The sequence below is a fragment of the Brachyhypopomus gauderio genome, unplaced genomic scaffold, assembly GCF_052324685.1.
Source record: "Brachyhypopomus gauderio isolate BG-103 unplaced genomic scaffold, BGAUD_0.2 sc100, whole genome shotgun sequence".
Classification (NCBI taxonomy): Eukaryota; Metazoa; Chordata; class Actinopteri; order Gymnotiformes; family Hypopomidae; genus Brachyhypopomus; species Brachyhypopomus gauderio.
Window position 1 is genome coordinate 359,070 of NW_027506921.1, and position 72,089 is coordinate 431,158.

The 72,089-nt window shown below is 42.9% G+C and overlaps 2 protein-coding genes and 1 long non-coding RNA gene across 3 annotated transcripts in view; 2 read left to right on the plus strand and 1 right to left on the minus strand.

Annotated features, from left to right (window-relative positions):
• Positions 1-30,918: 30,918 nt before the first annotated feature.
• Positions 30,919-54,022, minus strand: gnai1 (guanine nucleotide binding protein (G protein), alpha inhibiting activity polypeptide 1). The gene is made up of 9 exons (XM_076992936.1): positions 53,582-54,022; positions 46,543-46,585; positions 46,229-46,370; positions 44,675-44,832; positions 40,201-40,329; positions 37,348-37,477; positions 36,407-36,560; positions 31,270-31,493; positions 30,919-31,096 (listed from the first exon to the last, which is right to left on the minus strand). Exons 1-8 carry the CDS (start codon positions 53,697-53,699, stop codon positions 31,303-31,305), a joined length of 1,065 nt encoding a protein of 354 aa, XP_076849051.1. The 5' UTR covers positions 53,700-54,022; the 3' UTR covers positions 30,919-31,096; positions 31,270-31,302.
• Positions 54,023-54,043: 21 nt separating this feature from the next.
• Positions 54,044-59,860, plus strand: LOC143497144 (uncharacterized). The gene is made up of 3 exons (XR_013125697.1): positions 54,044-54,494; positions 54,611-54,694; positions 59,765-59,860. It is a non-coding gene; the product is annotated as an uncharacterized LOC143497144 (long non-coding RNA).
• Positions 59,861-66,758: 6,898 nt separating this feature from the next.
• Positions 66,759-72,089, plus strand: part of cd36 (CD36 molecule (CD36 blood group)) — a 15,643-nt gene continuing 10,312 nt past the window's right edge. Inside the window, exons 1-5 of the mRNA XM_076992935.1 lie at positions 66,759-67,169; positions 67,855-68,015; positions 68,863-69,007; positions 69,426-69,572; positions 70,571-70,662. Of these exons, the coding sequence (XP_076849050.1) occupies positions 66,972-67,169; positions 67,855-68,015; positions 68,863-69,007; positions 69,426-69,572; positions 70,571-70,662 (743 nt within the window). The 5' untranslated portion in view covers positions 66,759-66,971. The remainder of the gene's footprint in view (positions 67,170-67,854; positions 68,016-68,862; positions 69,008-69,425; positions 69,573-70,570; positions 70,663-72,089) is intronic.

Genomic DNA, 72,089 nt, shown 5'->3' on the forward strand with positions numbered 1-72,089 from the left:
TAAAATAAACAGCTATTAACTGGTGTCACTGAATTACCTCAGTTTGGCTCTTTCCTTCTCTCTCTCTCTCTCTCTCTCTCACTTACACTCATTCCTGCGTTTCACAGGGTTGCTCTCTTGGTTTGAGCAGAAGAAAAAGAAAATTGAATTCCTGCTCACGTTCTGTGGAAAATATCCATCTCTAATATTCCACTGACACGTCTCTGGCAAGTCAGAAAAGACAGAGAGAGAGAGAGAGAGAGAGAGAGAGAATGAAAGAGAGAGAATCAGAAAGAGTAATACAGAAAGAGAAACAGAGAGAGACAGAGCGACAGACAGGGAGACAGAGCGACAGACAGGGAGACATGGAGACAGCTCACTAAGCTCTGTAACCAATTTGAGCAAATATCCAAAAATATTTACACAAGCTGGCAGACAAACACATACGCATGTGCCCATGTGTACACATACACACAGGTGCACAGGCACACACACACACACACACACACACACACACACACACAAACACACACACACACACACACACACACACACACACACACACACACACACGGCGGTTTCCAATGCTTATGTGCTACTTTAAATTAACATTTCCATGGAAGAAGAAAGAGGGAGATTTCATACAGATTTAGATTTAAACACACACACCTACACACACCCACACACACACTCACCCACACACAGAAAAGAGCATTAAGCATGTGCTAAGTAATTCAATTATTCAATTTAAATGTAAATTGTGTGTGTGTGTGTGTGTGTGTGTGTGTGTGTGTGTGTGTGTGTGTGCGTGTGTGTGTTTGTATGTGTGTGTGTGAACACCCTGCAGGTCTCATTACTTTTCTGCATATGAGGGCTTCTGTCCCTGTATGTGTTATGATCTGGGATTGGCATCCTTTATTAAATTATATTTCCGACGATAGTTTTGACTGTAATATGTTCTATCTGTCTGTTTGTCTGTCTGTCTGTCTCTCTCTCTTTCTCTCTCTCTCACACACACACACACACACACATTCTTGCCTCATGGTATGCTGTCACTGTCTGAGTTATTTATTGACCTATTTACTGAAGCAGTTCTCAGTCGATTGTAGTAAAAGCAGTAGCTTAGCTCCAGTAGTATTGACTGTATTGATTGTAGTAAAGGCAGTAGCCTAGCTCCTGTAGTTCTGACTGTATTGATTGTAGTAAAAGCAGTAGTCTAGCTCCAGTAGTACTGACTGTATTGATTGTAGTAAAAGCAGTAGTCTAGCTCCAGTAGTTCTGACTGTATTGATTGTAGTAAAAGCAGTAGTCTAGCTCCTGTAGTTCTGACTGTATTGATTGTAGTAAAAGCAGTAGCTTAGCTCCAGTAGTACTGACTGTATTGATTGTAGTAAAAGCAGTAGCCTAGCTCCTGTAGTTCTGACTGTATTGATTGTAGTAAAAGCAGTAGTCTAGCTCCAGTAGTACTGACTGTATTGATTGTAGTAAAAGCAGTAGTCTAGCTCCTGTAGTATTGACTGTATTGATTGTAGTAAAAGCAGTAGCCTAGCTCCTGTAGTATTGACTGTATCGATTGTAGTAAAAGCAGTAGCCTAGCTCCTGTAGTTCTGACTGTATTGATTGTAGTAAAAGCAGTAGCTTAGCTCCAGTAGTACTGACTGTATTGATTGTAGTAAAAGCAGTAGTCTAGCTCCAGTAGTTCTGACTGTATTGATTGTAGTAAAAGCAGTAGCCTAGCTCCTGTAGTTCTGACTGTATTGATTGTAGTAAAAGCAGTAGCCTAGCTCCTGTAGTTCTGACTGTATTGATTGTAGTAAAAGCAGTAGCCTAGCTCCTGTAGTTCTGACTGTATTGATTGTAGTAAAAGCAGTAGTCTAGCTTCAGTAGTTCTGACTGTATTGATTGTAGTAAAAGCAGTAGCCTAGCTCCTGTAGTTCTGACTGTATTGATTGTAGTAAAAGCAGTAGTCTAGCTCCAGTAGTACTGACTGTATTGATTGTAGTAAAAGCAGTAGCTTAGCTCCAGTAGTATTGACTGTATTGATTGTAGTAAAAGCAGTAGCCTAGCTCCTGTAGTTCTGACTGTATTGATTGTAGTAAAAGCAGTAGTCTAGCTCCTGTAGTTCTGACTGTATTGATTGTAGTAAAAGCAGTAGCCTAGCTCCTGTAGTTCTGACTGTATTGATTGTAGTAAAAGCAGTAGTCTAGCTCCAGTAGTACTGACTGTATTGATTGTAGTAAAAGCAGTAGCTTAGCTCCAGTAGTATTGACTGTATTGATTGTAGTAAAAGCAGTAGCCTAGCTCCTGTAGTTCTGACTGTATTGATTGTAGTAAAAGCAGTAGTCTAGCTCCAGTAGTACTGACTGTATTGATTGTAGTAAAAGCAGTAGCTTAGCTCCAGTAGTATTGACTGTATTGATTGTAGTAAAAGCAGTAGCCTAGCTCCTGTAGTTCTGACTGTATTGATTGTAGTAAAAGCAGTAGCCTAGCTCCTATAGTTCTGACTGTATTGATTGTAGTAAAAGCAGTAGCCTAGCTCCTGTAGTTCTGACTGTATTGATTGTAGTAAAAGCAGTAGTCTAGCTCCAGTAGTACTGACTGTATTGATTGTAGTAAAAGCAGTAGTCTAGCTCCAGTAGTACTGACTGTATTGATTGTACTAAAAGCAGTAGCCTAGCTCCAGCAGTATTGACTGTATTGATTGTAGTAAAAGCAGTAGTCTAGCTCCTGTAGTTCTGACTGTATTGATTGTAGTAAAAGCAGTAGTCTAGCTCCAGTAGTACTGACTGTATTGATTGTAGTAAAATCAGTAGTCTAGCTCCTGTAGTTCTGACTGTATTGATTGTAGTAAAAGCAGTAGCTTAGCTCCTGTAGTTCTGACTGTATTGATTGTAGTAAAAGCAGTAGTCTAGCTCCAGTAGTTCTGACTGTATTGATTGTAGTAAAAGCAGTAGTCTAGCTCCAGGAGTTCTGACTGTATTGATTGTAGTAAAAGCAGTAGTCTAGCTCCAGTAGTTCTGACTGTATTGATTGTAGTAAAAGCAGTAGCCTAGCTCCTGTAGTTCTGACTGTATTGATTGTAGTAAAAGCAGTAGCCTAGCTCCTGTAGTTCTGACTGTATTGATTGTAGTAAAAGCAGTAGCCTAGCTCCTGTAGTTCTGACTGTATTGATTGTAGTAAAAGCAGTAGTCTAGCTCCAGTAGTACTGACTGTATTGATTGTAGTAAAAGCAGTAGTCTAGCTCCTGTAGTTCTGACTGTATTGATTGTAGTAAAAGCAGTAGTCTAGCTCCAGTAGTATTGACTGTATTGATTGTAGTAAAAGCAGTAGTCTAGCTCCAGTAGTTCTGACTGTATTGATTGTAGTAAAAGCAGTAGTCTAGCTCCTGTAGTTCTGACTGTATTGATTGTAGTAAAAGCAGTAGTCTAGCTCCAGTAGTTCTGAATGTATTGATTGTAGTAAAAGCAGTAGTCTAGCTCCAGTAGTACTGACTGTATTGATTGTAGTAAAAGCAGTAGTCTAGCTCCTGTAGTTCTGACTGTATTGATTGTAGTAAAAGCAGTAGCCTAGCTCCTGTAGTACTGACTGTATTGATTGTAGTAAAAGCAGTAGTCTAGCTCCAGTAGTACTGACTGTATTGATTGTAGTAAAAGCAGTAGCTTAGCTCCAGTAGTATTGACTGTATTGATTGTAGTAAAAGCAGTAGCCTAGCTCCTGTAGTTCTGACTGTATTGATTGTAGTAAAAGCAGTAGCTTAGCTCCAGTAGTACTGACTGTATTGATTGTAGTAAAAGCAGTAGTCTAGCTCCAGTAGTTCTGACTGTATTGATTGTAGTAAAAGCAGTAGCCTAGCTCCTGTAGTTCTGACTGTATTGATTGTAGTAAAAGCAGTAGCCTAGCTCCTGTAGTTCTGACTGTATTGATTGTAGTAAAAGCAGTAGCCTAGCTCCTGTAGTTCTGACTGTATTGATTGTAGTAAAAGCAGTAGTCTAGCTTCAGTAGTTCTGACTGTATTGATTGTAGTAAAAGCAGTAGCCTAGCTCCTGTAGTTCTGACTGTATTGATTGTAGTAAAAGCAGTAGCCTAGCTCCTGTAGTTCTGACTGTATTGATTGTAGTAAAAGCAGTAGCCTAGCTCATGTAGTTCTGACTGTATTGATTGTAGTAAAAGCAGTAGTCTAGCTCCAGTAGTTCTGACTGTATTGATTGTAGTAAAAGCAGTAGCCTAGCTCCTGTAGTTCTGACTGTATTGATTGTAGTAAAAGCAGTAGCCTAGCTCCTGTAGTTCTGACTGTATTGATTGTAGTAAAAGCAGTAGCCTAGCTCCTGTAGTTCTGACTGTATTGATTGTAGTAAAAGCAGTAGTCTAGCTCCAGTAGTTCTGACTGTATTGATTGTAGTAAAAGCAGTAGTCTAGCTCCAGTAGTACTGACTGTATTGATTGTAGTAAAAGCAGTAGCCTAGCTCCTGTAGTTCTGACTGTATTGATTGTAGTAAAAGCAGTAGTCTAGCTCCAGTAGTACTGACTGTATTGATTGTAGTAAAAGCAGTAGTCTAGCTCCAGTAGTACTGACTGTATTGATTGTACTAAAAGCAGTAGCCTAGCTCCAGCAGTATTGACTGTATTGATTGTAGTAAAAGCAGTAGTCTAGCTCCTGTAGTTCTGACTGTATTGATTGTAGTAAAAGCAGTAGTCTAGCTCCAGTAGTACTGACTGTATTGATTGTAGTAAAATCAGTAGTCTAGCTCCTGTAGTTCTGACTGTATTGATTGTAGTAAAAGCAGTAGCTTAGCTCCTGTAGTTCTGACTGTATTGATTGTAGTAAAAGCAGTAGTCTAGCTCCAGTAGTTCTGACTGTATTGATTGTAGTAAAAGCAGTAGTCTAGCTCCAGGAGTTCTGACTGTATTGATTGTAGTAAAAGCAGTAGTCTAGCTCCAGTAGTTCTGACTGTATTGATTGTAGTAAAAGCAGTAGCCTAGCTCCTGTAGTTCTGACTGTATTGATTGTAGTAAAAGCAGTAGCCTAGCTCCTGTAGTTCTGACTGTATTGATTGTAGTAAAAGCAGTAGCCTAGCTCCTGTAGTTCTGACTGTATTGATTGTAGTAAAAGCAGTAGTCTAGCTCCAGTAGTACTGACTGTATTGATTGTAGTAAAAGCAGTAGTCTAGCTCCTGTAGTTCTGACTGTATTGATTGTAGTAAAAGCAGTAGTCTAGCTCCAGTAGTATTGACTGTATTGATTGTAGTAAAAGCAGTAGTCTAGCTCCAGTAGTTCTGACTGTATTGATTGTAGTAAAAGCAGTAGTCTAGCTCCTGTAGTTCTGACTGTATTGATTGTAGTAAAAGCAGTAGTCTAGCTCCAGTAGTTCTGAATGTATTGATTGTAGTAAAAGCAGTAGTCTAGCTCCAGTAGTACTGACTGTATTGATTGTAGTAAAAGCAGTAGTCTAGCTCCTGTAGTTCTGACTGTATTGATTGTAGTAAAAGCAGTAGCCTAGCTCCTGTAGTACTGACTGTATTGATTGTAGTAAAAGCAGTAGTCTAGCTCCAGTAGTACTGACTGTATTGATTGTAGTAAAAGCAGTAGCTTAGCTCCAGTAGTATTGACTGTATTGATTGTAGTAAAAGCAGTAGCCTAGCTCCTGTAGTTCTGACTGTATTGATTGTAGTAAAAGCAGTAGCTTAGCTCCAGTAGTACTGACTGTATTGATTGTAGTAAAAGCAGTAGTCTAGCTCCAGTAGTTCTGACTGTATTGATTGTAGTAAAAGCAGTAGCCTAGCTCCTGTAGTTCTGACTGTATTGATTGTAGTAAAAGCAGTAGCCTAGCTCCTGTAGTTCTGACTGTATTGATTGTAGTAAAAGCAGTAGCCTAGCTCCTGTAGTTCTGACTGTATTGATTGTAGTAAAAGCAGTAGTCTAGCTTCAGTAGTTCTGACTGTATTGATTGTAGTAAAAGCAGTAGCCTAGCTCCTGTAGTTCTGACTGTATTGATTGTAGTAAAAGCAGTAGCCTAGCTCCTGTAGTTCTGACTGTATTGATTGTAGTAAAAGCAGTAGCCTAGCTCATGTAGTTCTGACTGTATTGATTGTAGTAAAAGCAGTAGTCTAGCTCCAGTAGTTCTGACTGTATTGATTGTAGTAAAAGCAGTAGCCTAGCTCCTGTAGTTCTGACTGTATTGATTGTAGTAAAAGCAGTAGCCTAGCTCCTGTAGTTCTGACTGTATTGATTGTAGTAAAAGCAGTAGCCTAGCTCCTGTAGTTCTGACTGTATTGATTGTAGTAAAAGCAGTAGTCTAGCTCCAGTAGTTCTGACTGTATTGATTGTAGTAAAAGCAGTAGTCTAGCTCCAGTAGTACTGACTGTATTGATTGTAGTAAAAGCAGTAGTCTAGCTCCTGTAGTTCTGACTGTATTGATTGTAGTAAAAGCAGTAGCCTAGCTCCTGTAGTACTGACTGTATTGATTGTAGTAAAAGCAGTAGTCTAGCTCCAGTAGTACTGACTGTATTGATTGTAGTAAAAGCAGTAGCTTAGCTCCAGTAGTATTGACTGTATTGATTGTAGTAAAAGCAGTAGCCTAGCTCCTGTAGTTCTGACTGTATTGATTGTAGTAAAAGCAGTAGTCTAGCTCCAGTAGTACTGACTGTATTGATTGTAGTAAAAGCAGTAGCTTAGCTCCAGTAGTATTGACTGTATTGATTGTAGTAAAAGCAGTAGCCTAGCTCCTGTAGTTCTGACTGTATTGATTGTAGTAAAAGCAGTAGCCTAGCTCCTATAGTTCTGACTGTATTGATTGTAGTAAAAGCAGTAGCCTAGCTCCTGTAGTTCTGACTGTATTGATTGTAGTAAAAGCAGTAGTCTAGCTCCAGTAGTACTGACTGTATTGATTGTAGTAAAAGCAGTAGTCTAGCTCCAGTAGTACTGACTGTATTGATTGTACTAAAAGCAGTAGCCTAGCTCCAGCAGTATTGACTGTATTGATTGTAGTAAAAGCAGTAGTCTAGCTCCTGTAGTTCTGACTGTATTGATTGTAGTAAAAGCAGTAGTCTAGCTCCAGTAGTACTGACTGTATTGATTGTAGTAAAATCAGTAGTCTAGCTCCTGTAGTTCTGACTGTATTGATTGTAGTAAAAGCAGTAGCTTAGCTCCTGTAGTTCTGACTGTATTGATTGTAGTAAAAGCAGTAGTCTAGCTCCAGTAGTTCTGACTGTATTGATTGTAGTAAAAGCAGTAGTCTAGCTCCAGGAGTTCTGACTGTATTGATTGTAGTAAAAGCAGTAGTCTAGCTCCAGTAGTTCTGACTGTATTGATTGTAGTAAAAGCAGTAGCCTAGCTCCTGTAGTTCTGACTGTATTGATTGTAGTAAAAGCAGTAGCCTAGCTCCTGTAGTTCTGACTGTATTGATTGTAGTAAAAGCAGTAGCCTAGCTCCTGTAGTTCTGACTGTATTGATTGTAGTAAAAGCAGTAGTCTAGCTCCAGTAGTACTGACTGTATTGATTGTAGTAAAAGCAGTAGTCTAGCTCCTGTAGTTCTGACTGTATTGATTGTAGTAAAAGCAGTAGTCTAGCTCCAGTAGTATTGACTGTATTGATTGTAGTAAAAGCAGTAGTCTAGCTCCAGTAGTTCTGACTGTATTGATTGTAGTAAAAGCAGTAGTCTAGCTCCTGTAGTTCTGACTGTATTGATTGTAGTAAAAGCAGTAGTCTAGCTCCAGTAGTTCTGAATGTATTGATTGTAGTAAAAGCAGTAGCCTAGCTCCTGTAGTTCTGACTGTATTGATTGTAGTAAAAGCAGTAGCCTAGCTCCTGTAGTTCTGACTGTATTGATTGTAGTAAAAGCAGTAGCCTAGCTCCTGTAGTTCTGACTGTATTGATTGTAGTAAAAGCAGTAGTCTAGCTCCAGTAGTACTGACTGTATTGATTGTAGTAAAAGCAGTAGTCTAGCTCCTGTAGTTCTGACTGTATTGATTGTAGTAAAAGCAGTAGTCTAGCTCCTGTAGTTCTGACTGTATTGATTGTAGTAAAAGCAGTAGTCTAGCTCCAGTAGTACTGACTGGACCTGAAGACATTTTAGTGTTCTACATTTTACATATAAGACGTTTCCCCACTGTAATGATTTAAAAAGTCTAACCAGTAAAATGGCTGTGGTTAGCACAGGTTAGAAAATCCTTAGATATTCTCTACTAATGCCTACTCTACTCCTACAATACAGAACCTATCTTTTTTCTTGTTATTTGTTGCTAAGCTAATTGTATTCTTATATACTGATCATGAAATCCTCCAGACAAGTTTGATAAGCTTCTCTAGGACTTTTGACCAATTCCTACTCATAGGTAATGAGGGACACATAAGCGGAAGAAAGGAAAAGTGATCTACAGGTGACCTGGTGGACACAGGTAACCTTCTGTGCCTGGATGAGTTTTAACAGACAGGGGCCGCATCCCTCTGGCTCAAACTGACCTCTGATCAGTTTTGGCAGCCGTCTTGATTCCTGTGCACCACGCTCATTAGCAAAACTTCATATGAATTCAGTCAATAAGACAAAAACAAAAAAATTAGCATGTAAAAGATTAGAATAAAGATGAGTAGATAACAAATACTTTGTAGCGTGCACAAAATGCATATTGAGCCTTAAAAGTGGTAAATTCACCTTGTCAGCATGTACAGATTATACAGAACTCTTATTCAGCTGATTCGGCTGAAGGGTACAGTAAGGAGAGGAAGGGTGAATCTAGACTGAATCTAAAGACTATATCTCCATATCTCCTGATCAGAGCAGTTTTGCAGTCTCTCCTTGCTCCTCTCTATTAGCGACTGAAAGCGTGTGGTCTTGTGAAGCTCCCTGGGGCCCGGACACAGCAAGACTGCAGTGGAGTTGAGCCTGGCACTGAATGTGGGTGTGCACAAGGCGGGCGAGGACAGTTTGTTCAGGTCACGTGATGGGCCAGGCCTAGCATGTTACACGGTGAAGAAACGGGCCGTGTGGTTTGATGGGTTTAGCAATACAGTTGCAATGTAAATGTTTCAATTACCGCACTGTCTGCACTGGGTGAGTGGAGATGCAAGATTGATATATAACAGTGTAGTGTGCATGCTTGTGTGTGGATCTTTGTGTGTTTGTGTGTCTATGTCAGTTGGTATGTGACTATAACAATGGATTGTCCTCCTAAATATTGGCAGTGAAAGTCATCTGCGATCAGTCAGATGTATCCAGTGGGCACTTTTTAACAACGTCCCCCTAGCTGTGGACGGCACTGCCATAGCCACTTCAGTCTAAGAGGCAATGCAACAAACCCAGGTGAAAAAATAGGACTGACCAAACCTGTCAGTGTGACTTCTAAGAATGACAGACGCACTCCAAGAAGGTCAAAACACAGATATTGGCTCACACACACAGACACACACACACACACACACACACACACACACACACACACACACACACACACACACACACACACACACACACACACACACACACACACACACACACCTTCTCACACACCGCCCTTCTCCCTTTCTCTAATTCCAACAGTGGTATTCTCAGTGATGAAGGTCAGACCATCTGTTATAGCAGCTTGAACAAAAATATCAAGATACTAAACAAACATGGCAGTGAACACAGACAGACAGAGTGATAGATGGATTGATGAGAGAGAGATGGAAGTGATCAGAATGGCAGAGAGGTAGAGAGACAGCATTGTTTAGACTGGTGTAATTCGCAAACTTTAGAAGAAAATGTAAACTATTTTGCTATTATTTCTTTTATTATTTTGCTATTATATCTTCTTCCAGATGGCATTATGTTCCCTACCCTCATTTTTAAATAAACTAAATAATCAACCAACTAAATATCTTAAAATAGCAAAGATAGTCTGTATTTACCATTTAAGGTCAAAGTGAAACATTACTGTCTATATAATTTCTATTTATACAGTACAAGTAAACCTTCAAAAGAAGAAATTGATTGAAACTGAAATTGATTCTGGATGTCTAGGAATTTTACAGTGTTCAACTATGTGTAGTTTTATGTATGTACCCAGGACTCAAATGAATTCTGACAGGAGGTAAATATGGGCTCTGACCACCCGAGATCCAGCTGCCTGTTACAGCAGCTGAAGCATCATCTTCCTAAGTGATGGTCTCTATCACCTCGCCCAATACCATTTCTTCATTTCACCATTTTCTCTTGACTTTGCGTATGGCCTCTTGATACAGAGTTACAAGGGGTATTGGTTGAGCTCATGTAAGAAGCAGGACAACCCTACTTCAGTAGTCGTAGTTGATGTTCTTTACATAACTGTTTGTCACATGCTGCCCTCAGCCATGACGATCTCATGGGCTAAAGGCTAAATGCTAAAGGCTAAAGGTTAAAGGCTAAAGGCATCCATTACAGCTCTCTGCAGATTGTTTCACAACTTCAGTTTCACGTGTCAGTTAGTCACTTGTTTTGCTCTGGATGCAAACCCTACCAGTCTGCATTGATATTACCGGACTGGAAGAGTTAATATTACCATCCTATTTGGAGCGAGACTCTAGAAAAATCTCCATTTAGAAGTGCATCTATCCCACGTCACCCCACCTTTCTAGATCAGGAATCGGGACACCCCACTGCAGGGTTGCCAACTTTTGACGTTCGCTTGGAGTGAGATTTTTTTCCGGCGTGAGATATCGGATGTGTGGCGTGAGAGCGTGTGAAAACGGTCAAATGCGTGTGTCTCACGCTCAATGCGTGAGAGTTGGCAACCCTGCTACTGTTAGACGTCATCGCTCAAACCAAAGGGTCAAAGGGTGGTATGAGATTGGACCTTGGATTTGTGTTCACAAGCCCAAGAAAATATAAAATGGCTTCATACACTTGCTACCTAGATTAGCCTCATATCTCAATTTCAAAATAAGTAAACCAATAAAGGTCAGTAATAAGTATAAACATTTGTTTCCAGAAACGTTATAGTTAACAGTTAAACGTTTTAACAGAAACATTTTAACATTGTCGTAGTTGTAATGTAATGTTCAGCAACTTTCTGCATTTTGTATTCTGTTACTTTCATCTGAATATTTCAAGGTAATAGAGAGTCAAATGATAATCATTTGTCATTTTGAAGCACGTTAGCTCTGAATGGACTGTAATAGTTTTCTACAGAGAATAGTTTGGAGGAAAAGTCACCTTACCAAAGAGTTTCACACAGAAGGACAAAGAAGGATGCAGAAAAACAGGAAGAGGAAGAGAGGAACAGAGAGAGGGTATGTAAGAGAAAGAGAGAGACCTAGAGAGAAGGATGGAGAGAGAAAATAAAAGAGAGTGAATGAGAGAGGGATGATGCGCGCGCACACACACACACACACACACACACACACACACACACACACACACACACACAAAGGATAACTGATTTCTTTCCCCTTGAGTGTCAGGGCCTGCTCCCTGTGTGGGGCGATAACATAGACAAACCCAATTAATTACCCGGGGGGGGGGGGGGGGGGGGTTACAGGGGCTGGAGAATTATGGCATTTCACTTTTTACAGTGGAGATGAAAATGATGAGACACAAGGACAACATACACACACACACACACACACACACATACACACACACTTGCAAATGGTTCTTCTCTACCCACTCCTAACATTGTGAAATGCAGACTAAAGCATCATTTGCTCACGCTGCCTTCTGTGTAGTTTTAAAGTGTTGTAATTCGGTCAAAATGTGTTAGTGTTTGGTAATTAACGCAGTGTCAGTACCAGCTGTGTGAGGGGATTCTTTTCTCAGCTCAGCTTTAACGTTGCAAGGCTTTAAAGTGGTAGGAGTGGGTACTCTGTGTTTTAAGTGTGGCCATTATTTAATAATTCATGCATAATTTTAGTTGTTTTTTTTTGGGGGTTAGCCCTTCATACAACTCACCACTTCACTACTTCATTTTCTACATGTGTTATTTACCCACACTGCATCTCTACAGCACCACGGGCTTCTGATGGCCACAGTGCCTGAAACCTTCTCATTCACTCTTACACTCTGCTCAAAGTCATCTTACTCTCTCACTCTTTCTCTGTTTCAACACACACACACACACACACAAACACACACGCACACACACACACACACACGTGCGCGCACACACACACACACACGCACATACGCGCACGCACGCAAGCACACACACACATACACACACACACACACACACACTCACACCAGAACATATTATTTGACTTAACCTCCACGTTTTGGGGTTGGCTTTTATCTCACATGGTGTGTATAATCTCAAGTTGCATCTCAAGTTTGGCATGTTTGGTAAATTTGTTCACATTCAGTGAAAAGGTGCATATCTGTCCCCACAGTTACGTTTGTTTCAGAGTCCCTGGTGTCTGGGCAGCCATGAGTTCTTATTTTGGCCGGTGTGTATCTCCACAGTCTGGACTTTGTCAGTGCAGTTCTGTGGTTCATATCTGTCACTGTCAGGTAGTCTGTTACAGTGTACAGTGTCATTTGAGGGTCAGAAAGCACTGCATTTGGCTTTGTGCTTGTGTTTGTATGTTCCAGTAGGTGATGTAGTTTTAAAGTGTTGTAATTCGGTCAAAATGTGTTAGTGTTTGGTAATTAACGCAGTGTCAGTACCAGCTGTGTGAGGGGATTCTTTTCTCAGCTCAGCTTTAACGTTGCAAGGCTTTAAAGTGGTAGGAGTGGGTACTCTGTGTTTTAACTGTGGCCATTATTTAATAATTCATGCATAATTTTAGTTGTTTGTTTGTTCATTGGTCAAAAGTTTGACTTGAGAGTAGCCCTCACACCTCACAACCATACAGCAAAATCAGTTCTATAACAGACTGAATTAATTTGAGCCACATTTGAATTGGTATTTGAATGTAAATTTGACATTTGGTTGAGTTGAATGCCCTGCATGCTTTCACTCTGTTCACTGACTTCTGGATTGAGTTTCCAGTTGAACAAATATTCAGCACAATGTATTTGTAATCTGTACAGGTGCCTAATGTTTGTGTCCCTAATGTATGATATGTTTGCCTGAGATCTGGCTATTGTTTTTTTGTTTCCCAAAAAACACCATTTCCCAGTGGCCTATCTCAGCGTTACTGCCAGGGCCAGAGTGGGACAGAACTGCTCCAGCAGGTCCAGTATCTGTTGTAGGCCCTACACTGTGGGGGACAGCAGAACCAGGTAATCAGCACAGAGGAGAAGTTTGATTTCTGAGTCATGTAGAATGAGACCAGGCACTGCAAAACGTTCCAAAATGGTGGCCAATTCATTGATGTTGAATAATGGGCCCAAGCAGCTTCCTTGTCTCACTCCACACCCCTGAGAAAAGAAAATAGACCTTTTGTTGCTGTGACATTTTGTATGTAGGAGCGAGATGCGCACGACACACAATGATTATTCCAAACAGGTGGAGCAAAAAAAGAGGAAAAGGACTTCATAAACAGACAGGGCGTCCTCAGTCTCTAAGATTTCATAAACAGACACAGAGACAAGGCGTCCTCAGTCTCTAGGACTTCATAACGTCTTATTTTTGAGGACTGAGGTCTCTCTTCAGTTCTTGTTTTACCTTACAGAGTCTTTACTGATTTCCACTTTACTTCTCAATGGGTCTCCGTACTGGAGAAGGTTCCAGGTGACACCACGGGAACCGTGAAGCCCATGACAGAACCCACCCCTCATAATTTCAAAACAAAACCAAGAAATGGGAGAACAAGACTAGGCAAAAACAGAACCCAGGTGTGAAAAAGGACTTAAACAGGAAACATGTAGCCTACACTGGAGCAAGAACAGACACACAGGCCGAGAACCGTGTGAGGAGAAGACACGGGTACCACAGGACAAAAACCAGACCCAGAAAAAGAGCAGGGAGAAGACGCAGGACACTGGGCACGAAACCAGGGGATGACAGTCAACCAAACACACCAAAACAGACACAGGAACATGAACAGACACATTAGTGGGAACAGGAACAGGCAGAGAAACAGATACAAGGATAAAAATACAAGAGAATACCACCAACAGAAACACGAGCCATGCCAGGTATGGGAGAAGAGAAAAACACACAGGCAAGGAGACCGATACAGCGGTCAAATGTGTCACGAGTCAGCCGCGAGATGTCACAGGAGTGGGTTTGAAGGCCGGCGGGGTTGCTACAGGGAACCTTCAGGGCACGGCCACTGGACGCACAGGACAGTGGGAGGTTGTGTCAGCTGCAGCCGACGTGTACGAGGCACGTGTGGCACGTCTGAGATGTGGCCACTGGAGTCACAGGCGTGCTGCAGGGTTCAGCCATGGGCGTGCTGCAGGGTTCAGCCATGGGCGTGCTGCAGGGTTCAGCCATGGGCGTGCTGCAGGGTTCAGCCATGGGCGTGCTGCAGGGTCTATCCCTCCCTCCCTCCCTCCCTCTCTCTCTCCCTCCTTCTCTCCTTACCCCTCCCTGATGTATTTAGATGAGTCCTTACACTCTCTTGCAGCAATATTCCATTGCGTTTGCGCTCTAATATCAGTACTCAGCCACCAACACTGTACAGTGTCCCTCCCATCTGTCTCGCTGTTCAGATATTCACAGCCTTCCTGGACTAATCTGTCTCCCACCGCACTCGTGTCTGCGTGCCTGTGAGTGTGTGCTTCTGTAATCTTTCACCCGGCACAGTGCCGATAATGAAGTAAGATGCATCATTGGTCACGCCACACGCTCCGTACGGACAGATACAGAGTGAGCAGCATCAGCTTCACGTGATGGACAGAATGAGAGACAGAGTGAGAAAGAAAGTGGCAAAGATAGATTAAATAATGGATTTCCCCCCATTACTGGTCGTATCAGCAATATTTATAGGTCTTATCACCCTGTAATCAATTGCTTTGAAAACACTGGTTAAAAGTCATAAAGAAAACTATTAATTTGTTTTGAATAAAAAAAGTGAAGAGAGAAAGAAAAGAGAGAAAGAAAGAAAATGGAGAGAGAGTCGAGGGGGGAGGGAGGAAGGGGGGAACTGTGTTAATAACGGGGTATGTGTAGAGGGGTGGGTTTAAACTACTGTGGTGGTCACTCGTAGGAGAAGACGGGGCTACCCAGACCTCAGGGCTGGTATGCAGACAACCCCAAACAGATGTCCAGTCCAAAGCCCAGGTTCAGCTTGGTCTAATATTTAATGACACTTTATTTAATGAAACATTTTAGAGCAGAGTTTATGACTGCGGGGCTTTTCCTTCACCTTATGCACCTCACACACACATGCTCGCACCACTCTGCTTATGAGGACCGCCCATATTCCTGCCCTCAACACCACACTCACCCTCACCTCAAGACCTGCCATTCACAAACACACCAAACACAAAATGCCTCTGAGTGTTCCAGGACTTGTAGTCTTTTATTCCCCACAATTCTCATTATTGGCCTGCTTCCTCTTAAATGTGTGTGTGTGTGGGTGTGTGTGTGTGTGTGTGTGTGTGCTCATCAGACAAATCTAGAAGACTCTAAGGCACAGATATCTATACAGGAGCCAGAGAGAGAGAGAGAGAGAGAGAGAGAGAGAGAGAGACTGCCTAACTAGATATCTGCAGTAGTAGCTAGTTTTTTCTGTATAACTCAAACTAACAGTTTTAATCCATAATGTCAAAGGCAGCAGCTTAAAAGTACATTTTGAGAAACCAAATCACACAGTGTGTCAAAGTAGACACACACACACACACACACACACACACACACACACACACACACACACACACCCCTGCACCTCCCTCTGTTTGGTCACGTACATGCACCACTTTAAAAGGTATTTGAAGAAAGTCTGAGTCTCTGGCAGTTCATTTTTTAATTCAATAAAATATTCAATGAGTGAATGGCTCCAGACTCCAGTGTGTGAGAGAGACAGAGAGAAGAAGAGGAAAGGAGAGAGTAATAAAATTCACAAGAAAAGTCCTCTGTCAGGACAGAAAATGTCCTCATGCTTTTTTTGATGTTGTAAAATATAAAAAAAAAAATCAGAACAAAACTGGCGCTTACCCCCTTCCAGCCATAGGTGTTTACAGTCCACATAAAAGATAACAAAAAGAACCCAACATATTTACAAACGAACATATACAAGCCAAGTTGTAAAAGACATCTAGCAAAGAGCACTGTCTCAACCATCTAGTGTACACACACACACACACACACACACACACACACACACACAGGTTACACAGTTGCCAACAAACACACACAAGGCCAACATTCCGGGCAACCCATTCACACCATTTTCCCCCTCTCTCTCCCACTTCCTGGATCCTCCACCTTTATACTTCTGAGGGACTGACTCCACCCACAGCAGCCACACCTGGGCACAGCTCCACCTGGATTTGGGGAAGGGAATAGGAGGAAAAAGACAAAGAGAGAAGAACACGCACACAAAACAACAACCAGCCCAACTGCCACAACAGAAATGTTCAACAGTTCATTATCAACAGCACAGATAGATGAAAAGCTTTACTGCCACCATGTGGACATAATACCACCAACTTTGGACATAATGTGTTAAAAACTGACTTTTTATATCCTATCCTATTACATCCTATTACATATTACACATGTTCATATATTTCAGATTTCTTTTCTAGATCTAAACAGCACATAAGCAGAAGCATCTAAAAAGTACCAATGTGGCAGTGCGAAGTGGTTATCAGATAACAGTGATCATCACAAAAACCAAAGCTGTACCAAACCTATAACCAAAACTGCTGTACTGTGCTTGTGAGGGACTGTTTGAAGCTCAGAAGTCTCTACAACATTCTCCCCCATTCATACTGGTTTTCTTGAGTGCCCTCAAGATTTTTCTAGTACTTATTATAAAGCTAACTAGCATTGTTAGAATGCTCTGGCTTGCTGAAGAATGTTACTGTTTGGGAATACTAACATTTGTTGATGATGATGGTGAAGGATTTTTATGTCTTCCTCCTACAGCATGTCTTTGTATTGTCTCCATGTGCTCTTGTGGGCAGAGAATGTGTCATTTAACCATAATGACTGGTAGCTCATCTGAAATCAGGGATAACAGCTGAGACTTACCACACTGTCTAACAGTGTAGCCAGAATCAAACTGCCTAACAGTGTGGCCAGAATCAAACTGTCTAACAGTGTCGCCAGAATTACACTGTCTAATAGTGTGGCCAGAAACACACTGTCTAACAGTGTCGCCAGAATCACACTGTCTAACAGTGTGGCCAGAGTCACACTGTCTAACAATGTCGCCAGAATCACACTGTCTAACAGTGTAGCCAGAATCACACTGTCTAACAGTGTGGCCAGAATCACACTGTCTAACAGTGTAGCCAGAATCACACTGTCTAACAGTGTCGCCAGAATCACACTGTCTAACAGTATGGCCAGAAACACACTGTCTAACAGTGTAGCCAGAATCACACTGTCTAACAGTGTAGCCAGAATCACACTGTCTAACAGTGTGGTCAGAATCATACTGTCTAACAGTGTGGCCATAGTGGAACATAGCAGGTTCTGAACTCCACGGCATTAGCTTCCAGTGTTATATCTCTCTCTCTCTCTCTCTCTCTCTCTGTCTGTCTCTCTCTCTCACTCCCTCTCTGTCTCTCTTTCTCTCAGTCTGTCTCTGTCTCTCTGTTTCTCTCTCTGTCTCTCTCTCCATCTCTGTTTGTGTCTCCCTCTCTGTCTTTCTCTCCCTCTCTGTCTCTCGCTCTTTCTCTCTCTCTCTCTTGAAACAGATGTTTGTTCTTTTTGTGTTCAAGATGTAAAGACACGTATACTAGTCTGGGTTTCCATCTCAGACCTGTTTCGCTGGATTGAAGCAGCACCTGTGTTTACATAAAACAATTCACAAAAAATGTTCACAACTGATCTTAGCTTGACTGAAAAAATTATGATTTGGGTAAATAACCAGTTAAATTCAGCCATGAACATCAAAGAACTAAAAGTCAAAGGAAGGTATAAATAATTGATTAGGAATTTAAAGATGTCCTGGCTAATCATGCAAACTAATTGGCATGGCATTGAATTGAAAGTAAAGCTCACAGAGGCACTGGTGAATAGCAGACATACACAAGACAGAACAGAAACATACTCAAGGAGACCCCATAACAACAGAAACATACTCAATGAGACCCCATAACAGAAACATACTCAACGAGACCCCATAATAGAAACATACTCAAGGAGACCCCATAACAACAGAAACATACTCAAGGAGACCCCATAACAGAAACATACTCAAAAAGACCCCATAACAGAAACATACTCAATGAGACCCCATAACAGAAACATACTCAACGAGACCCCATAACAGAAACATACTCAATGAGACCCCATAACAGAAACATACTCAACGAGACCCCATAACAGAAACATACTCAATGAGACTCCATAACAGAAACATACTCAATGAGATCCCCTAATAGAAATATACTCAACGAGACCCCATAACAGAAACATACTCAATGAGATCCCATAACAGAAACATACTCCACGAATCCACATAGCTGAACATAAATGTACAAAACAAATCTACACAGCTGAACAGAAAACATACACGTCACAAAACGGAGAAGAAACATTCAACAAATCCACAAAGCTGATCAATGAAACAAAAAAATAAATAACTAAATAGGAACATACACAAATATAACCACACAACAGAATTGAAAATATACACAATGAAATAAAACTGTACAAATCTGAAACTAAGAGACCCACAAGAGGACTGCAAAATGACCACACACACACACACACACACACACACACACCAACAACAAAGCCATGGACACGGTAGTCAGTTTCTCTCTGTCTTCCTCTCTCGTGTCTTTGAAAGCCGTAATAGTTGGCGTGGGTGTTAGTCATGTCAGATGGAGTCTGAGATCTAGTCAAATCAGAGGGTGCGTATTGATATGCCGTTTCCAGGGGCAACGGGTCCTTATCATAGCCTGTGAGAGAGGGAGAGAAGTCTCCAGCAAAGCTCTGTAAATACTACCTCTCTCGTTTCTCTTTCCCTTTGTTTTTCTTTTCTTTCTCTCATACACATACAAACACACACACACACACACACACACACACACACACACACACACACACACACACACACACAACATACACACACGATCTACCGATAGCAAGTGTTGCTATTTATTGCAGAAACTCGCACACACCAGCCAATATTCATATTTCATTCAGACATGTACATTTGTGATTTCACACACTAAATTTGTTACAGAAAAAAGGAGTTAATCTAACAAACTTTCATTGAATTGTGCATGATCCCTCAATGATTTCTGACTCCTAATCATTTGGAAGCCAGTCTTGCGATCAGAAGGTCGTGGGTTTGATTCCAAGCTAGGCTATGAGTGAAGAGCTGTTGAGCAAGATACTGTGTGTGTGTGTGTGTGTGTGTGTGTGTGTGTGTGTGTGTGTGTGTGTGTGTGTGTGTGTGTGTGTGTGTGTACAGCCCCCTAGTTCACTAGTGTGTGTGTGTGTGTGTGTGTGTGTGTGTGTGTGTGTGTGTGTGTGTGTGTGTGTGTGTGTGTGTGTACAGCCCCCTAGTTCACTAGTGTGTGTGTGTGTGTGTGTGTGTGTGTGTGTGTGTGTGTGTGTGTGTGTGTGTGTATGTGTCTGTATGTACAGCCCCCTAGTGTTCACTAGTGTGTGTGTGTGTGTGTGTGTGTGTGTGTGTGTGTGTACAGCCCCCTAGTTCACTAGTGTGTGTGTGTGTGTGTGTGTGTGTGTGTGTGTATGTGTCTGTATGTACAGCCCCCTAGTGTTCACTAGTGTGTGTGTGTGTGTGTGTGTGTGTGTGTGTGTGTGTGTGTGTGTGTCTGTGTGTCTGTGTGTCTGTGTGTACAGCCCCCTAGTGTTCACTAGTGTGTGTGTGTGTGTGTGTATACACAGCCCTCAAGTGCTCACTAGTGTGTGTGTGTTCACTGCAGGACGGTTTAAATGTAGTGGACAAATTCCGATCTGTGAGTAAAATTACAAATTGGCAAAATTTGTATCTTTCATCTCTCCTAATCTCTGTTATAATGTCCTTATTGTGTGATGAGGTTTTTATATGTACTTCTCATATTTCTTTAAAGGTCTGTGTTTACTCCCACTTGAATAATTTCAATAATAATGTCAGTAACAATGGTATGGTTCTTGACAACCCTAAACACAACTCTAAATGTTAAAATAATAACTAATAATTTTAACTAATAAACATAATTAGTTAAAATAATGTGTCTTGTAATGTTAATATAAGCATGGATGGGAAAGAGAATGTCTTTTTCAGAGGAGAATCTTGTTCTGTGTCCTTGGGTGGGGTGTGTTTATCAATAAGATGTTAGGGGGAGAATAAGCTGGAGACAGCTGAAGCTGAATTCATGGCTAGAACCGCTGGGTGTGTGTTCAGCTGCCAGAGACTGATGCTAATGTTAATTGCTAATGCTGCATCGAACTGCTGACTTTGGTGTTGTTCTTGTCTTTGCTAACGGTTTACATTAGCACTCATAACACTAAATTTCCTTTAGGAGAAACAAACCGCCGAGTCCATGGGTGACTACACTGGGTTCACATGAGGGCCATGACACACTTGCCCAACGTCACGTCATGTTAAGATTTAATTCATTTATTTCTTCAAAGCATCTTCAAGGATTCTGGATCATTTGCATATTCTGTGAACTTAAAATCTAAATTTATTGAGCCACTAAATATACACAACGTAGCAATGAGCACAAACGGAAGCTTTCGGATTCAGACGCTCCTCACAGAGGACGCAGAGAGCGAGCAGGCCTGTGTATTATTATGGGATGTTGGAAGTGAGAGCACACCACTGTGAGGTATTGTGTGGAAAGGATAAAAACAGGGCTGCCAGACACGGAGACCCTGGGGGGAACAGAGACTCTCAAGGACGGAGAGGAGGTGCATTTAAATGCATGACGCGTGTCACTTCCTCTAACGAGGTCCCGTTGAGTTGTTTTTTCAAATTTTTTTTCGTTGCATACAGATGAAACAGAGATGATCTTTCCCACGAGAGCGTCCATGTCGAAAGTAGCAAAAGGAGTAATAACAAAACAGGGGGGCGAAAGAGTATCAGAGATTTGTTTTGTGCTTTTATGACACTCATTTCCCAGGCTCACAAGAGAGAGTAGTCATTTTTTTAATTTCAGAAATTTGAAACAGGAGTCACGAATATTTCAGCAGCTTTCTGGAGAGCGGCCACTGGACACGCACACATGAGGAACTTAAAGCAGGAGAGCTAAAAACAAACCTTTTCATGTATCATTTCATTTTATGGCCCCACTCAGGAGTGGTATAAAAATCCAAATGACTTACACAATCATACACAGACAAACTTTAATAACCATAACATATGAGCAATTGAGTAATCCTCACCACACAGAGGCTCAGTTCATTCAGCAGGGAGCTTGACTTTCACTGCTGGTAGGTGTGTTGTAGGCCTACCTGTATGTGAGTGTTGGGAATGGAGATTCAAACGCCAACATTAGCATGTTGATGTTTGTTGGGGAATGTTGATGTTTGTTGGGGGATGTTGATGTTTGTTGGGGAATGTTGATGTTGGGGAATGTTGATGTTTGTTGGGGTATGTTGATGTTTGTTGGGGGATGTTGATGTTGGGGAATGTTGATGTTTGTTGGGGGATGTTTATGTTTGTTGGGGGATGTTGATGTTTGTTGGGGAATGTTGATGTTGGGGAATGTTGATGTTTGTTGGGGAATGTTGATGTTGGGGAATGTTGATGTTTGTGGGGGGATGTTGATGTTGCGGAATGTTGATGTTTGTTGGGGAATGTTGATGTTTGTTGGGGGATGTTGATGTTGGGGAATGTTGATGTTGGTTAATGTTGATGTTTGTTGGGGGATGTTGATGTTGGGGAATGTTGATGTTGGGGAATGTTGATGTTTGTCGGGGAATGTTGATGTTTGTTGGGGAATGTTGATGTTTGTTGGGGGATGTTGATGTTGGGGAATATTGATGTTTGTTGGGGAATGTTGATGTTGGGGAATGTTTATGTTTGTTGGGGGATGTTGATGTTGGGGAATGTTGATGTTTGTTGGGGGATGTTGATGTTGGGGAATGTTGATGTTTGTTGGGGGATGTTGATGTTGGGGAATGTTGATGTTGGGGAATGTTGATGTTTGTTGGGGAATGTTGATGTTTGTTGGGGAATGTTGATGTTTGTCGGGGAATGTCTCACTATGGGCTCCACATTCTCAAAAGTTTTCATAGCTGCAATCACACATATCCCTGGTGGAAGAAGCTAAAACATTTCTTCATCATCAAAATGAATACACGTTACTTATAGATAACCCTAACCCCAACCCTAACCCACTTTTAAAGCGTATGTGCATAAACATTTTCTTTAAAAGCAAATTCCCATGCCAGTGCATATAATCTCCATTCAGTACAGGGCAAATCAAGTGTGATATCAGTTAGGACTCCCAGCTCATGGGATGTGATATCAAAAGAGGAACTACAGTGTTAGGATGTGATATTAAAACAGGAACTACAGTGTTGGGATGTGATATTAAAACAGGAACTACAGTGTTGGGGTGTGATATTAAAACAAGAACTACAGTGTTGGGATGTGATATTAAAACAGGAACTACAGTGTTGGGATGTGATATTAACACAAGAACTACAGTGTTGGGGTGTGATATTAAAACAGGAACTACATTGTTGGGGTCTGATATTAAAACAGGAACTACAGTGTTGGGGTGTGATATTAAAACAAGAACTACAGTGTTGGGGTGTGATATTAAAACAGGAACTACAGTGTTGGGGTGTGATATTAAAACAGGAACTACAGTGTTGGGGTGTGGACTGATCACAGCTTGCAGTTCCTCCCAGGCAGTCAGATGTCAATCAAGCTTCCAGTTGTCTTTTGTTTAACTAATCATATAAATATCCAAAAGTTAGACTGTGGCAGATTCCAATTAATCTCTCTCTTTAAACGCTTAAAGGAAATTGGTTGTTTAGGAGTCCCTCAGAAGGCATGCCATGACAAAATGGAGGACCTGGTGCAATTATTGTAGCTGTCTGCATAGATGGATGGAAAACATTGCTATGCATCTCTCCTTATCTACCACCCCATGCCCCTCTCTCTCTCTCTCTCTCTCTCTCTCTCTCTCTCTCTCTCTCTCTCTCTCTATGTGAGCTATAGCCTACTGCAAAAGACAAATTCCTTGTAAGTGATATCTCACAATTTTCTGGGCCAAATAAAACCTATTAAAATTTTTTGCGAGCAGCAAAAAAGAGAAAAAAGAAAGATATAAGCTAGATAATTTGCTATCTTTTTTACCACAACACATTCACATCTAAAGCTATAACTATCAGTCACTATCGGCCTTGAAAATCACATGCTGCAGTTGTGAAATTATAATCGTTACACACTCTCGCTTTCCTCCAGGTGGCGCTGTGAACAAAGAGACCCGATCAGGAGAGAAATACTGGAGAGGACTGGGAGCGCCACGTCTATAACCCCTGATTCAAACGCAACATCGTAGGAGTGTGAATAATTATTCACTGCCTGAGTCTGTCTGAGTCTGTCTGAGTCTGTCCGAACAACACTTCTCCGGGTAAACGAGGGGTAAACACAGGACAAACACAGAGTAAACACTGGGTAAACACAGGGCAAACACAGAGTAAACAGAGTAAACACAGGGTAAACACAGGCCAAACACAGAGTAAACACAGGGTAAACACGGAGTAAACACAGGGTAAAAACAGAGCAAACACAGGGTAAAAACAGAGCAAACACAGAGTAAACACAGGGTAAACACATTGTAAACACAGAGTAAACACGGTAAAAAGAGTAAACACAGGGTAAACACATTGTAAACACAGATTAAACACATGGTAAAAAAGAGTAAACACAGGGTAAAAACATTGTAAACACAGGGTAAACACAGAGACTGAAGCAACGTATATTCACTGAACAATAATGTATTTTCGATTTTATATGTTCATCGATCTAAAAATTGTTTGTTTACAACAGACATGGAAGCAAACTGACACTAAACCAGCGACATACGCCGCATAGTTTACATATTCAACTCTTTTTTTCGAGAGAATCTGGTCGCAGCGAGAATAAACGGAGACGCGCCTGTGTCTTGTAGGATGATGTATCAGGTTTCATGGAGCAGCAGGCGGGTGGAGTAGCTATAGACGGAGACACTGCACCACCGGCCAGGGTATAAACGACAGGAGACACTGCACCACCGGCCAGGGTATAAACGACAGGAGACACTGCACCACCGTCCAGGGGGCGTTTAGTGATGTACAGCACGTTGGGATTTCCACCACAAAAGACAGATGTCCTAACGGAGCTGCTTATCTTACGTGAGCCCTGATCGCATGTTTGCGCCACTACAGGACGATACAAATAACATACGAACATCTGAGTAACACCGCTGGTGTTTTGATCACACCCGCACATTCAAACTCCACTTTAATGGTCAACAACGCGTAAGCTGCAACTTCACAGTACCATCTGCAGTCAGTAGTGGGCGTCAGTGAGCAACATCTTCCCTGGTCCTGAAACATTTCAATCATTCCTCAGACCAGGCAACAACTTCCCCTCCCAATCCTCCAGGTTTCCATGGTTTCACTCCTTTACACCGTTTCATGTTTTGTTTTTTCTTTCTTTGTTTTTTTTTCCAGATTTCCTCATACAGTAGCTACCATACCCTTTATGTGCGGGGCACTGTCATGCATTCTTACGTGGGTCTTTCTGTACTGCTGTTGAGCTGCTGAACTGTAAACCATATGCACAATTAGTGTTTCCTGTCACGGCTTTCATCTGTGCGCCTTTTCCTGCCACTTGGGTAACGGACTTTTCCAGATACACACCAACACCAGTTATCTTAAACTCCCAGAGGTGTTACAGTTGCCGATGTGGTCGAAGACAATATAATGTAGGGTGCCTTTTTTGGGTTTATTCCCTATCCAGCTCAGATGTCTAAGTCCACAGTATTCTTCTTAATCCTTCTCCTGCCCTAATCCACAAGTTTCAGTGCTAATAAGATTTCATGCATTAATGCACTCTCTCTGAGTTCACACCGTCTGAGGTGGATTTAACAGGAAAGACAGCAATTACAGAACCGTACCTTTACCCAGCTTTGAACTAGAGCAAGTTTTGGAAATGCTGGTGTTTTTTTCACACTGAGCAGGCCTGTATCGTCATATTGTATTACGCTGTATCTGGTCCTCCTGTTAGAGATTTATTTATAGCGAGTGTCCATACCCATTAAAATATTGTGTATCCCAGCTGCATATGATTGTCTGCTGATCTCAGATCATCTTAATCAAGACATCCACTGTATCTGTGGGTAATTAGCAGTTAGAAGTCATGTAGATAAGCTTTTCTGTTGGTAGGCCATCAAAACAGTTTCATAAAATGTTGTTCATTAGCAACGACCAAGTCTGTAAGCAACTGACCTTGATACGGTTCCCTAGTAGTCTATCTGATAGTAACCCAGGCAACGTTTTGACCTGAACTAAAACAACAAGCCTGTTTGTTGAATAACCCAGTGTGACACATGTGAGAGTGGTTTGATTGTTCTGTGAGTGTTTGGTATGCCTGTAAATAGAGTCTTTGTTGCAAAAATTGACTTAATTTGAAAATGTCAGTCAGGCATTTGATGATTCGCCCAAACACTCATTAACACATCCCACGGAGGAGAGCACACAATACAACAAACAGAGATCTCTGGAAATTATTCTAGCATTGCAACAAGCACATCAAATAGCTCCTCATCTAACTCATACCAGCACCAAACACATACCAAACACCCCAACAAATGCATACTAGCACCTCAACAAACACATACCAAACACCCTAACAAATGCATACTAGCACCTCAACAAACACATACCAAACACCCCAACAAATGCATACTAGCACCTCAACAAACACATACCAAACACCCCAACAAATGCATACTAGCACCTCAACAAACACTTGCTACACGTCAGCTACCTAACAAATAGGCTCCTCAACAAAGACCACACCCTAGTGCCTCATGAACACAGACTGATATGTTACCAAACTCCACTGAAGTCTACTAATGAAGCGTGGCCAACAACTGGTGCTATTCTGAGTGCATCTTTCATGGAAGGACTCATTCGTTTATTATCTCTATGGACTGTCCAACACGGTATTTGAGGGACAATAACTTTTTCAGTGCCTTCTATGGATGAACTAGAGAAGTTAAGGGAGGACTCTTGGTCACATGCACTATAGGGAGTACCATGGATGAATGAACTGTGAGCGTACCAGAGAGAGGGGGGCATGAGGAACTAATCTGATTGGATGACTGAAATATTCTCTACTTCAGTGCGTATAACATATTGTAACAGCTGTAGGTAAATGAAAAAATAAACAAGGATAAAGAGCAGTGACCTACAGTCAAGAGGGTCCAGCCCTAAAGAGAGCGGTGTCTGCAGAGTGAGGTGGTGTTAACAATAGACCGGGTCTGTCAGCAACACTGCACCTCAGTACAAAACAACCCATGTAAGTGCACTGCACAGGGGTCTGAATCTAAAATATTTGACATGCTTTCATTCTCTATATTCTGTATTTTGCATTACACACAGACATAGAGAATTCTCAGTATTCTCCACACACACAACTGGTTCTGAGTTCTGTGAAAGCTATGAGATCTTGCATGTGAAATAGTCTTTCGGTATTTCAAACTGTGCTGTCATGAGTTTGAAATGAATTTAAGCTACGTGAGACCCTTTTAAAAAAGCCATCACACACCCTCATATTGGCCTATGCTGAGTGTGAGGACAGAATATATAAAGACACAGTGATTATTGGTACCACTTGTGAGAAGTGAGACTCCATCAGAGAGAGAGTAAAACCCCTCACACTGAATTAGATCTTCCACAGACTGATTAGACTGCAGTGTAAAACATGTAACTGACCCACTGAAACAGTGAGGGCCATGAAATAACTAAAGAAAATGATGACAAAATGTTTTTTCTCACTTCAGTGCACCTTTAACATATTGTAATGGATCCTAGTGGGGAAAAAAATCTAAACCAAACAAAACACAGTTTCTTGGTAGTGATGGAAACTCATTACTCGAAAGCCTGTTTCCAGAGTGCTTATTTCCAAAGAACCTCACAGCGAATGAGTCATGTGGTGCTGGGCTCGGTGTGTGAAGGAAGGGAACAGCTGTGTGATGTGTGTGTGTGTGTGTGTGTGGTCTTGTGTTGTCCGAAGGTACAAACATCAGGAGCTATTAATAACAACTCCGTACAGCAGCCCAGCAAAGGGATACCTCTCTGTTGCCATGGAGTCTGGAGCTGATGACGTCACGGTGCCGATGGGAAGATAAAAGGGGTTTCTGGAGTAAATGAGGGAAAGATAGAAAGAAAGATAAAGAGAAAGAGAGAGAGAGAGCGAGCTGGGATGGTCAAAAGCATACGATAGCTCAAATCTGGAGGTGTTGTTGTATATGCAGCTGCTACAATACACACATCTTTTCCAGCTGCCATATTTTAGTAGCCTTCCTGCACGCTGGTGTTTGGCCATACAGGTCTCATAAAGAGAACGCCTTTCTGTCTCAATAGTGTAAAGTGTTATTGATTGACCAGATCAATAGTGATTACAGTTAATTGAATCAGAAGGGCACAAATGGTGGAGTTAACGCACGCTGCCCCGTGTACATTTGACTGGACAGCACAGTTGAAGCTTCCCGCCACTCAGCCTGACAGACTCATCACTGGTCATTTTGAGACACGCAGTACACACACACAATGGAGGACAACATTGAGTAGTTCATGGGAAATTAAATCTAAGTTGTTGTCTGGGAGCTTGAACAGTTCACCTTGAACTGTTGATCTATTTTATTTTTGTAATGTTTGATATTGCTTTTGCTTCACCCTGCACATTTTTTATATTCTTATTTCCCTACTTCTGTCTTTTTGAACATGGCACAGTGAATGTGAGAAGTACACATTCTGAGTCTAGTATTTGTGTATTTATGGGGAGCAGTGTGTGTCGGTTGTGCTGCAGCAGACCACAACACAGCTTCTGGATACCGACTGGTGCGTTTAAGGTTCATGGTGGACTTGGTAAAAAGCCTCTACGATGAGTCAGGTGTGTTTGGAGAAGGAAACACTATAAACACTACATTTCCAGACCAGGGCCACAACACATCTGCTGGAATGACTTCAGATCTCGTTCTGTGACACAGAGTAGTTGATCCTGTAGCTTGCAGTCACGTGGGTGTTGTAGTGGTATGAATACATTCATTCATATGGCCAGGACAGAAGCTCTGCATATGGGAACCTGGAAACAGTTTTTTCCTTTTAAGTGTTTGTGTCTGGAGGATAAATTAAGAGAAGCATTTGGCATGCAGGATGTGTATTTTAGGATAAACAGCCTAAGGGTGTCAGAAACAAGCAACACATGAAGTGGTGGCACAACACTGATAAGATAGCCAGCCTCTGTTCAGGCCAAGAGTAACCTACGCACATTCACACACACACACACACACACACACACACACACACACACACACACACACACACACACACACACACACACACACACACACACACACAGGCTAAACAAACAGAAAGCGCAGTAATGACCCACCGATAGCAGTGGTATTGTTCTGTGGGACCCTGTAGCGAACTGTGTGATCTGGTGTGTCATGGCGACCAGCATGCTGTCTCTCTTCTATCCTCTCATGGCCATCAGCTATAACAGCGTCTCATCCCATCATCATCTCTTTCCACACAGTAAGACCTCAATCAACAACAGTAGATCCACCCGAGAGTGGTCGTTTCCTGAAGTCCTGCTCCTGAATACTGCATGTTTGCTCTTTAAGAGCATGTGGCATTACCTTGGTTTCTACATCTATGACCTACAACCTCTGATGTTTTCAGGGTTTAGATAGCTAATGGCCACAACAAATGACGCACAAACCTGTGGTGATGTACAAATCTGGCACATATCACCAGCCACTTAAAAAAGAGAAAATTATTGTATTTATATAATAAATTTGCACCAAACACTTACCAGATCTTGCAGTGTATAGTTCTAACTGGAATGTTCCTCAGTCAATACTACTAGAGAGCTTCTGGAGCATCTGGACAATAATTCAGTTTGGAAGTGAACTCGAGTGGTGTATCTCCTGGGACAGGGCAGGGCTGAAACTCCATCTCCACGTCTCCCATAGGGTCCAAAACACAGGCTCTCAAACTACTGTCAGTCTTGGCTCATCTCGAGGGTTTGGCCATCAAGGCTTTCACTGTTCCTGTTGCCCTTATTTCTGTCAGTACGTTTCTGCCTATTGCAGCAATGCCCATTGTACAAGGGACAATAATACTAAAACTGGACTGAATTTTGACCCATTTCTCATTTATTCAAATTCCAGTACACCCGATCCAAGCAGTTCATATTAGCCAGGAGCTTCTACAGGTGTGCTGACACCATCTGGGTGTTATTCCCTACAGCTGCACATCTAAATCTAACAAAGAAGATGTTCTCCGGTACTCGTTGGGCTATTACGGTGAAGCTACATGATGGATAAGAGTTATGAAAAAGTCAAGGTAGTGTGCAAATGCTTTTTATTAGCAAAATAAGGGTAATGAATGTACAAATATTCCCGCACTCAGGGGAAGAACACAGACAGTGGCGGCAGTTATAATAATCAACAACAACATCATAATTATCATCATCATCATCATCATCCTCATTCCGAATTCCTCAGCCTACGCTGGTTTGCCTTTCTCAATACAACTGCAGTCCGACCCTGAGGGGATCTGCCCTCACTCCTTCAGCAGGGGCGTCAGGTGTGTGTGTGTGGGCAGCTGGCCGGGGGCTCGTCCCGCACAGCCTGAATCTGACAGCAGGGCGGCGATATCTGGAGTTTGGGACCACTACTCCCTCTTTACAACATGAGCTTCGTCACACACACACACACACACACACACACACACACACACACACACACACACACACACACACACACACACACACACACACAATGTGGTTTAGGGTTTGTGGTCAAACACAATACATATATATATTTTTTTACATCTGGGATGCTGGGAGATATTGAACAGGTATTAGCCAAGCATGCGACTAATATTGCAGAAACATGCCAAGGCACAAAACCCAACACACTGGACCTGACAAACGATGCTTTCCTCTGGCCTTACAGCGTCTGAAAGAGTAGGGGTAGGGGTGGGGGTAGGGGTAGGGGTGGGGGTAGGGGTGGGGGTGGGGGTGGGGGTAGGGGTGGGGGTGGGGGTAGAGGTGGGGGTGGGGGTAGGGGTGGGGGTGGGGGTAGGGGTGGGGGTGGGGGTAGGGGTGGGGGTGGGGGTAGGGGTGGGGGTGGGGGTAGAGGTGGGGGTGGGGGTAGGGGTGGGGGTGGGGGTAGGGGTGGGGGTGGGGGTAGAGGTGGGGGTGGGGGTAGGGGTGGGGGTGGGGGTAGAGGTGGGGGTGGGGGGTAGGGGTGGGGGTGGGGGTAGGGGTGGGGGTGGGGGTAGAGGTGGGGGTGGGGGTAGAGGTGGGGGTGGGGGTAGAGGTGGGGGTGGGGGTGGGGGTAGGGGTGGGGGTAGAGGTGGGGGTGGGGGTAGGGGTGGGGGTGGGGGTAGAGGTGGGGGTGGGGGTGGGGGTGGGGGTAGGGGTGGGGGTAGAGGTGGGGGTGGGGGTAGGGGTGGGGGTGGGGGTGGGGGTGGGGGTAGAGGTGGGGGTGGGGGTGGGGGTAGAGGTGGGGGTGGGGGTGGGGGTGGGGGTAGGAGTGGGCAAACCAAAAACAAACGGGGACCGAAGCAGAAACAGGTAGCTTTGAAAAGTCGAAAAGTCAAACAAGAATGTGTGTGTGCGCGCATGTGTGTGTGGGGGTGGTATGGTCAGGTTTTACAACTCGAACAGCAACAATTGTACGAACATCTGACAAACTCCTTTTTTGGGGTTTTTTCCTGTTGTTTTTCAGTTTTTTTAAGACACTACTGTTTAAAATGCCTGGAGACAAAAAGCATAAATAAAGCAGGTGAACGAGACACAAATGTACAGGACTGGTCCAGGAGTCTCTCCAAACAGAACCTTCAGAACCATCAGAACCACGGACTGAGGTGATGCACATCAATACTGGCTCCAAACCCACCTAAACACAGAGAGAGAGAAAGAGAGAGAGAGAGCTAGAGCTCTTGGTCTTTTGTAAATCTTTGTTGTATTTTTGCATGTATATTCACACAAAAGACAAACACTCTGCCCTTGCTACCTCTGGTTGATATCCAAACAACACAAACAGAAACGGACATGTCCACAGGTACAAACCTCACACAAACCCCACCAGATGCCAGTGGGTTTCTAGAAGAGTCCGCAGTCCTTCAGGTTGTTCTTGATGATGACGTCGGTGACGGCGTCGAAGACGAACTGTACGTTCTTGGTGTCGGTAGCACAGGTGAAGTGTGTGTATATCTCCTTCGTATCCTTGCGCTTGTTCAGGTCCTCGAACTGGACCTGGATATACGCAGCCGCCTCTTCATACGTGTTGGTCCCTGGTGGACACAAACACCCACACGTTAGCACCTGCACACCGGAAGGGAACAGCAAGTCTACAGGTGCATCTGTATGTGGTAGAGGTCTGCACTCCCGCGGTAATACCGCGGGACCCGACAGAATATCTTGCGGCGCGGGACAGAATTTAATTGTTATTGGTGGGAGCGGGAGTTGAATTAGTCCAGGCGATGTGGGAGCGGGACCACATATATATGTAGAAAAATCCTGCAAATTAATAGTCTAGAAAATTATAATAACAACAACGGAATGATTTCCATGCATAAGGAACAGGACGAAAACAACTTATCATTCAGTAAGTAAGCAATAAACTAATTCAAAATATTGGCTAAGCAACTGATCACGTGAACATGAAGTGTGCGTCATTTTGTCATTTTGATACCAAAATGGCAGAGACTGCAGACATGTCCAGTCAATGAGTGTGCCACTATGGCGGCGAGTTTAAATTGTTGACCGAGGAGGGGGGGACACAAATTAAGTATTATATCGCGATCGATCGCCAAGTATAAACGCCTCCGCCGTTCGCGCGAGGTGTGCATACGGAGTCGTGCGCTACGGTCACTTGCGAAAGTATAATCCATTAATATAATAATTTATATTAAATTATATATATTTTTGCTGATGCTGGTCCAGCGTGTCGCGTGCCAGTGACTATGCCTCGGTGTGCCAATGGTGGCACACGTGCCATAGGTTGCCGACCCCTGCTGTAGACGGTCAACCAATTTCAGCTGTGGAAAATTCTATTAAAACAGGCGAATACACCACAATTAAGCCAACTACAGGAAAGTCTGATGTATGGAAGTCATATTCCATTGTAATTAATGGAGAGGGAAATCGGCTTGTTGTGATTGATATCAGAAAGTGTTGGTGTACGTCACCTGACGGCATGTGTTTGGACTGTGGTAAGAAATGGGACAGCGCAATCCATCGCTATATTGCTGTTTTAATAAATACATAAGAAAATTTCAAGTACTAAATCTAATTAATTCAATTCATATTAGGATTGCGGGCGGGGGGCGACAGAAATATATATGTGGCAGGCAGGTGCGGGATTAAAACAAGCAATTTTTTGGCCAGTGCGGGCGGGAGCGGGATTAAAACAAGCAGGTGCAGGCGGGAGCGGGATTAAAACAAGCGATTTTTTTGGCGGGGAGCGGGATTAAAACAAGCGGGAGCGGAATAAAAACAAGCGATTTTTTTGCAGGAGCGGGATTAAAACAAGCGGGAGCGGGTGGGAACGGGATTAATACAACCAGGTGCGGGCGGGAGCGGAATTAAAACAAGCAATTTTTTGGCGGGAGCGGGATTAAAACAAGCGGGAGCGGGATTAAAACAAGCAGGTGCGGGTGGGAGCGGAATTAAAACAAGCGATTTTTTGGCGGGAGCGGGATTAAAAAAGCAGTCCCGCACAGACCTCTAGTATGTGGTTTGGCACCTTTTGGTAGAAATTGTACATTTGTTAGGTCTGAAATGTACTTTCTGTCAGATACATTCACCTGCATTCCTCCCGTTACATTTATAACCACTGGTGCGTGACACGCGTGTTATGCTTGGCTCCGCCCCCATCTGTCACTCATGTCCTTGTTTCCATGTTCCATGTGCTTTTGTTATCATTTCTGTCTTCATGACTCATCGTTTGTGTCATGATGGCGCTGATGATAGGACCCTGGACCTTTTACATTACTTTAAAGATGGATTTGCTTATAATAAATCTGGGCCTTCTTGGCACATGCGTCTGTGTTGCTGTCGCTCCATCATGCCCTCGGCATTAGAGAGTAACCAGCCTTTCCAGGATGCAGCAAGAGAGCGAGACTTTGGTATGCGTTTGCACTGGGACAAAACTCAGGCTGGTTCGTTGCAGTCTGAGCCCTCTGTATACCAGCAAAGTCAAAACAGACAGAGCAAATCCCCTGGCCCTGTGGGTACAACAGTGTCGTGTCATCCACACAAACTTTCGGTTCTGGCCACAAGAGTCTGCCTGTTTTGACCAACGCTACAGGGAGGAGCAACCTGTGGCACAAAATGAGGGTACATGGAAGGAACATGAAGATGACCCAAGGCAGGGCTCTCTGTGTTCTCTAGTGCTAGTGTGAGCTCCCCATACGTCGGTTAAGAGGATGCAGTTGTGGTGGGAAACACCCTGGAATGTTTGTTCTTCTCCTGTGGAGGTGGCTAGCCCACCGACCACCCCTCGTCGTCCTCGTTCTCCTGGCAATGTTTCCTGGTTGTTTTTGTCCGTGTTGTTGTGTCTGTCCCTGTTCCTGTCTCCATTCCTTTGTCTTATTTTGTCTCGGTCCCGGTTCTGGTTGAGGACTCCGTTCCCATTTTCATTCCTGTGTTTGTCCCTGTGCCATCGCCTGTTGAATGGCAGATTGTTTGCGTTTTCTTCATCTTTTGTTTTGGCTCGTTTTCCGTCATCGTTCCCGCCCCTCTTGTTGGTCCATTTTCATTCTCAGTCTTTTGTTTCAAGCTTTGGTCCTGAGTGTGTTTCCCCGGTGGGGTCTGCTGTTCGCAACTCCTTGGTTTTGTTCCTTCGTCTGTTTCTACTGTGGGGCCCTGTGCCGTTCCTGATTGGGGTCCTGTTTCGTCTATTCCTGTCTGCTCCGTCTTCTGTTCCTGGTTCCGTTTCTTCAGTCTTTCCTGGTCTGTGTTCTGTTCCCGGTTCGGTTTCTGGTATTTTTGTTCTGCCCACTTCTTCTGGTCCTGTTTGTCGATTTACTGCTTGTTTTGGTTTCTGGTATGGTTTGTTTGTTTTGGGTGGGATGCGGTCAGAGCCCCATGTCATTGTTTGTGTTCAATGTGCTTTTGTTATCATTTCTGTGTTCACACCTCATCGTTTGAAACTACCCCTCGTTATTGGTTTCATGTGTGTCTGGTTATTACTCTCGTTAGCCTGTGTATATATACCCTGTGTTTTCAGTTGGTCTTGGCCGGTTGCTATATTCCCTGATCTGTTGTACTTCCTGGTTTGTGATTATCCCTGGGCTGTTCGTGTTGCACTGTGAGTTGTGAGAGTTCGTCTTGAAGTGCGTTATTGGTCATGTCTCAAAGAAGTATTCATGTAGGACTTGTGTCCGTTTCTGATGGCTCTCATGATATGACCCTTGACCGTTTAAATCAGGGGTGTCAAACATACAGCCCGCAGGCCAGAACCGGCCTGCCAGGGGGTTCAGTCCAGCCCGTGGAATAAACCTGCATTATTAAAGAAGAATAAAACGGTTTTATTCTTCCATCCTGTTTTAGTCAGTTCTATCGCTTTATCCACTTTTTCTGTTGACCCTGGCACCTTCTTAAGTGAAATGTCTTTGTCAAAAAAAGAGAAAAGTGGACACAGTGTCAGAAAAAAAAAAATGGAAAGTTCATGTGTTCAGAATTGCTTCCCAGATGTGGAAAATGTCACTGTGATCAGTTTTTATGCAAAATGTACTTAAATAAATGTTTAACTGAGTAAAACTGTTGTTGAAATTGCACACTTTTCTTAAAAAGTAAAAAGTTGTTCATATTATATGTAGTAAAAGGACAATTCATTTCATATAAAGATTTTTATATGCACTAATACAAAGAAAATTGGACTTATTGTTCGTTCCATGTAATTTTTGAATGAGTTTACTGGTCTGGCCCCCTTAAAATCCGATTAAGTTGTATGCAGCCCCCAGACCAAAATGAGTTTTACACCCCTGGTTTAAATTACTCTGAAGATGATTTTGCCTACAGTGGAGGAAATCATTATTTGATCCCTATATTTTATACAATGTAATTTTCTGGATTATCTCACTGTTAAAATAAACCTACCCTTAAAATGAGACTGTACATATCTTTGTCAGGGGGCAAATTGACAAAGGGATTAAATAATTATTTCCTCCACTGTATAATAAATCTCACTTTTCTCAGCACACGCGTGCGCCTCGCCATCACTCTACATCCCTGCGTGAGGTGAAATTAAATTTAGTAAAAGTAGCCATACACTTTTCTTCAAGGCTCACATACCAGCACCTGAAAGAGACACTCGGCCCCATTGTGCATTATTAACATGCAAGTGCTGTAATCTGATGACACAAATTAAAACGGCAGCTACTAGCAAAGGTACCAAATCCAGTATCTGAACAAAGTCACAGAATCTAGCAACGCTCCACACTGATGGTCAAGAGAAAGACCATCCCTGCTGTCTTACAGAGTAATGCTCAACACCTCTACCTGCACTGTTTAGCTGAGCAAGACAGCTAGCTAATGTTAACTCAGTCATTCCTATGTTCCCAGATTTAGACGGCACATAATGGAAATGCTAGTTTCATTAATTGGTTGGCCAATTGAAATACAGATCATCATGAAACGAAAATGTCTCCTTAGCTTTGGCAAAGGTTCCAGAGTAATCCATAAATGACATTAATCATGATCATCAAATATACTGTGATGGTTGTTACACTCTTATGTACACTGAATCTACATCATAACCTCATGTAGCTATAACGCATGGCAGAATTAAATTAGCTAGCTAGCTAACCATCTCTTTTCTAATATGTGCTAAAGACATATTTGATATGGTATTTCTATCTGCTCCAGTTTAATTTTGATCATTAAACACTTGAGTACTCTCTTCAATACTAATTATTTTACTTAAGTAATCTTTTAAATCATTACTTTTATTCCTATTTGAGTCAATATTCTTTTAAAAATTAACCAGATTTTTTACTTGAGTAGTTGTTAGTCTACCCAAATGAATTTATGAAAAAAGCTGTGTTTAGACAACATTATCCCCTATTAAAACGATCAGAGAGGCATGTACACTCGCACACAGCAGGTGTTTCTGTGTGATCGAGTCTCATGGTGAAGCCTTCACACACGACCACATGGCACCCAAACACACCCAATTACGTGAACGTCACTGAGAAGGTACCTGCATATTCAGGGTAGCAGATGGTGAGTGGACTCCTCTTGATCTTCTCCTCAAACAGGTCCTTCTTGTTCAGGAACAGGATAATGGACGTGTCCGTGAACCACTTATTGTTGCAAATGCTGTCAAACAGTTTCATGCTCTCATGCATCCGATTCTGTGGAGGGAGGATCGAAAGATTGAAGAGAGGGAGAAGGAGAGAGTGAAAGAAGGGATGGGACATAGAGAAGACTATTACACTGGTTGAACTGAAGGCCAGTAGGAGTCCTGATGGTTATATGGTTGCAGGCGCCATTACAGTCAGCATCTCGCAACATCTCATCAGTTTATCTTTTCATCAGCAGGTTTCAAGGCTCTCTCCCCGACATGCTACACGAGTAAATCATATGCTTCTGAATACAGAAGCTACTGGAAAATATTTCCAGCTACACACAAAACATTAGAATCGGACTAAATCTGGAACGTCTGCACAAGCACTTACATGTAATACTTCTTTAGATCTGTCGTCATTAATAATACATTTGCTATAGAATTTCGTGCAACACTGAGCGTTGCTATGTAATAAGGGAGTACATGGTTTAAATGTTGCACAATCTAAAGAAGACATCTACAAGAAGAATGTAGAAATGAAGGTTTTTATAGTATTTGTACCAGCGTAAATCCCAAAATCACAACCCAGCAAGGGAAAACCAAAAGAAAACATCGCTACACAGAATCTGTTAACCACTGTCCCTGCAAGGTGCCGAGGGCTTTGTGGCAGGAGCTAATATCGTTTTAAGTAATTGTTAACGGTTTCAGCTGCCAGGATTTTTTTCAACCACATGGCTTTAATTTAACCCAATACTGCAGCTAGGATTACATACGAGGTTTGAAATTAGATGGGTGGTATGAAATCATTATTTTTTGAAGGCAGACTTTTGTGTGTGGTAAAGAGCAAGACTGACCATCTCCTCATCTTCAGCTAGAGCCAGATCATAGTCACTCAAAGCCACACAGAAGATGATGGCCGTCACACCCTCGAAACAATGGATCCACTTCTTCCTCTCCGACCTTTGACCACCGACATCAAACATCCTGTAAAGAGAGCAATGCATTATTAATCACGCTCATATTCATGCACACACTTGCTTTAACAGCTAATAGTATTACCCACATCCTCCCACACACACACACACACACACACACACGCAAAGTGTGAGATTTCTCCAGCTGGTCACTGTTCTTGTATGCAGCATCTTCTGTGTTTCTATGTGTGGGTGCGTGTGCATGCGCGCGCGCACACCCACACACACACACACACACAACGGAACACACACACACACACACACACACACACACACACACACACACAACGGAACGACCAGCAAATGACAAACACCATGTTCACTACTGTGCTCAGTGCTCACTATTTTTCACTATAATATTACATACTAGTATTACATTAAAGCTTTATTTACATAGCACTTACATAGAAACACACACACACACACACTATTGCCAAAATTATCTCATGTAAATGATCGTAATCAGGTGTTCCAATCACTTCCATGGGCACAGTTGTATAAATTTAAGCACCTAGGCATACAGACGGATTTAACAAACATTTGTGAAAGAATGGGTCGCTCTCAGGAGCTCAGTGAATTCCAGCGTGGAACTGTGGTAGGATATCAAATATTCCTAAATATTCCACAGTCAACTGTCAGCTGTATAAAATGATACTTTATTTATGATAAAATGGAAGTATTTGGGAACTACAGCAACTCAGCCATGAAGTGGTAGGCCACGTAAACTGACATAACCGGGTCAGTGGATGCTGAAGTGCATAGTGTGAAGAGGTCACCGACTTTCTGCAGAGTCACTACAGACATCCAAACTTCATGTGGCCTTCAGATTAACTCAAGAACAGTGTGCAGAGAGCTTCATGGAATGGGTTTACATGGTCTAGCAGCTGCATCCAAGCCATACATCACCAAGTACAATGCAAAGTGTCAGATGCAGTGGTGTAAAGCACGGCACCACTGGACTCTAGAGCAGTGGAGGTGTGTTCTTTGAAGTGACAAATCACACTTCTCCATCTGGCTATCTGGGTTTGGAAGTTGCCAGGAGAACGGTACTTATCTGACTGCATTGTGCCAAGTGTAAAGTTTGGTGGAGGGGGAGATTATGGTGTGGGGTTGTTTTTCAGAATCTGGGCTTGGCCCGTTAGTTCCAGTGAACGGAAAGCTGAATGCTTCAGCATTGAACCCTATGTATTAGGAATGGGATGTCACTTAAGATCATATGTGAGTCAAGGAAGGTGAGCGAATACTTTTGTCAATATAGTGCATATTTTGCAGGTTAAATCAAAGCTAATCCTCTCAAATGTGCCTTGATTATCATGTTCTCCAGCACCACAGTAAAATAAGGGCACCTCACCACTCTTTAGTCAAGTAGCATATCACCATTGTTGATAGATCTGCTCTTGTGGCAACACAACTAATAATCAATTCACTGATGAACATCATGGTGAGACCTTGAAGGTACTTCATGAAGAGTTGCCTTTGAGTGATGTTCTCACTCTTACTTGTTGTGGGAGAAGATTAGCTTCAGTGTAGTTGGATCATAACATATTTAAAGCTTTTAACCCCAGAGTTTACTTGTTTACTTTACCTCTAACTATTCTCATTTGTACATTTATATTTTTAATTTACACATACGATAATCTATCCATTTTTGATATTTGATTTCTTTAATCCAGTTAAATGGACATTACAGTCATGAAAGTTTGAGCAGAGGTGTCCTTGGAAATAAGAGTAGGCCTCTCCTTGAGTTAATTAAGAGTGTCCGACTAAGGACAAGGCCTCCATCTTCTCTGAGGTGATCATGCTGACTAACTACTTAAATCCCCAGGGTACATTTTTAATTTCCTCTTTCTTTCTCTTACAGGGAGGTCATAATGCATATTCTCAAGGTATTTCTTCTACATGTCTGTCTGTAACCTATTTTATACACCTACAGCATACAGTAACGGAAGCATCAAGAACAGAATCAGGTTTGTAATAGCTAGCTTCTGAAGCAGGTAGCTGAATGACTAAGGTGCGGTTGGGAAGCATGACTTGGGCTGATACAGATCTCCTCCTTACCCCCACATTTCACATCAAAACACTAGAATGATGTATATTAATGTTGGGTGGTGAAAGGCCCATCCTGGTCTCCTAGCTTCACGGAATATGCGCATCATATTTTTGGCATTTGGCTTTCTGTAATTTTACAGCCGTCTGTCTTCACGCCACTATGATATTAGAAGCTGATATTAAGCTGCTGTCATCACCCCATTTCTCACTAATCTTTGGACTTGGTTTACTAACTACATACCAGTTATTTCCACAACCAAATAAATGCATCAACTTGTATATTAATTAGCCTACAATTCAATAATAAATGACAGAAAACAACAATTGAAAAAAAAAACCCATTCCAGCAATCCATTAATAAATCCATTAATAAGTTCCCTTAATAAAGGGTGTGTCCCTTCTCTGGAGCAGGTACTCTGGAGTACAGACCAACTACATAAGGGCACAGATGAGCAGCTATCAAATAGGAACACGCCACTATTCAAATTTGCCGAAATACGTAAACCTCAAGTGCATCCGCGAAGGCAGATGGAAGATCAGACGACCCCAAGCTGCCGGAGAAATCTGATCCCTCTCTCCTCTCTCTTCCTCCTCTCTCCTCCTCTTCCCCGGACTAAAGGAGAACACCCACACACCATCTAAGGCAGAAGCTGCCTGGTTATGAGTGAGTTGAGATGTGCTCACTTGAAGTGTAGGTCCTTGAAGGTGAAGTGAGTCTCCACAATGCCTGTGGTCTTCACGCGGGTCCTCAGGACGTCCTGTTGGGTCGGGATATAGTTGCTCTGGGATATCCTGTCCAAATCATTCAGGTAACTGTGGATGGGAAAAAACAAAAAAACAAAATCAATTTTTAAAAAATTGCTAGACAAATGGTCACACTTTGCTTAGATGCCATTCTATAACTTAAAAACTGACCAGAATGTTATTGTGTGTGCTCCACGTATGACGAAGGTCCAATGTCAGAATAGCAGTAGTTGTATATAACCAGAATGGAGTGACTGAAGGTTCCACTCTAATAATTCCTCTACCCATTTCCCCACTTTCCAATCATTCACTTATTCTCTGCTCTATAGCAAACCTTGTACAAAAATACATTGCAGATTTAAATGTTTTACAAACATGCAACATGCAGAGCATTTAACAACTGGCAGCTGTTAACAGCGTGTATAACAAATGCCCATATGCAGTTGCTCTCTGGGCTATATCCATGCATTATGGGATGGACTGCTGTAAAGCAGTTTTAGCAGACGGAGATCAAAGACGCTCCTTGCGTTTCAGAAAGCAGCTCCTGGCTCAAGCAAACATCACTGCACTCCCACCACAATCAGAAGGAGGCAGGGGGTGGAGTCAGCAGCCCCGGGGCACAACACGGTCAATTAGAGTCCGTCGTGATCCGCTCTCTGCCACGCAAACAATCTGGCCTGCTTCCGTGTTCCTGGTACCAGCAGTCCCTTCAGGCTCATGTCTACGGCCATTAAAGACAAAGAGCAGTGGTAGTGTGTCGTGTTGTGGGTGTGCGCTCTGTCACCACGGTGGAGGGTGGAGTGCTTTCTCTGCCCCGTGCCAGGTGACGCCATAGGCTACTAGAAAAGGGCTTGCACAATATGTCAGCTTACACGGCCACTTTGACTGCTGCTGAACACACTCTCTCTCTCTCACACACACACACACACACAAGTCCCATGTACTCACTTTTTTTCAATGTTTTGTTTCTAGTGTAAAATAAAGTGTGCACAAGTGCAGTAGGGGTCATTGAAGTCAAGGACACTGCAGAATTTGGGAGGGAAATGAAGACCCCGAACAGCTCACAACAGCTCCTCGCACACATTTACACACCCCACAGAACACCTTTAGTTTTCAGACATACACACACACAGCGCATGTTTGTACGACATTACAATATTGCACTCTCCGAAAATACACATTACATCCTAGAAAAATTGCAACATGTTCATGAATCCAAAAGAACCCCTTTCAGTTAGTGACAGAAAGGAGCTCTTAAATCTACTTCATCTCATACCTGCTACCCTGAACGGTGTATTTGAAGTCACACTACTATATTCATTATGCAGCAGACGTGATGCACTGCACTACACGCCAGTCTCCACGCTCTACCCATATGTGCTTCTAAACCCACTCACCATTCTGGAGCGCATTCGTATTAGTGGCAAAATTCTGCTCCTCAGTTTCACGGAGACAACTGTACCATATTGCACTGCAATAACACGTGACAATTACGTGATGTAAAACTGCAATAAAATCTGACCGTCAAAGAATCTCAACCTATAGTAAAGAAGACAGTGAATATGCTGCTGCACCTTAGTACAGATGATATGAATATCCCACCATCTATATGAATATCCCACCATCTATATGAATGCCAAGGTTAACAGGACGTTTGGACATTGTGAATTCTTACCAGGGATGCATACAGTTCTGGGGAGGGTGCATTCTTGTGTTAATAACTGTATTTTTGTTTAGTGTCTACCAGCCTAGTGACACTCTTGAGATGAAATCACATCATCTTGTTCAGTTAAAAGTCATAATTTTAATGTTTATATTTGGTTTGTGCGATCAGTCGTTGGTATACAGAGTGGACAGAAGTGGAGAACACTTGTGGAACATTTGTAATGATGGGCAAAGTTAAAATCTAGTTTACTTCGTTAGTGAGAATGCATCGCACCAGACAATGAGATGAGGCTTTTACATCTAACAGAACCTGTCAAGATGTTCCAAGACAAGATGGATGAAGCAAGACAGCTGGTTTACAGTCTACTGCTTTAGTAAGATACTGGTTTAAAATCCTTTCCTTAGACACATTCGATATAATTGCTTCTTGAAAGATCTGGGTCAAGATTTCTTAGCAATTAGTGTAATATGAGATACCCAGAGTCCTTTCAGGTTCTTAGTTGTAAAGGCATCTTCAATGTTTTCTAGGACTTTTAAGTTTTCTTCCGTCAGCTTGACAGTCTCTGAACGCCTTCTCCCTTTGATTTCTGTTCTTTTTTTTTTTGTTTTGTTTGAATATTTGTTGGTATAACTGATTGCACATAAACCTATGTTGTCACCTGTGGTAAGTGACTTGCTGGTAAAGCGTGCTTCAATCAAAACAAGCTCTCGGCTCATTCAGTCCGTTTTGAGCACACATCCTGACCTCTTTTCACTGAGATTTTTTTTTTTTTCGATTTTGAATGACGTGCTGGAATTAAATAGACCACATTGTGCTTGTATTTGTTATAGGGTTAGGGTGCGTTCTAAGCATCCTAATTCTGGACGCAAAGGCCTTTAATGTTCACAAAACCTTTGTATATAATCGTTTCTCTCCTTGCTCCTTGATTTTCTCCTAGTGAGCATTTCTGTCCACTACAACATGCAGAAATGCTTCGATTTCTGTCACGGATGGGAGGAGCCAAGTTTCTGTGCAATAAAATACCGATGCTTTGACGAAACTCAAAACAACGCCTTGCGTAAAGTCGCACTCAGTCCAACTTGTTGTTAGCATTGCGGACATTAGCAAGGAGCACATTTGTGTAGGAGAGCGCTACTTCTCTTGAAGTCCTCACTTCACCTCCCATTTCTTCTCCAATCACCCCTCCTTGCTCAGTTCTAACGGATTATAATCCACGATCGCAGGGACAGCGGGAGACTATCCGACTCCTGAGACTCTGTGTGCACCCAGAGTTTATGCAGCTTCGTAAGCCATGTGTGATATGGTGTCACCTGGTGCCGGTTTGTATAACGTAACGTTCACCAGTTGTTTGATGCACAACCCCAACAAGGCAATAAAACACTCAGCGCTCATTGTACACCTGGTCACACACCACAACGTGCAAGCACACACTAATAAAAGACAATATAAGCGAGAGCACACAGAGCCACACTTGAATCAGGCTGAGCAGGACAGGCCATTTCTGGTCCCCTAAAAGCCCTCAAGAAAAAAAATGAAGAAAAATCTTGTTTTCTGGGCTTCACAGTGAATGTGGTAGGAGACGAGGAGAGACCAAAGTGTATTTATGTCTGAAAACTCTGCCAGCTGACAGCATTAGACCAAACTAATTAAGAAGACATTCAGACACATTACACTCCATTCACGTCAATACTGCAGTGAAGCTATCCGCATTTTAACGATTCAAGCCATCCACACTTCAAATCTTAATACATACTTTTACACGATATTACAGTATTTCACTGCACACCACTGCTTAAGCGACACGATATTACAGTATTTCACTGCACACCACTGCTTAAGAGACATGATATTACAGTATCACTGCACACCACTGCTTAAGCGACATGATATTACAGTATCACTGCACACCACTGCTTAAGCGACATGATATTACAGTATTTCACTGCACACCACTGCTTAAGCGACATGATATTACAGTATTTCACTGCACACCACTGCTTAAGAGACATGATATTACAGTATTTCACTGCACACCACTGCTTAAGAGACATGATATTACAGTATTTCACTGCACACCACTGCTTAAGAGACATGATATTACAGTATTTCACTGCACACCACTGCTTAAGAGAAATGATATTACAGTATTTCACTGCACACCACTGCTTAAGTGACATAATATTACAGTATTTCACTGCACACCACTGCTTAAGTGACATGATATTACAGTATTTCACTGTACACACCACTGCTTAAGCGACATGATATTACAGTATTTCTCTGCACACCACTGCTTAAGCGACATGATATTACAGTATTTCACTGTACACCACTGCTTAAGCGACATAATATTACAGTATTTCACTGTACACCACTGCTTAAGCGACATGATATTACAGTATTTCACTGTACACCACTGCTTAAGCGACATGATATTACAGTATTTCACTGTACACCACTGCTTAAGCGACATGTCACAAAAAGTTGAAGCGGAAGTTGCTTTTTATTTACACAACAGGAATTGATGAAATCAAGAAAAAAAAAGAAATGGCTCGCAGGAGGACAGACAGACAGACAGACAGGCAGACAGGCAGACAGACAGGCAGGCAGGCAGACAGGCAGGCAGGCAGACAGGCAGGCAGACAGACAGGCAGGCAGACAGACAGGCAGGCAGACAGACAGACAGACAGACAGGCAGGCAGACAGGCAGGCAGACAGGCAGGCAGACAGGCAGACAGGCAGACTCACTAGGCAGCAGAGTCGTTGAGCTGGTACTCCCTGGAGCGGCTGAAACAGGCCTGAACTCCGAGATCCCTCCACAGACGCATGATCACGCCTGCCAGCTCTGGGGTCATGAAGCCTTCTTCTGCACTGCCAGCTAGCACAAACAGCTGCCGTGCATCGTCCTGACACACACACACACACACACACACACACACACACACACACAGAAAACATCACTCACCATGTCCACGTTCATCCATTTATGCACCTATCCATCTAAACGCTCATCCATTCATTTCTTCGTTTGGTTCATTCATTTATTCATCCACTTATTCCACCACAGGACTTATTAAGAACAGCAATGATGTGGTAAAATGCTATTCTCCACCTCTGCATTACTAGTCAAGTGGAGGCCCTCCACAAAATGAGTGAGACTATTAAACATGCACTCCCCTCCCTGAGTTATGTTCGCCATGTGTTTGTTAGGATAAATAAAAATCAGTCACTACGTGACTCAGACCATCTTTTTTCTTTCTAGTGAGAAGCTGTGAATCAACAAAGGAAATAAATAAATAATAAATAGGCAAAGAAACAATTCCTTTCTTGGCAAGTGTCAGCGGCACAAGCCAGATAATGATGCGGTGAACAGGCCCTGGTCTCTACACAGGCACCTGCAGGGCGACTACAGAGGGCCAGCACGGTGCAGCTGGCCCTGCTTCAACACCAAGCCTCTGACCCAGTACACAGGCCCAATAAAGGCACCTTCAGCCTAATCCCCATCACCATAATATCCCCCATCACCAAAACCATCACTGCTCTCAAAATACGGCTGCCAGCACCGATGCACTTATTCCCACCTAAAACTACAGCCCATTTGGGCACGATAAGGAAATTGTATCAACACAACAACCCAAACGAGGATCACGCGAGCTGAGGGTGCTTGAGGCCGTTTCTTGCAGTTCTGTTGCCCTGCTGAGCTCAATCCTAACCCAACACCGGCCCCTTAAAGCTCACAGGCTCTTTAAGCTCTTTGGTTGTTCGGCTTGCAGCTTTCATTGGTCTTCCCCTCACGGGTCTACACTACTCCCACACGGGTCTACACTACTCCCTCACGGCGGGTCTACACTACTCCCTCACGGCGGGTCTACACTACTCCCTCACGGCGGGTCTACACTACTCCCTCACGGCGGGTCTACACTACTCCCTCACGGCGGGTCTACACTACTCCCACACGGAGGGTCTACACTACTCCCACACGGAGGGTCTACACTACTCCCACACGGAGGGTCTACACTACTCCCACACGGAGGGTCTACACTACTCCCACACGGCGGGTCTACACTACTCCCACACGGCGGGTCTACACTACTCCCACACGGCGGGTCTACACTACTCCCACACGGCGGGTCTACACTACTCCCTCACGGCGGGTCTACACTACTCCCTCATGGCGGGTCTACACTACTCCCACACGGGTCTACACTACTCCCACACGGGTCTACACTACTCCCTCACGGGTCTACACTACTCCCTCACGGGTCTACACTACTCCCACACGGGTCTACACTACTCCCTCACCGCCCGTCCTGCGTCTCCGAAGTCGATCTTGAGGCGGCCCATGGCTCTGATGATGGCGATGATGGACTGGATGGTGTTGCTGTAGACCACGGCCTTGTACTGCTTACACTCCTCTTCAGAGTATCCCGCCTCGTGGATGATCCTGAGAAAGACATCAAGGCAAGGAAGCATGTGCACGTGAGCACACACACACACACACACACACACACACACACACACACACACACACACACACTTTAAATAATACTAATTTTCAGAATTGTTAGCCAGCACTTCACAGAGCTGAATCGGATGTGAAGACCTAAACAGCTTACTTCATCTGCTTCACTATTGTACTCTTTCCAGACTCCCCAGCACCTGAGAGAGAGAGAGAGAGAGAGAGAGAGAGAGAGAGAGAGAGAGAGAGAGAGAGAGAGAGAGAGAGAGAGAGAGAGAGAGAGAGAGAGAGAGAGGTAAACCGCTGTTCATCTCTGGACATCACATGCATTGACCTTTATTCAGTCATGCCAATTTTTAAACATGGACTCCTCCCAAATTCCTGTCAACACTGCCAGCCATTAGAAAGCAGCCTAAAAAAAAACACTCAATATTAGAGCACATCAACGCTACATCCCTATTACCAAGTTTCTGCTTGGCATGAGAAAATAGCAAGAAGTCACGTACAGAGATACGTTTACGTTGAAGTCCCTCACAGGTTTGAGCAGAGGACTGTTGTAATGTTTTATAATGATGCAAAGGTAACGTTACATTGGTGTGTAGGCTGTGTGGCCTTTGAGCTCCAATACCAAATACCAGTTATTTGTAATGAAACTGTTAATGGGTATCCAAGGCGCTTTACAATTGTTAACACAGGTACAAGTCTCAGACAACCAATCACACACCGGCGAGAAGCAGCAGCCAATCACACACAGCGTTCTCTCTACCAGGATCCACAGCCCCCTGGGGGACTGAATGGGGTGCAGGAAGGGGAGAGAGGACAGACCCTAGTGGCAGAGCACCATCCACCACTGGGCACACAAGCACACACACTCAGACAACAACTTGTTTTTATTGAACAGAGACACAGACACACACTAGGCAGAATTTGTCAGGGACTGCCAATTTACCTAACCTCCATGTTTTTTGGACTTTGGGAGGAAACCGGAGACCCCGGAGGAAACCCACGCAAACACGGGGAGAACATGGAAACTCCACTCAGATAGGGACTTGAACCCAAGACCCCAGTGCTGAGAGGCAAACGTGCTAACCACAAAGACAGCGTGCTGCCCAAGTAATTTTTGGGAATGCAATTCTAATGTAGAGAATTCTGTTCCATTAAATAAAAGGATTGAAGAACATTCTAGATGTCTAGATAGTTAATGTTGGTTTACGAGTTTATGAACATCAGCTAGCTAAATACAGGAAAATTATGGATAAGGAAAAGCCCATGAAAACACTTATGGTTGTTCAGACTACTGACACTAAAGCAGATGTTCAAAGAAGAAATTGCCAAGACAATGTCAGTCATGTTCCTGCAGCAGATTCTACATGGACCTCAGATTTAAATGCTTGAGGATAATCACATGGTCAGCAGATAAAAACAAAACTTTTTTTTCCTGTTCTGTTCAAACTGTTCAATCGATCTCGAGACAGCCCAAGGCTCTGATGGTGGTGACTAGACAGGTTGCTGTACAGCACAGAAAAACGTCTTAGAAATCTTCACTGTAGAGTCCGAGCTGCCTGTGGACTGAGGTAGACTAGGTGGGACTCTCCTTTCCTGGAAGAGGTTGTGTTTGGGATCCCTGCTGGAGCATTCTGGGCCTGGGTCAATAATGGCTCTATGGATCACGGTCTCCTGCTCTTCCATTACAGCTGCCCCATCTCAACCACCTCACTTTCAGAAAATAATCCAACCACTGCATCAATCATAGTCCCATTCTTACAAAGACAGACATGTAGCACTCAAGAGCACAGTTAGGGGGCTGCGTGTGTCTTCATGCATGCACGTGTGTGTGTGTGTGTGTGTGTGTGAGATCGATCTCAAGTGACCACTTGGTTGCTATGTGCATGTATGCAAGAAACATTTACGGAGAGGAGAAAAAGTTAAACTCCCTGTTATTAGCAGTTAAAAACCCGATAGTAGCCACGGAATAAAATAAAACTAACATTTCCATGAAAGTGTTTGAGTGCAGAAACGACACCAGCTGGTCCTGACCTGAGAACCAGCTGCACTCAAACAGAGAGGGGAAGAAGGGTGTTGGAGAAGCTAAGCTCGGTTCTGTTAGTGCATGGATCACAACCACAGAAAGGGGGAGGGCAAATAAAAACAGGATCCAATCAGTGTTGAGGAAAGTGATGGACAGTTGAAGTCTGAGGAAATGGAAACAGGAGAACATGACCAAGACTCACATGCGTGCTCCCCCACGTCACAGTATCATAGCAACTGTTACTGAAGGGGAACAAGTGTCTTACCTAAAAAGTTCAGGTACCTGGTTACAGTTTCCTTGTTTGCGTGTGCAGTGAGAGAGGGCCGAGTGTGAAAACCCCCTTTTCTCCACTGTAAATGTCAACGTGAACACTGTGCTTACACTTTAATAATCCTCCTACCCCCCACCCCCACACGGCAAACAACACATCAGAGCTCTGACGGAACATCCATCACGTCAGTACGACGACATCTACATCAGACAGATGGACAGAGATGTTGCAGTAGATGCACAAGTCTCTCAGCACACACACACACACACACCTCACCTAGAACTGCTTGGTATTGCTTAAAAGGGTTAAATATTGGCTACAATGCGAGCTGATGACTCTTACCCAAACACACACACACACACACACACACACACACACACACACACACACACACACACACACACACACACACACACACACACACACACACACACACACACACACCCCCCCCCCCCCTCCAGGCCCAATAGCCAAGGCTTTTTCCAGATCATGCTCTCCAATCCATAGTCGATTAAACCAGTTTGCAGTTTAGCAAAGGCGGCATGCTAACAAAGTTACAGCACGAGTGTGTGTTTGCTGGGGTGGAATGTGAGCGTTTAATGAGACAGCCCTACTGTAACAGCCTCCCAGACTGATCAGGTCGTCCACAGGTCATGCATGAAGCATACATGTGACTACAAAGACATGATCATGAAAGTTACCCAACAAGGCTGGAAAATGAATGTCACTCTCACTCAACAGCACTCTTAGATGGGGCTCTCGTGTGCTGTTTAACGAGGACATTAAGATTTGTGTATCGTGTGAAGATCAACTGCTGTGTGTGTGTGTGTGTGTGTGTGTGTGTGTGTGTGTGTGTGTGTGTGTGTGTGTGTGTGTGTGTGTGTGTGTGGATCAACTGCTGTGCTTTAGATGCAATAGCTTTGTTTCAAAAACTGATATTTGCCTTTTCTGACCTAAACCACAGAGAGCTGAACACACACACAAGCTCTTCCTCTGAAGACACACACACGCACGCACACACACACACGCACGCACGCACGCACACACACACACACACACACACACACACACACACAAACACAAACACACACACAGGTGATCTTCCTCTGAACACACACACACACACACACACACACACACACACACACACACACATGTGCTCTTCCTCTGAACACACACACACACACACACACACACAAACACAAACACACACACATGTGCTCTTCCTCTGAACACACACACACACACACACACACACACACACACACACACAAACACAAACACACACACAGGTGATCTTCCTCTGAACACACACACACACACACACACACACACACACACATGTGCTCTTCCTCTGAACACACACACACACACACACACACACAAACACAAACACACACACATGTGCTCTTCCTCTGAACACACACACACACACTCTGTGAGCACACATGTTTCTTGTGCCATGTCAATATTCCCAGAAAGCACGTGTGTGCAGCGTGTTCACAAGGAACGTGTTGTTCTGTACACACATGTGTGAGGACTATTTATGCTAATGACCTCGATCTGCTCATTCCCTTTGAAGGCATGACGACGACACCAAATACACCATATAGCGTTTTACAAAGACAAAAACATGGATCTTAAACCAAAACACAAACACTAAAGTCTCACTGGTGTATCCAACCTGAACTACATGCACAATGTCCTTTATAATCTGACACAAACCCTATAATAACAAAACACATTTCAGTAAGATGCTTTAACAAATGAAACCCCTAAAACATTTTAATTCCATCTGTCCTGAAAACTCTCATGCCATACACAAAATGTATTCTACCGATGAGAATCTTCCTACAGGGGGAGGGGTTTAGAGGCTAGCCACTTCCATGATTTCTGCATTATCAAAAGTCTAATGGTGTATGTGGGTGTTTTCGTCTCAGGGGTCTTATGGTCTCGCAGTTTCAGAGTTAGGAACATTAGTGCTGCAACATTAGGCTCAGTGAACTCCTCCTTCTTGTGGGTCCTTACAGTACACACACACACACACACACACACACACACACACACACACACACACACACACACACACACACTACCTTGCAGGAGTTTAGAATCCTGATTGAAATACAGGTTTACTCAATTCATTGCATATTAATCAAAATATGAACTTTAAAAAAATCTTTTAAATCAATAATTCATGACAAATATGCGATTAGGAAATATCATTGAGTAATGTGGCCAGTAAGTCATGATCTGGTGGTTGTACCTCCCCAACAATGGAGAGAATGAGGAACAGACTCAACACTGATACATTCCCATTTACTTCTCCACGTGTGTTCATTTGAGCACAAGATTGCTCCACATTTAAATGGCGCGTGTGCTTCTAGGTAAGATCACCTTACAGTTTTTTTTCCCACTTCCTTTCTCTGTCCATTCCATTTATCTCTACATTGGGTAATTTGAAGAGGCTAACATGCATAATTGTGTGCGTGTGTGTAACTGAGTCTTAAAGCGACAGATGTGTCAGACGGGCTTCAGCAGTGAGGTCAAGGTCTCTGCAGCACTTCTGACAAGGCTACCGGGCCTATAAAAGCCCTCACACAAACCCGAGAGACGAGACGGTCAACACACTCCCTGGGTACATCTTTACCGTGATGGTCGTATGTGAAAGAGAACAGGGCACGGACAGAATAAGCAGATAGCAACACCAGACGGAAAGATCAACAGATGGGAGAGCTTACTACCACGTTACCAAAGTGGGTTTCTGCAAACGTAGCAAGCAAAGCAACGCATTCCTTCCAAAAACAAGCTGTCCACCAAAACTTGACCCTGCTCGTGCATTAAGGCACGTCCTTCACGTTCTCTTGCAAAATGTAACTTCAAAATGACGTTCATTTCCTCTAATGTTTTTTTTTTTTAAACATGCAGATGCTTGAATGTTGTAATAGTCAAAGATATCAGCATTAAGACTTGTTGCTTTGTAGGCCTAGGTTAGGGTGGTGGTGTTAGGGTGGTGGTGGTGGTGTTGTTAGGGTGGTGGTGGTGGTGGTGTTGTTAGGGTGGTGTTAGGGTGGTGGTGGTGGTGTTGTTAGGGTGGTGGTGGTGGTGGTGTTGTTAGGGTGGTGGTGGTGGTGTTGTTAGGGTGGTGGTGGTGGTGATGTGTTGGTGTTAGGGTGGTGGTGGTGGTGTTAGGGTGGTGGTGGTGGTGGTGTTGTTAGGGTGGTGGTGTTGTTGTTAGGGTGGTGGTGGTGTTGTTGTTGTTAGGGTGGTGGTATTGGTGTTGTTGTTGTTAGGGTGGTGGTGTTGGTGTTGTTAGGGTGGTGGTGGTGATGGTGTTAGGGTGGTGGTGGTGTTGTTAGGGTGGTGTTGCTGTTAGGGTGGTGGTGGTGTTGTTGTTAGGGTGGTGGTGGTGTTGTTGTTAGGGTGGTGGTGGTGTTGGTGGTGGTGTTGTTGTTGGTGGTGTTGGTGTTGTTAGGGTGGTGGTGGTGGTGTTGTTAGGGTGGTGTTGCTGTTAGGGTGGTGGTGGTGTTGTTGTTAGGGTGGTGGTGGTGGTGTTGGTGGTGTTGTTAGGGTGGTGTTGTTGGTGGTGGTGTTGCTGTTAGGGTGGTGGTGGGGGTGGTGTTGGTGGGGGTGGTAGGGTGGTGGTGGTGGTGTTGTTAGGGTGGTGTTGGTGTGGTGGTGTTGTTGTTAGGGTGGTGGTGGTGGTGTTGTTAGGGTGGTGGTGGTGGTGTTGTTGTTAGGGTGGTGGTGGTGGTGTTGTTAGGGTGGTGGTGGTGGTGTTAGTGATGTTGTTAGGGTGGTGGTGGTGTTGTTAGGGTGGTGTTGGTGGGGGTGTTAGGGTGGTGGTGTTGTTAGGGTGGTGTTGGTGTGGTGGTGTTGTTGTTAGGGTGGTGGTGGTGGTGTTGGTGGTGTTGTTAGGGTGGTGGTGGTGTTAGTGGTGTTGTTAGGGTGGTGTTGGTGGTGGTGTTAGGGTGGTGTTGTTGTTAGGGTGGTGGTGTTGTTAGGGTGGTGGTGTTGTTAGGGTGGTGTTGGTGGTGGTGGTGTTGGTGGTGTTGTTAGGGTGGTGTTGGTGGTGGTGTTGTTAGGGTGGTGGTGGTGGTGTTAGGGTGGTGGTGGTGGTGTTAGTGATGTTGTTAGGGTGGTGGTGGTGGTGTTGTTAGGGTGGTGTTGTTAGGGTGGTGTTGTTAGGGTGGTGTTGTTAGGGTGGTGTTGGTGTTAGGGTGGTGGTGGTGTTAGGGTGGTGGTGGTGGTGGTGTTAGTGATGTTGTTAGGGTGGTGGTGGTGGTGGTGTTGTTGTTAGGGTGGTGGTGGTGGTGTTAGGGTGGTGGTGGTGGTGGTGTTGTTGTTAGGGTGGTGGTGGTGGTGTTAGTGATGTTGTTAGGGTGGTGGTGGTGTTAGGGTGATGGTGGTGGTGTTAGTGATGTTGTTAGGGTGGTGGTGGTGTTGTTGTTAGGGTGGTGGTGGTGGTGTTGTTAGGGTGGTGGTGCTGGTGTTAGTGATGTTGTTAGGGTGGTGGTGGTGGTGTTAGGGTGGTGGTGTTAGTGATGTTGTTAGGGTGGTGGTGGTGTTGTTAGTGTGATGACTGACAAACCTCACGGAGGAGAACATCACTTTCCCTCAGTTCTTGGGTTAATACTGGTTTGTGAACATCAGACCACAGGTGGCATCACAGGAGACCGAGGCGAGGACCATCCACACATCCATCCTGGACAAACTGCCCTTACAACTAAACCCCACTGACCACCACCCTTCACAACATCCACCCTTCTACCACACACAGCCATGTACTTCATATATCTAGTAGTGCTACAGGACCGGCTCCACACGTCGGTGGTCCCGGGTCCACACGTCGGTGGTCCCGGGTCCACACGTCGGCGGTTCCTCCGTCTCTCTTACCCAGCAGCAGAAGCTTCACCTCCCTCGCCGCCTTCTCTCCGTCGTCTCGCAGGTTTCTGTCTATCATTTTACTGCGCTCCACCGCAGCCTTGTCCTCCGTGCTCAACGTGCAGCCCATCCTCACACGTGTGGAAGAGAACCCGGGAGAAGAACCGCACACCACGTCCACATACGGGGCCGAACCGGGAGAAGAACCGCACACCAGGTCCACACACGGGGCTGGAGAACCACGGACACGCGCCCTCGTAGGTCGGGCGCCTAACGACACCGGGGCTCGTCCACACGGCCGTGCAGCTCCACCCAGCCCTTCAATACACCGCTCAGACGGTCGGTCTCCTCGGTATACACCGCTCAGACGGTTCTGGAGATCACTCCTACTGCACGGAACCGCTCGGCGGAGCTCTCACGGTCCGTTCACAGCCCGCAACGTTCACGCTGTCCATCAACGGGACTCCGCTTCCTGCTTTCATAACGTCAGCTCGTGCACGTGCGCGCGGCCGCAGCAGGCACGCGCCCCAGAAGAACCGTTATCTGTGTGATTGTCTTCAATTTAATGGCAAAGGCTAAGTTTTCAAAACGACCAAACAAGGATATAACAAAACAACTAGCCGACATTTTCTTACAGAAATTTTATTTACAGAAAAAACAACTGAACGTCGACTAAATGTACAATAATGTACCCGTACCTATTGAAGTAGAGCCCTCAGAGTATCTGGTATCACCATGAGAGCTTCTGTCGTTTTGCCTCCGTCCTGTCTAATCCACATTTTAGAAAAGGTGAAAACCTTTGAGTGTGTGTTTGTGGCTCAAATTTTTGGTGATTAAATGTGCCCTCCATGATAAAACAATTGAACAACAACAAAAATATATGATGAGGTGCATTATGTTTGATGATTATTTTACACTTAGACCGGTAAGATATTTTTATACTATTTTAACAGTATACTATACTGAACAGAAATCACCTTCTGTTTTAGAAGAAAGCTGTTTGTCTTTCTCTTTAATAACAAGGCTACCACCCACCCACAGGCTGATGAGACCACTGTGCCTAAACTCTTCCTCATCACAAGACTAAGATGACCCAGTGAAGCAAGCTTACACCTCTCAGACAGAGTAAGTTCCTCACCCACACAGTATCTAATCAGTATCAGTATCTAATGTCAGCCAATTTTACTTCCAGAACAAATATTACGCTCACATTACAACACACTGACATTCAGTAAATACCAGTCTGTTCACTGATTTTGACACACTCTTAGTTTTTTCCAGATATGGAGCATATTTAAAAGATATTAGCAATTTAAAATTTACACCAACGCTTTAGAACAAAATGGTTAGTTTTACATCCAGGGTCATTGTGCTGTGTAAATGACATCACTGGTAATGGTAGAGGTTAATGGAATGAGTCATTAGCAAGGAGGTATACTTATGATGAATACACACCATGTCAGCTAAAATACTCAATGAACTCATGTCATGAGCCTCTATGACTAATTATTTCATTTGTGTATTGGGCTTATTTTATTAAACATTCCACTAAAACTGCATTAACATTGATTTGATGCTCCACCATTCTACTGTTCTTTCTTGCTGGCTTTCTGGGAATAAGTTAAACTTTGAATTAAACTACAGTTCATTTCCAGGAGTTTGGGATTACTCCCTTGCTCGAGACCTGTATGTAATGAGCTTTCTCATTTCCTAAAAAAATCCTCTGGGTCAAATGGTTCACCTTCCTTACCTGTAGTTTACGAGTGTCAGCTAAGCACAGACTACTTGATGGAGTTACTAATGTGAGGAGAAGTGGATGTGAAAAGTTTCAAATAGTTTCACACTGCCACCTAGTGTCTAAGGAAGGTCATTTAAATTGCAACTGAATTGCAGCTGGAGAAAGCATCACTTGTAGCATCACTTTTCATTCTCAAAATCTCTCCTAAACAGTTTAGTCTTTTTCAGATAGTCCATCCTAAACAATTCACGACAGTAATGTAAGGAATTGGCCCAGCTTATTCTGAAAATAATGAAATTAGGCATTATAGGGTTATTTTCAGACATAAATGTATTAAAACATAACAATTTCAGTGTATATAAAACAGCTTGGAGACTTGGGACACAAAATAACTGAATATAATAAAATAAAAAACTAGTGGCATGGAACATAAAGCCTTTAATGGGTGGTGTCTACCAGAATACTGTAATTCTCCACCTTACATTAATATTTCACTTTTGTGATGAAAGTAATGAATTTCACTTTATATTTGGTACAACCAATGCATACAGGTTTCAGGGTTTAAGGGTCCATCCTGTTTAATTTGTCTAATCAGAAGGATGGTTTTATTAGGGTTCACACACGTAGTGTGGGAAACCTATTGTAATTGCTCGAATTTTTCTTTTTTAGGGTTCACACACGTAGTGTGGGAAACCTATTGTAATTGCTCGGGTTTTTCTTATTAGGGTTCACACACGTAGTGTGGGAAACCTATTGTAATTGCTCGAATTTTTCTTCTTTTTTTTTTTTTTTTTTCTTCTTATTATTATTATTATTTTTCTCCGGATAAAACGCATACTGCAGCCTAAACCGTAAGGCCCAGGAAGACCAAACTTGGCAGACTGGTGTAGTCTGTTTGCGGGACCGTGCTAAAGTACAGAGACCCACATTGGCCTGATGGTGGCGCTATAGCGCAGCATTTTGCGTTTTGGTCCATATCTCCCACCCCGTAGGTCGTAGAAACAAAATTCCACTTCAGGTGCATTCCTTGGCTCCAGACAAACAAAAAAGCCTCAAGAACCATTAAGCTCCGCCTACTTAGATTTTTTGCTAATTTGCATAATATGCAAAACCTACTTTTTTATACTAGTCCCTGGTTTTTCATCTGATCACCACAATCTTGGTGTCAAAATATTCACAAGAATCTCATTATCAAGGAACATCAACAAAACTGTGACACTGGTATACAGTCTGGTTGTCACATGTCAATCAATAGCTCTGAGGCGTGGCCAAATTGACTTCAGCAGCTATATCTCAGCAATGCTTTGACCTATCTTTATGAAAATTTATCAGTTGTTAGGGCACATGACTCAGAGGTCACAGGTCAAAGCTGGCCACGATTGTCCAATAGGGGGCGCTATAACATGGGGAAATTTGTTTCTCAGAAACCATTAGTCACATCAAGCCCAAACTTTACAGGCATCATCAGGGGCCCAAGTGGTATCAAGGCACACAATGATGACCTCATCACTCAAAAAACATGGCCGCCATGAGCCAATTAATTTTTATTTGAATTAATTGGCCATTTGACAGACTTACCATTGGCCAATCAACATGAAACCTCATCACTGTGCATATCCCAGGACTATGTGTCATACTGTGCAGTGTTGAAACATTTGGCCACTAGGTGGCGCTATTTGTGAAAATCATGCATAACTCCTCCAAATTTTCACTTAGGAACATGCAACTTGTTTCTTTTTATACCTTGCAGTAGACCTGACAACTTTGCAATTACAAGTCCTATTAAAAAATGCATACTTTTGTCACATTCATCAATTGTTTGAAAATAGCTCTTTAAGAACTAGTCCTATGAATTTGATCCAATAATGGCAAAAATGGCATAGGCATAATCTGTAGACACTGTAGTTAACTAAATATGGAAAAAATGTTGCATTTTTATTTGTCTGATTGGTCAATTTTTCCATTATATCCTTCTGGCCATGCCATAAATGACCTTTATTGCTATAACTCATAAACCATGTAAGTGATCAACTCCCAATTTGAAAGGCTTTTATAGACTGAGGTCCTTGTGAGGTAGGCCAAGTTTGGTTCAAATTGGCCTGTCGGAGGCGCTACAGTACCCAAAAACCTGAGAAATCATAAAAACTCACGCAGCAATCTTGTTATGCAGAATACAGACAAGTCATGGGGCTTGTATGATTCAGATCAATGAGGTCTATAACATTGCAATTACATCTCATAACAAAAAGTGCACTGCCTGACCAGAAATGAACCTTTTAATTCACCAAAATGTCATTGCATTACTGAGATTAATGAGATATCAGTATGATAGTACTTGGGCTCCATCTAGTGGCCAAACACCGAAACTGACTGAAAACAATTGCTCACATGAAACACCACACAAACGCACACAAAGCTGATCTCAGCATGTGATTTAGTTCTGTGATCTGAATCATTTTGCCAATACACATTATTTTGATCCTTTTGGGCCTTTAGTGCCTCAGTTGAATTGAATGTTTTGTCACATTGATTTACTTATGCATTTTTTCCACTCAAACAGCTTCTATTCACTTTTGGGTCTAAAGGACCTATTGGGCTTCTTTTTGCCTATTGAGGCCAAGAGGCCAATTTGTTGGTCTAAAAGACCCTTTGGGCTTTTTTGCCTTTTTTTGTGTGAACCCGCCAATCGCCGCTTGCGGCTATATTTATTATTATTTTTCTACTGATAAAACGCATACTGCAGCCTAGACCGTAAGGCCCAGGGAGACCAAACTTGGCAGGATGGTGTAGTCTCTTTGCGAGACCGTGCTAAAGCACAGAGACCCACATTGGCCTGATGGTGGCGCTATAGCGCACCATTTTGCGTTTTGGTCCATATCTCCCAAACCGTAGGGCCTAGAAACAAAATTCCACTTCTGATGGATTCCTTGGCTCAAGCCAAACAAAAAAGCCTCAAGAACCATTAAGCTCCGCCTACTTAGATTTTTAGCTAATTTGCATAATATGCAAAACCTACTTTTTTGTACTACTCCCTGATTTTTCATCGGATCACCACAACCTTGGTGTCAAAATATTCAGGAGAATCTCATTATCAAAGTTGCTTAAAAACATTTTGAGATTTGCATACAGTCTGGTTGTCACATGTCAATCAATAGCTCCGAGGCGTGGCCAAATTTACTTAAACAGCCATATCTCAGCAACGCTTTGACCGATCTTCATAAAATTTTATCAGTTGTTAGGGCACATGACTCCGAGGTCATAGGTCAAAGCTGGCCACGATTGTCCAATAGGGGGCGCTATAACATGGGAAAAATTGTTTCTCAGAAACCATTAGTCACATCAAGCCAAAACTTTACAGGCATCATCAGGGGCCCAAGTGATATCAAGACACACAATGATGACATCATCACTCAAAAAACATGGCCGCCATGAGCCATTTAATTTTTATTTGAATTAATTGGCCATTTGACAGACTTACCATTGGCCAATCAACATGAAACCTCACCACTGTGCATATCTCAGGACTATGTGTCATGCTGTGCAGTTTTGAAACATTTGGCCACTAGGTGGCGCTATTTGTGAAAATCATGCATAACTCCTCCAAATTTTCACTTAGGGACATGCAACTTGTTTCATTTTATTCCTTGCAGTAGACCTGACAACTTTGCAATTACAAGTCCTATTAAAAAATGCATACTTTTGTCACATTCATCAATTGTTTGAAAATAGCTCTTTAAGAACTAGTCCTAGGAATTTGATCCAATGATGGCAAAAATGGCATAGGCATAATCTGTAGACACTGTAGTTAACTACATATGGAAAAAATGTTGCATTTTTATTTGTCTGATTGGTCAATTTTTCCATTATATCCTTCTGGCCATGCCATAAATGACCTTTATTGCTATAACTCATAAACCATGTAAGTGATCAACTCCCAATTTGAAAGGCTTTTATACACTGAGGTCCCTGTGAGGTATGCCAAGTTTGGTTCAAATTGGCCTGTCGGAGGCGCTACAGTACCCAAAAACCTGAGAAATCATAAAAACTCACGCAGCAATCTTGTTATGCAGAATACAGACAAGTAATGGGGCTTGTATGATTCAGATCAATGAGGTCTATAACATTGCAATTACATCTCATAACAAAAAGTGCACTGCCTGACCAGAAATGAACCTTTTAATTCACCAAAATGTCATTGCATTACTGAGATTAATGAGATATCAGTATGATAGTACTTGGGCTCCATCTAGTGGCCAAACACAGGAACTGACTGAAAACTATTTCTCACATGAAACACCACACAAACACACACAAAGCTGATCTCAGCATGTGATTTAGTTCTGTGATCTGAATAATTTTGCCAATACATATTATTTTGATCCTTTTGGGCCTTTAGTGCCCCAATTGAACCTTTTTTTGCACATTGATTTATTTGTGCATTTTTTCCACTCAAACAGCTTCTTTTCACATTTTGGGGTCTAAAGGACCTTTTGGGCCTCTGCCTATTGAGGCCAAGAAGCCTATTCGTGTGTGAACCCGCCAATTGCCGCTTGCGGCTATATTTATTATTATTTTTCTCCGCATAAAACGCATACTGCAGCCTAGACCGTAAGGCCCAGAAACACCAAAGTTGGCAGAATGGTGTAGTCTCTTTGCAGGACCACGCTTAAGTACAGAGGCCTAAATTGGCCTGATGGTGGCGCTATAGCGCAGTTTTTTGCATTTTGGCCCATATCTCCCACACCGTAGGTCCTAGAAAGAAAATTCCACTTCTGATGGATTCCTTGGGTCAAGCCAAAAACAATGGTACAAAAATTATTAAGCTCCGCCTACTTAGATTTTTTGCTAATTTGCATAATATGCAAAACCTACTTTTTTATACTAGTCCCTGGTTTTTCATCTGATCACCACAATCTTGGTGTCAAAATATTCACAAGAATCTCATTATCAAGGAACATCAACAAAACTGTGACATTGGTATACAGTCTGGTTGTCACATGTCAATCAATAGCTCTGAGGCGTGGCCAAATTTACTTCAGCAGCTATATCTCAGCAATGCTTTGACCTATCTTTATGAAAATTTATCAGTTGTTAGGGCACATGACTCAGAGGTCACAGGTCAAAGCTGGCCACGATTGTCCAATAGGGGGCGCTATAACATGGGGAAATTTGTTTCTCAGAAACCATTAGTCACATCAAGCCCAAACTTTACAGGCATCATCAGGGGCCCAAGTTGTATCAAGGCACACAATGATGACCTCATCACTCAAAAAACATGGCCGCCATGAGCCAATTAATTTTTATTTGAATTAATTGGCCATTTGACAGACTTACCATTGGCCAATCAACATGAAACCTCATCACTGTGCATATCCCAGGACTATGTGTCATACTGTGCAGTGTTGAAACATTTGGCCACTAGGTGGCGCTATTTGTGAAAATCATGCATAACTCCTCCAAATTTTCACTTAGGAACATGCAACTTGTTTCTTTTTATACCTTGCAGTAGACCTGACAACTTTGCAATTACAAGTCCTTTTAAAAAATGCATACTTTTGTCACATTCATCAATTGTTTGAAAATAGCTCTTTAAGAACTAGTCCTAGGAATTTGATCCAATGATGGCAAAAATGGCATAGGCATAATCTGTAGACACTGTAGTTAACTAAATATGAAAAAAATGTTGCATTTTTATTTGTCTGATTGGTCAATTTTTCCATTATATCCTTCTGGCCATGCCATAAATGACCTTTATTGCTATAACTCATAAACCATGTAAGTGATCAACTCCCAATTTAAAAGGCTTTTATACACTGAGGTCCTTGTGAGGTAGGCCAAGTTTGGTTCAAATTGGCCTGTCGGAGGCGCTACAGTACCCAAAAACCTGAGAAATCATAAAAACTCACGCAGCAATCTTGTTATGCAGAATGCAGACAAGTAATGGGGCTTGTATGATTCAGATCAATGAGGTCTATAACATTGCAATTACATCTCATAACAAAAAGTGCACTGCCTGACCAGAAATGAACCTTTTAATTCAATTCACCAAAATGTCATTGCATTACTGAGATTAATGAGATATCAGTATGATAGTACTTGGGCTCCATCTAGTGGCCAAACACCGAAACTGACTGAAAACAATTGCTCACATGAAACACCACACAAACGCACACAAAGCTGATCTCAGCATGTGATTTAGTTCTGTGATCTGAATCATTTTGCCAATACACATTATTTTGATCCTTTTGGGCCTTTAGTGCCTCAGTTGAATTGAATGTTTTGTCACATTGATTTACTTATGCATTTTTTCCACTCAAACAGCTTCTATTCACTTTTGGGTCTAAAGGACCTATTGAGCTTCTTTTTGCCTATTGAGGCCAAGAGGCCAATTTGTTGGTCTAAAAGACCCTTTGGGCTTTTTTGCCTTTTTTTGTGTGAACCCGCCAATCGCCGCTTGCGGCTATATTTCTTCTTATTATTATTATTTTTCTCCGCATAAAACGCATACTGCAGCCTAGACCGTAAGGCCCAGAGACACCAAACTTGGCAGAATGGTGTAGTCTCTTTGCGAGACCGTGCTAAAGTACAGAGACCCACATTGGCCTGATGGTGGCGCTATAGCGCACCATTTTGCGTTTTGGTCCATATCTCCCAAACCGTAGGGCCTAGAAACAAAATTCCACTTCTGATGGATTCCTTGGTTCAAGCCAAACAAAAAAGCCTCAAGAACCATTAAGCTCCGCCTACTTAGATTTTTTGCTAATTTGCATAATATGCAAAACCTACTTTCTTATACTAGTCCCTGGTTTTTCATCCGATCACCACAAGCTTGGTATCAAAATGTTCAGAAGAATCTCATTATCAATATTCCTGGAAAAAATTGTGACATTTGCATACAGTGTCGTTGTGACATGTCAATCAATAGCTCTGGGGCGTGGCCAAATTTACTTAAACAGCTATATCTCAGCAACGCTTTGACGGATCTTCATAAAATTTTAACAGTTGTTAGGGCACATGACTCCGAGGTCATAGGTCAAAGCTGGCCACGATTGTCCAATAGGGGGCGCTATAACATGGGAAAAACTGTTTCTCAGAAACCATTTGTCACATCAAGCCAAAACTTTACAGGCATCATCAGGGGCACAAGTGATATCAAGACACACAATGATGACATCATCACTCAAAAAACATGGCCGCCATGAGCCAATTAATTTTTATTTGAATTAATTGGCCATTTGACAGACTTACCATTGGCCAATCAACATGAAACCTCACCACTGTGCATATCTCAGGACTATGTGTCATGCTGTGCAGTTTTAAAACATTTGGCCACTAGGTGGCGCTATTTGTGAAAATCATGCATAACTCCTCCAAGTTTTCACTTAGGAACATGCAACTTGTTTCTTTTTATTCCTTGCAGTAGACCTGACAACTTTGCAATTACAAGTCCTATTAAAAAATGCATACTTTTGTCACATTCATCAATTGTTTGAAAATAGCTCTTTAAGAACTAGTCCTAGGAATTTGATCCAATGATGGCAAAAATGGCATAGGCATAATCTGTAGACACTGTAGTTAACTACATATGGAAAAAATGTTGCATTTTTATTTGTCTGATTGGTCAATTTTTCCATTATATCCTTCTGGCCATGCCATAAATGACCTTTATTGCTATAACTCATAAACCATGTAAGTGATCAACTCCCAATTTGAAAGGCTTTTATACACTGAGGTCCCTGTGAAGTATGCCAAGTTTGGTTCAAATTGGCCTGTCGGAGGCGCTACAGTACCCAAAAACCTGAGAAATCATAAAAACTCACGCAGCAATCTTGTTATGCAGAATACAGACAAGTAATGGGGCTTGTATGATTCAGATCAATGAGGTCTATAACATTGCAATTACATCTCATAACAAAAAGTGCACTGCCTGACCAGAAATGAACCTTTTAATTCACCAAAATGTCATTGCATTACTGAGATTAATGAGATATCAGTATGATAGTACTTGGGCTCCATCTAGTGGCCAAACACCGGAACTGACTGAAAACTATTTCTCACATGAAACACCACACAAACACACACAAAGCTGATCTCAGCATGTGATTTAGTTCTGTGATCTGAATAATTTTGCCAATACACATTATTTTGATCCTTTTGGGCCTTTAGTGCCCCAATTGAACCTTTTTTTGCACATTGATTTATTTGTGCATTTTTTCCACTCAAACAGCTTCTTTTCACATTTTGGGGTCTAAAGGACCTTTTGGGCCTCTGCCTATTGAGGCCAAGAAGCCTATTCGTGTGTGAACCCGCCAATTGCCGCTTGTTCTTATTTGTAATTTCTAAGTTATTAATTTCTTGTTGAGTATTTGATCTTGTTTATTATTTCATTCTTGTTTTGTTGAGTCTTGGTTCTGTTCAGGGTTTGTTCCTTCTTGTCTGGGGAGTTTTTCTTTGCACTGTGTGCAAAGCTGTTTTGTGACAAAGGCTGTTGTAAAATGCACTAGCCCTATATAAATAAATTGAAATTTACTGAGATTGAAATAATGCCTTTTGAAAAACAGAATGTATGTTTAAAATATCCTGCATATGTATGTAATCTTCTGAACAGAAATACATTATTTTATTTTTCACTATTCATTAATTTACATAAAGCTGTCCCTCAAACACATCCAGTCTGTTTCAAAACCAGTCGAACAGCACAGTTTGCTACACATATTACAGATCTGTCTCCATTTGAGTATAAAACATGTGTATAGCTGAACAGTGTTCATTGTCTCTTTTCTTTCTGTACTGAATAAATTGCTTTTTCTAAACAGAAAATATGTCTTCCTTTACACAAACACAGTGCATTGATCTGGCCCTATTTATATAAATATGTTTTTAAACATAGCTGTCTCTGTTGTTGTAATGTTTGTGCAAGTCTGGACAAGTCCAGGAGCTTCACTGCACACAGATCTCTCCTTAGCGTCCAAAACATCTCCTTCCACTTCCTCCCAGAGCTTTGGGAATGAAGCTTTAGCACAGCTTAAATCTGGGTTCCTTATGATAGAAATGGTTCCCTCACATGGCCTTTGATTGTTATTGCAATCTCAAACCGCTTGTTTGTACGTTCCATTTCGGTAATGTTTTCGAAATGAACAAGAGCCACGCCAGAGGAGGGAGCTTTAAATAGCCTCATGACAAACAAGAACGAGAGGAACAGCCATGCGGAGAAACGTCACGTAGAGGCGACTTAGATCTTCTCAACATTTCTTTTCTCCCCTTACTGCAATTTTTCAGCCCGTGAGCGTTCATACACACAGATCTTTGATTTTTTTTTGTATGTTTGGGGCGGCATTACTGGGGCCTCTTAAGCCGTCATATTATTACAGTCTTTACTGATTTCCACAGAAGCATCAGAGTCTTCAGGCAGTATCACTGCTACCAGTGTTGAACCTGATCCTCTATTTCTACTGATTTTGCAGTTTAACATCTGCACAGTTTTAGATCTGGTGCTTTATTTGCCCCCATTGTCTCTATATCTTCTTCCTGCAGAGGAATCTGACACTGGCCTATCACCTCACCTGGTATCTAATACACACACACACACACACAGAGAGAGAGAGAGAGAGAGAGAGAGAGACGCAATTATGTTTTGTTATTTAGTTATTAATTCGTCTGTTCATCTAATATTTAAAATAAACTATGGCCTTTTCTGTGTTTGTTTTAGAGAGCACAGGGCCATCCATCCTGTTAACTGCTCTTATGTTCTAACATATCCGTTTATGGCAAGATACTGTTATCCTGTTGTAGGTCCACATTTACACACTTGGACATGTAGGTCCTTGGGTTCCCTACAAAGCGATAGCTCTGGGTTGCGGGACAGATAGCGATAGCTCTGGGTTGCGGGACAGATAGCGATAGCTCTGGGTTGCGGGACACTTTTGAGAACAGTTCTTCATTATCTGCAATGAAGCACAAAAGGTCCCCAGGTCTATGTGTATGACCCATGACCACATATCTGACAGTAAGAATGAGGGTTGTTGGTGGTGGTGGTGGTGATGGTGGTGGTGGTCATAGAGATGTTGGTGATGGTGATGGTGGTGGTGACAGTGGTGATGGTGGTGGTGATGGTGGTGATGATGGTGGGGGTGGTGGTGGTGGTGGTGATGGTGGTGATGGTGGTGGTGGTGATGGTGGTGGTGACAGTGGTGATGATGGTGGTGATGATGGTGGGGATGGTGGTGGTGATGGTGAGGGTGGTGATGGTGGTGGTGATGGTGTTGATGATGGTGGTGGTGGTGGTGATGGTGGTGGTGGTTGTGGTGGTGATGGTGGTGGTGGTGGTGGTGGTGATGGTGGTGGAGGTGGTGGTGGTGGTGATGGTGGTGATGATGGTGGTGGTGTTGGTGGTGATGATGGTGGTGATGGTGGTGGTGGTGGTGATGGTGGTGATGATTGTGGTGGTGATGGTGGTGGATGGTGATGGTGGTGGTGGTGGTGGTGGTGGTGGTGATGGTGGTGGTGGTGGTGGTGATGGTGATGGTGGTGGTGGTGATGGTGGTGGTGGTGGTGGTGGTGATGATGGTGGTGATGGTGGTGGTGGTGGTGATGGTGGTGATGATGGTGGTGGTGATGGTGGTGGATGGTGATGGTGGTGGTGATGATGGTGGTGATGGTGGTGAGGGTGGTGGTGGTGGTGGTGATGGTGGTGATGGTGGTGATGATGGTGGTGGTGGTGATGGTGGTGGTGGTGATGATGGTGGTGGTGGTGGTGATGGTGGTGGTGATGGTGGTGGTGGTGGTGATGGTGATGATGGTGGTGGTGGTGGTGATGGTGGTGGTGATGGTGGTGGTGGTGATGGTGGTGGTGGTGGTGGTGATGGTGGTGGTGGTGGTGGTGATGGTGGTGGTGATGGTGGTGATGGTGGTGGTGGTGTGTGGTGATGGTGGTGATGGTGGTGGTGATGGTGGTGATGATGGTGGTGGTGGTGGTGTTGGTGGTGGAGATGGTGATGGTGGTGGAGGTGGTGATGGTGTTGATGGTGCTGCTTTAAAGCATGCTTGTAAATACTTTCTCAATGGTGCGAAAAGACTTGTTTAAATTACACTAAAAATGTTAAACAGTTATGTTTTGAAGTAGCCTTCACTGTAATCCTACCATGCAGGTTGAGACTGAAGTGGAAAAGTACTCCTTTTATTGAGAGATAAACATTACTGTGGCGTGTAAATGATAATGGGTTATATTCCTTATCATGGGCCAGTCTTACACCTGTTGCTCAATATGCTGATAGTGTCCAGGTGCATTTATGTCACAACTTATGGGGAACATTTAAATGTTTGCATCTTTTGTACATTTTGTATCTATTGTGTGAATTCTCTGATAAACCACTGACAATATTAGGACTAATTTTACCAATATGTTGTTTAATAGCGATAGTTTATACCTAATCTATTCATGTGATTACACAAACTCAATATCGCCTAATGAAATACAATAGAGCAGCTGACGGTGTCTCGCTATCTGTCCGCGTCTGACTAAAACACTACCAGGACGATTATTTTGTTTTATTCGTTATTTTAAAATACCGGTACAGTATACATACAGCCGGTACAGCGACACCGTAGTTCATTAACCTGGCGTGGTCCGGGCTGCGCTTACGTAAGGAGCGGGGAGGAGGCGTCATGCCGCACGTGCCATCAGTCCCCCCCCCGCGCACTGTCGCTCGCGCTGCCGCTCGCGCTGCCGCTACTCTTACTATGGGCTGCTGCGAGGTGAAACACTGGCTGATCGCTGGGAGCGTGGTGGGGGCTGTCGTCTGCCTCGTAGGGGTCATCCTCATCCCCGTGGGCAATGCTGTCATTGAGAGCACTGTCAAAAAGGTAAGCTGTCGTTATTCTTAATCTGCGAAAAAAAAAATCTGTAATACTTGCCCGTTACGCACGAGGTTAGATCCGTTTCACGTGCACGTATAGAATAAGGTTTGTAGACACGAAAAGGAAACGCTCCGTAGGTCATAGGGAAAGTCATAACTCAGATACCTCCGAGGATGATCGTGCACTGTCATCGAGGACATGATGACGATGTAGCCTAGTTCTCTAAAATAGAGTTGGAGACGCACATTAGAGTATCTGATTGCAGGACACAAACTGTCAAGCGGTCTAATTAACAGTGGTTTTGTGTTAAATCTGATCTGCCAGACGTCTCTGACTTGATGTCTCTTCTTTACAAGAGCAAACACGAGCTACATTGCCTCTGTCTGATGAGTGAGCTGCACTGGTTTTATTCCATGTCATTTAACACCTGCATATGTTTACAGCGGATAAGCCTGATGGCCACTGAAAGCCTCAGTTGCCTACATATTTCCTTTACAGGGTCACATTTATAAAACGTTGCTGTAATGCTCATCATGTGCTGACCCATAATGCAGTGCTTTAACACACCTGTCCTTGGTGCAAGCACCAAACGTGTGTGTGAGCTGAGGCAGGTGTGCTAGAGCAGGTAATAGCATGGTCCCCTCTCCACAACTGGGTGTGTGATGGAGGGTGTGTTTGGGTGCTCTGACAGGAAGCCGTGCTGCTGCCAGACACCACGGCCTATAAGAACTGGATCTCAGCTGGAGCGCCTCTCTATAGGCAGTTCTGGCTCTTTGACGTGCAGAACCCTGAGGAGGTCGTGAAAAACGGCAGTATCCCCAAGCTCTACCAGAGAGGACCATATACATACAGGTTTGGGAAGAGACACAAGTTAAGAGATTACAGACATGATCCCTATCAGGCAATTATTGAAATGGCCAGGGGCAAATTCTCAATGGAGTCTCGTAAAGCACGCTGGTGCAAGGATTAAAGTTAATACAATATATATATAAATATGTACACTTAAATGTAAACTTAAAGTTTGAATCAAATTGTAAAAATTCAAATAAAATTCTAGATTATTGTTTTTGGAATAGCCCTCTGACTTCTCAAAAGTCCTGGTTTCGGTTCTTAAGTTTTGATATCCTCTACATTTCTGCTGACACCGCTTATAATATTGTACACTCTTACCCTTTTGCCTAGAAAATGAAACATTACACAGCAATGTCTTGATTTTAGAATAGTATTTGACACATTTATCATGGACATCGTGAACTCCCTGGGCTGTACACAACACTCTAGGTTAACAATGTTGCCTTTATTTATGAACATAAACATCAGTATATCAGCATTATAAACTGCAGTAGCCATTACAAGGAAACAATCTGATGTGATCGCTCATATCTAATCTAGATGGCTGTGGATTGAACGTGTCCTTTGGCACTTTGTCTTGCACGTCTGTGCACTTTTGATTCACATAATAAGAATTATATAGTGATATTAATTTACACTCTGATGTGATGCATCATGCAGAACTAAATGTTTCATCATCATAGTGCGGTTGGGACAACTGTGTTTTATTATTGAGGACAAGTTAAAATGACTCTCACTGTCCACTTGGGAACTTGCACTACAGTTATCGCTGTTTCAGTAGCAACTTCTCTTCTCTGCTCTTCTCTCTTCTCTTCTGTAATCATCCCTTCTCCTCTTCTCATTTTAGGACACGTTACCTTCCCAAAGAAAATGTCACATTCAATGACAACTACACTGTGAGCTTCTCGCTGCCAGCAGGAGCCATCTTTGAGCCGAGCATGTCTGTAGGGCCAGAGGAAGACACAGTGACTACACTGAACCTGGCTGTGGCTGTATGTCCTATTGTATTCTGTGTTATTCCCCCCCCTCCCTTCTTTAGTGCCACTCTACCAATGTGAGATTGTCAGATTATGCTGCCATATTTGATTTGTTTATTTCCAGGCTATGGATTTACCCCTCCAGTAATGTGATAAAAAAACATTTTAATCATGACCCTAATCTATTTGTATCTACTCTTATCAGTGAAAGCTTATGTCTAAATCACATGAGCTGTAAAACTGTTATTGTTCTATATTACCTCACATTATTACATATATTCACTAGATTAACACTTAACTTACACTGATAGCAGGGGTTGTGTTCTAATATGGACTGGTATAATGGCAGATTTTGCAATGTTATGACTGGAACCTATTCCTTCCCCTCTTATTGGTGTTCACCATTACTAACGTGGTGGACTCTCTGTTTCAGGGCGCTTACAGTCTTATAGATCACAAGCTGGCTAACATGCTCATTCAACTGAGCAAATCTACCCTGTTCCAGAACAGGACCGTCAAGGAGATTCTGTGGGGTTACAAAGACCCCATGTTGAAAAGCATCATGGGACTCTTTTATCCAGTAAGCCTTTATCCACAAAATTCTCAGTGCAATACATCTGCAAGAAATAGGTTTTGTTTGAATGTCCTTTAAACTAATTAATTTCAGTTTGAGGTGTGAGTTAAATGGTGAAAGTGTGTGAAGAAGTTCAGTGAGACTTCCACCTCAAGCTCAGTGACTAAATCACTTGTTTCAGTGGGTTTTTGAAAAACGGCAAGTAGGCCTAAAATACATTTAAGGGACCGGCCATGTACATCAGAGATCAGACAATTTAAGGACAAACACACAGTCATAGGTTAAGATCATTGTGCTTGCCTAAGCACAGTCTTATTTCGCTATTTGAGAGACATGTTTCTATGTAAAGCAGGTCTTCATCTCCATCTTCACTCTTCTCTCTCTGGTCCATGACCCGAGAGTGAGCTAACGCTTCCTCTTACAGTCGCACGCCATGCTCTCAGACAACGTCCACATTAGTAAACTGCACTTTTGAAACTTTTTTGCAAATATTTTTATCATGATGTAAATGTTATTAAGTGTAAATGGTTCATTATTTAAAAAGTAGCCCTTTAGCAAGTGTAGTCAGGCTTTTAACTTGTTTTGTTTTGTTTTTATTATACGAGTCAAAGCTGCATATTATTACATTTTAATGGTCTCAAAAGCAAATAATTGGAGAAGTTTGAACACCTAGACATGTTACTTGGAATTTTATTACAATACATTTTTTTATGATTTTATCAGCATGTAGAAGAAGACTGTGTAAGCAAATATTTCTTATTCCATCTTTTCCCCTCAAACATACAAAGCAGCAACAACCAGTAATGACCAAACTATGGCACAGGTCTCAGGGGAGCATTTTTTAAGACTTGTTACTACTCTTCTGACCAATTATTTGTTTTTAAGACCATTAAGTATAATTGTAGGTTTGTCCCGTTTTTCATGCCAAGGAGTGTACACTTAGGAGTGTACACTTAGGCTGTTTGTTTACTTCTCGTTTTCTCACGCATGCTTGTTTTATCTAGTACAACAACACGTATGATGGTCCATACAACATGTTCACGGGACAAGATGATGTCAGCAAAGTGTCTGTGATTGATAACTGGCAGCATCAGCCGTGAGTATTCTTAAGAATAATCAAAACATGACAAAAAAATGAAAAAAAAAAACATATACCCCATCATGCAAAGAAGCAGTTCATTTAAAGTTCTCTCAGTTAAAAGTTTCTCAGAAACTGCAAAATCATATTACTTCATAATATACAGTCTATGGGTGTGTATAAAAGAACAAACTTTGATCATAAACAAACAAGGCAATCCATGTAAATGCCATCATAGCAGAACAAAACACAGGCGTAAGCATTACTGGACTGAGAGAGCATGTCTGTTTGTGTGACAGACCAGTTGCCTCATACATACACCATAATTGTATTTCTTTTGCCTAAACGCATATTCAACAAGGACTGCTTAATGAAACGAACCCAAGCCAGCAGCACCTGTAGTAGTGTCAGACCTGCAGTAATGTCAGGTCTGCAGCACCTATAGTAATGTCAGGTCTACAGTACCTGGAGTAGTGTCAGGTCAGAAGCACTTGGAGTAGTGTCAGGTCTACAGAAACTGTAGTAATGTGAGGTCTACAGCATCTGGAGTAGTGACAGGTCTATAGCACCTGTAGTGATGTCAGGTCTACAGCACCTGGAGTAGTGTCAGGTCTACAGCACCTGGAGTAGTGTCAGGTCTACAGCACCTGTAGTAATGTCAGGTCTACAGCACCTGGAGTAGTGTCAGGTCTACAGTACCTGGAGTAGTGTCAGGTCAGCAGCACCTGTAGTAATGTCAGGTCTACAGTACATTGAGTAGTGTCAGGTCTACAGCACCTGTAGTAGTGTCAGGTGTACAGTACCTGGAGTAGTGTCAGGTCTACAGCACCTGTAGTAATGTCAGGTCTACTGTACCTGGCGTAGTGTCAGGTCAGCAGCACCTGTAGTAATGTCAAGTCTACAGTACTTGGAGTAGTGTCAGGTCTACAGTCCCTGGAGTAGTGTCAGGTCTACAGCACCTGTAGTAGTGTCAGGTCTACAGCACATGTAGTAATGTCAGGTCAGAAGCACTTGGAGTAGTGTCAGGTCTACAGCACCTGTAGTAATGTCAGGTATACAGTACCTGGAGTAGTGTCAGGTCAGCAGAACCTGTAGTAATGTCAAATCTACAGTACCTGGAGTAGTGTCAGGTGTACAGTTCCTGGAGTTGTGTCAGGTCTACAGTCCCTGGAGTTGTGTCAGGTCTATAGCACCTGTAGTAATGTCAGGTCTACAGCTCCTGGAGTAGTGTCAGGTCAGCAGCACCTGGAGTAGTGTCAGGTCTACAGTACCTGTAGTAATGGTGCTATAGACCTGACACTACTCCAGGTGCTGCTGACATGTAGTAATGTCAGGTCTACAGCACCTGGAGTAGTGTCAGGTCTACAACACCTGTAGTAATGTCAGGTCTGCAGTACCTTGAGTATTGTCAGGTCAGCAGCACCTGGAGTAGTGTCAGGTCTACA

Coding starts and splice junctions, on each gene's coding strand:
- gnai1 (XM_076992936.1), bottom strand. CDS start 53,699: ATGGGCTGCACGTTGAGCACGGAGGACAAGGCTGCGGTGGAGCGCAGT. Junction 46,371..46,542: donor ACAATAGTGAAGCAGATGAA/GTAAGCTGTTTA, acceptor TGTCTTTCTCAG/GATCATCCACGAGGCGGGAT. Junction 40,330..44,674: donor CTCAACGACTCTGCTGCCTA/GTGAGTCTGCCT, acceptor TCCCATCCACAG/TTACCTGAATGATTTGGACA.